The sequence below is a fragment of the Perognathus longimembris genome, chromosome 16, assembly GCF_023159225.1.
Source record: "Perognathus longimembris pacificus isolate PPM17 chromosome 16, ASM2315922v1, whole genome shotgun sequence".
NCBI classification, from domain to species: Eukaryota; Metazoa; Chordata; class Mammalia; order Rodentia; family Heteromyidae; genus Perognathus; species Perognathus longimembris.
The window spans coordinates 15805192-15877280 of record NC_063176.1 but is presented as its reverse complement, the minus strand read 5'-3'; the positions used below and the strand labels follow the sequence as shown (position 1 = coordinate 15877280).

At 41.2% G+C, this 72089-nt stretch overlaps 2 protein-coding genes across 3 annotated transcripts; both read left to right on the top strand.

The window, feature by feature from the left end:
- Nucleotides 1-9352: 9352 nt before the first annotated feature.
- On the top strand, nt 9353-19742 carry Spp1 (secreted phosphoprotein 1). The gene is made up of 7 exons (XM_048364104.1): nt 9353-9444; nt 10494-10561; nt 10662-10700; nt 14820-14900; nt 15392-15433; nt 17048-17443; nt 18612-19742. The coding sequence occupies exons 2-7, from the start codon at nt 10508-10510 to the stop codon at nt 19326-19328; spliced, it is 1329 nt and encodes a 442-aa protein (XP_048220061.1). The 5' UTR covers nt 9353-9444; nt 10494-10507; the 3' UTR covers nt 19329-19742.
- A 14638-nt stretch (nt 19743-34380) lies between these two features.
- Nucleotides 34381-69874, top strand: Pkd2 (polycystin 2, transient receptor potential cation channel). 2 transcript variants are annotated; one of them, XM_048364642.1, is made up of 15 exons: nt 34381-35105; nt 41768-41881; nt 51093-51226; nt 52957-53207; nt 55498-55722; nt 56995-57223; nt 58389-58556; nt 60337-60518; nt 62007-62127; nt 63172-63270; nt 64029-64150; nt 64428-64545; nt 65822-65985; nt 67852-67966; nt 69234-69874. In XM_048364642.1, exons 1-15 carry the CDS (start codon nt 34502-34504, stop codon nt 69471-69473), a joined length of 2886 nt encoding a protein of 961 aa, XP_048220599.1. In that variant the 5' UTR covers nt 34381-34501; the 3' UTR covers nt 69474-69874. The 2 variants fall into 2 exon arrangements, with proteins under 2 accessions (XP_048220599.1, XP_048220598.1); XM_048364641.1 differs by having other exon boundaries at nt 34382-35105; nt 67852-67999.
- The last annotated feature ends 2215 nt before the right edge of the window (nt 69875-72089 follow it).

Below are 72089 nucleotides of genomic sequence, written 5' to 3'. Positions count from 1 at the left end.
CACGTGACTTTTACTTGCTACAGACGGATGACTGAAAAGCCTAGGGAAAACATAGATTGCATAAGGAAATGTGTGTGTGTGTGTGTGCATGCATGTGTGTCTGCGTGCACATAGGTACGTGTATGGTTAAAATCTTTAGTAAGAAAGTACATTAGAGTATGCTAAGAAACCTTACCCTAGTTTGTGCTAAGTTCTATTATAAAAACATCAACTGGCATTAGTTTTATCTGATAGAAAAATAAGGTGTGAGCTTTGATGGTATGTATACAGTTCATCAAGGAGAAGAGAATCTTTGCACAAGCACTGACTTCCCTGATGTCACTGATTTGAGTAGATCCCCCCCCCCCTTTTTTTTTTCTGGGAGAATTCAAGCTTTATAGCAAGCAGAAAAGCCGACCAGCCAGGGACACAGTGCAGACTCCGGAGCTAACACTGTGACCAAGCAGATCACTTTTGTTTACAAATAAATTGAGAAGGCTTAAATTTTCAGGCAATCCTGTGATTAAACAACCATGTGCCATTACAAAGTCATTTATCTCATAAAACTTTATAATTGCTCTCTCATGCATTAAGGAAACCAAATTTAGAATTGTCAATAGAAAGGGTGCATGTAAATAATGATTGGCACCTTTTTTAAAGTGAAGAGATATTAGAAAGGACTATGGTGCCAAAACCTAAATAAATAGATAGATTAATAAATAAATAGACAAATAAATGCCCTAGCTCATAGTTCTTTATGCCTATTCCTGTTCACTTTCTGAGTCTATTGAACCCACACTGATGATATTCCTTCTCATCTGAACCCAAACTTCTACTGTAATCTCTATCCTTTGTGATTTTCTCTGCTGTTCTTCTATAACTTGGGTGGTCTTACAGTTTTAAAAGAGCCACAAGTGAAAAAAACTATGCATTCTTTTGTAAATACTCTACTTCCCTATTCGTCTTCCTGAGGGGGAACTTCTAGCACTGCAACTATGGGATTATAGATTAGGAAGTGCAATTTATTTATTTATCTATCTAGCTATCTATATGTATTTATTTATTATTTATATTTATTTAACATTTACTAACTAACTTGCTTACTTATTTATTTACTGATTTTTGGTGCTAGTCCTGGGGCTTGAATTCAGGACCAGGATGCTGTCTCTGAGTGGTTTTACTCAAGGCTAGCACTCTATCACATATGCCACTGCTCCACTTCTGTGTTTTTTGGTGCTTAAGGGGAGATAAGAGTATCATGGGCTTTCCTGCCTACACTGACTTTGAACCATGATCATCAGATCTCAGATCCCTGAGTATCTAGGATTACAGGTGTGAGCCACCGGCTCCAGGCTGGGCTATGCTATTTTTAGTGAAGGCATATTTTTTTTTCAAAACATACCTACTTAATGCCTCAGTAGATACTTAAAATGCACAGTTTAAAAAAGAAACAGAAATTTTTTTTTTTTTTGGCCAGTCCTGGGCCTTGAACTCAGGGCCTGAGCACTGTCCCTGGCTTCTTCCCGCTCAAGGCTAGCACTCTGCCACTTGAGCCACAGCGCCGCTTCTGGCCGTTTTCTGTATATGTGGTGCTGGGGACTCGAACCTAGGGCCTCGTGTATACGAGGCAGGCACTCTTGCCACTAGGCTATATCCCCAGCCCCCAGAAACAGAAATTTTTAAGCATATGCTAACCTATGTTCTTTCAAAGCAACTAAAATGAATATTTATAAAACAATAGGTAGAACAGACATCATGTTTCTTTTAGAAATTAATACAAATTTTATTGATTTCTTAGCTTTATTTTCCTAAATTCTTCGGCTATTTGCTATATACTTTTGTGCTTCACAAAGTTTGAATACTCTTTAAAAAAGTAGTTATGCTTTTAGAAAACTAGATATACATAGACTTTTAAATCCTTCTGAGGAAAGTAAAATACATTTTATTCATTCATATACTAAAGATTACAAGATTTAGATAAAATCTGTTATTCTTTGCCATACTAAATCAGAATACTATCATCTCTAAGATGGGAACTGGATACATAAGAGATCAAGCTTGCTGAAATAATACATATATGAGGTTAAGACACCACAATTTTACTTTTGTCTAAGCCAGTTCCCCATAAACAAAAATAAATCTGAAACCCCAGCCTGAGAGTTTTGGAAATGTGTAAAAGCAGGAAAAGGTGACTTTCTGACCCCAGCCTCCACTTCCTCCCCAACTTAGACAAGTGGGTGTAGGAACCATGCTGAAATACCACACAGACTCTCTTTGCTGCCTCACCAAGAATTCTGGCTCACCCCTCAGCCAAGCAAAGATCCACAGACTGAAAGTCCTCCCATGCTTAGGGACTAGCCATGAAACACACAGGAAAGGGTCAAAACTCTAGCTCCCAGCCATAAACATCTTCTAACCTAACCTTACTGTTTCTTCTAATTATGGTCATCCCAGTATTATGATAGTACAATTTAAAAATTCAACAACCTTCCTAGAATTGACGACCCACACAATATTTGATCGGGTAGGAAGTGACTAAGTCTAAAATTAACCTGTACACAAATCTTTACCAGTAAACAGAAGTCATCTAAAACTGTAGAGAACATGATATTCACAAATATTTACAAATATAACCAGATAGGCTGATGTTCCTTTCTTCTCTATCTGTTTCTATCTTCACCTTGGAAAGCAGGCCAAAAAAAGCAAAATGTATCCAAACCAATAATAAGAACAAGAACAAATGAAAAACAACCCTGATAGCCCAGTTAATAAATGAAGCAAATAATGTGGTGTGAACAATTCACATCTATTGAAAAGTCAATCTATTATCTAGGGAGATATGGCAGAAGCGAGAGTAGTCTAAATTAATAATATTTAATTAAGTTTGTGGTTTAGGCAATGTAAAAGTAAAGTATTTCCCTTCCAGCAATGGCACTTTCCACTAAAACCTGCATTAAGGCTTACTCCTCTCCTGGGACAAAGGAACAATAAAAAACTGTATGAAGAAAAACTCAAGCTGCATCCTCTTTGAGGCCCTGCCCTCTAAAAACGCTTCAGATTTCTCCCCATTTGGCCAGAGGATAAGAAAGAGGATTATGGAGGCACATAGTGGAATGTAGAAGTAGAATACATCACTTCAGTTTGCATTCCATTTGTAAGAAATGAAACAAATGTGTTCTATTTCCATGGCCACGCTTAGCCAAGAAGTATTGGCTGGGCCTAGGCCTCGCAGCAACTACTCTAAAGAAGACCAAGCTTTGGTATACAGTCAGTAGCAACTGCTACAGTTATTAGGGGTACAATAAGGATTTTAAATACAGTACTATATAAGGTTTGAAATATGCCTGTCTCTTGATATGTTATCTGTTAAAAATATGAGAAGGAATTTACTTCAGGGTTAGAGAATGAAGAAAATTAAGACTGAAAGTCATTGTAATGTATTCTATAGGAAGCTACTGATATCAATCAATAATCGGTAGAAGTGTACTTCCATCAGTGATTCACAGAGATCCAGACTGACAGTCTCTCACATATATAGTTTATGATCCTTGAATGGTATTTGAACAATATCCTACTAAATGAGAAACATATGTTTTTTTTAAAAAGTAAACTTTTACATCTCTACTAGATCTGAACTTGTTAGAGAAAAAAATTGTTTATAAGAGACTTCTCGTACCAAACAATTATAGTATAGCATTTGTTGTGTTTCATTGGTTTTTATTGTTTTAGACAAGTTTAAGTAAAGCTGGGTATTTATAACTTTATAACTTATCAGTCATCCTGCAATCAAACTTAGCTAATAATAGTAGTGATTTTGATGGAACATTTATAATATACAAGATTTGAATAATGTATGAGATTTTTTTAAATGTACACTAGATCTAATATTCCTAACAAGGATACGAGTACCATAAGCAATCCTAAACTGAATGACGGGTACCTCAGCATCGCTTTGTAAGGCTTTTCAGCTCCCCGTGGTAAAAGCAACTCCTCTGTCCTCCGTGCCTCACTGACCCTATAAACATATCCTGGAATATTTTTTGAAGAGTGAATCAAATCAGTTAATAGACTAATGTGACTAGTAATAGTTAATGTGACTAGTAAGTTCTACTAGATATTTAAGATATTTGAGATATTTGATCTCCAGAATTCATATCAAAAAACAGTTAAGGAATATTGGACATAATGTATATTTGGACACAAAGCTTATTTTCAAATTTTGTACATTATAACTTGCATATCAAATGAACATTGTCATTTTTGTTATTGTTATTTTGAATACCTCTTTTTTACATTATTCCTAATCGTAAGTTAGCCAATAGTAATAAATCCTTAAACCTCAAACCCACAGATTACAAATACAACAATGATAGCTTATTTTATGAGGAAACATGCAAAATGGAAGACTCAGCTTTGCAGCTTGTTGTCACAGAAAAAGTAAACAGTGATGGTGTAATTTCAAAGAAGAGTTTTTTGTGAAAAATATAGTAGAATCGTGTTGGGTATGAAATAGGTGAGAGAAGCAGAGATTCAGGCCCCAAGCATGGATTATCGATAGCTTTTGAACAATTTCATGAACTACAAAGTGACATGAATAGATTGTCTAAGCTGATGACATCCACAGAGGCTTGAAAATAAAGAGGATGTGATTGTGGGAAAGAAAATCTAAAAATATCTCTAGATTATGGTTGGGCCTGAAAGACCCAATCTCTTTGGCAAGGAAACTGCCCTTCAAACCACAGAAGGCATTTTCCAGGAAAGGCACAGTCCACCTTTTCAGTTCCAGCCTCCCACCTTTGGTGTAATAGAATCCCCCCCAGGCTGGGAAAAATGCTTCTAGAAAAGTCCCATTTGGGGAGACAAGGATCAAAATCTTCAGCAAGAAACTGGCTTTCAAAGTCAAATGTTTAGGCGGATGTCCTTGTTTTTCATAAAACATTTTGTATTTTAGTTTTATGATGTGTTTACAACAATGCTCATTAACTCTTTGTTGTCTGTGATTAAAAGATAGTCAAGACATGGCAAGCTCGGAGGCTCCAGTTTGTAACTCTAACTCCCTTGAGATGCAGATATAGGAGGAGGATGTTTAAGAGGGCGGCCCAACTAAAAAAAAATAAGTTAGTGAGACTTAACCTTGACCTATGGCTGGATGAAGTGATGCATGCCTGCCATCCAAGGACACGGGGGAGCACCATGTCTGGGGGGGCGGGGGTGGAGGGTTCATGTCTGTCATGCCAGCAATGCAGACAAGCATAAACAGGAAGTCAAAGTCAAGGCTAGTTGAGACATAAAGCAAAAGCTTGGGCAAGAAATAGCATCTGTGGGCACAGCAATCTTGTTTAAAGTTCTCAGGTATAATCTATTCAGCATGAGAGTTATTTCTAAGGGAATCTGGGCAGATGTTATATGGGGCTTTTATAAAAATCATCAGGAATAACTCCACTCACGTACAATTACATACATTTTATGATAGTTAAATTTATTCTTTTACTGAATAGGTATGTTGGCACGTAAACTTTAGAGAATAAGCATAATGTAGAATTCACATTCTACTGAGAAATTCAAACATAAAAATAGCATGAAGTTTTATTACACATCATTTTAACTTTTATATATTTTAAATGCATTATGCCATGAGATAGTGGTGGTAACATAGCTGTTCCTCAATAGTTTTATAACTAAGTTTCTTCTTTTCATATACAAGATTTCCAAGGAATTTGGACATTTGGATCTTTTGACTCTGACAAGCAGCCCTAATCCCGCTGTGCTAAAGAATGTAAGTTAACATATTTTAGAGATACCCACACAGGAATGTTTAGTACAGCAATATTCACAATGCCCAAGCCTCAGAGTCAAACGAGGCTCCCATGAACCAATTAGATAAAGAGAATGTGTTATATATACAATGGAGTTTCATTTAGCCATAAGGAAGATTAAATTATGTCTTTTGCATGAAAGTGGGTGGAAATGGAGACCATCATGTTAGGCCAGAGAAGTAGACTTGGAAAGGAAAATCTTGCATGTTTTCTCTCATCTGTAGCATCTAAACTTCAAAAAATATATATGTATATCTATATCTATCTATCTAGATGTTTAAATACATCACGAATGAATATAATAAGGGGATTGTTTGGAGAAAAGAACCAGTAGAGAGGAGGTTAAGAAAGGCCAGAGTGATGGATAGTAAAATGATCGGCATACATTATTATTATGGATGCATTAAAATAGCACAATGCAATCTCTCAAAACATTTTTAAAAGGGGGAGAAAAGTTGAAAGACAAAGCAAAAGGAAATTTATTAAAATATGTTACATGCATGGAAATACCACAATGAAATTTCTTTGTATAATTCATGTATGCGAATAAAAAGAAGGGAAAAGAATGAAAACTGGAAACAATACAGATTGAACTTCTCTGGTTGAAATTGTTTAACATATTCATTATAACAAAAGGAAAATTGTACTTTGAGATATTAGAGGCACATTTGGGTTCAGAAAGAAGCAAGACACATGTACCTCTCCTAAAGCCAGAACTTTGCTCCATTGCACATCAGTTTCTCTTCTCAACTCTGAAGTGTGCCAGGCACACTCTTTAACCACAGATTCACAAGGCATGACTCTGAGTGAGACTTGAGGATTGGTAACATTTTCAGTATAGGAAGGGAGAAGAAAAAGATGTGTCACCCTGGGATTGCAGAGAGTGTCCACAGAGTAGAACAAGTGTGTTTTGGTTCTCTGGGTCTCTGACCCTGATTTCGTAGTGAGTCCTAGTTGGAAAACATTTCCTCCTCTGTCATTCCAAGGAACAGAGGCTTCCATGGCTGGGTTACAGTTTTGTCATGGATCAGGCTGACATTCCCTGCTCCAGCCATGGGGAAAAGTAGTAGCAGATTGTGGTCTAGAGGACTTTTCGGAAGTGCTCCACCAGGTGGTCCTGTGGAGCTACAACAGGACAGTCCTACAAGGGTCATATAGTTCACACGGAGGTGGCTGAGCTCCAGCAACATCTCTTCCTATAACTCTCGCATTCATACTGAATCATTCCCGTAGGCACAGGGTTAACCACAAACAGCTCTGTAGAAATCTGGTTGTTTTTTTTATAATTTGTGGACTTCCTGCCATTTAATTGTAAACATGACAAGCTTCTGTGGACAACGTAAAGAGGGGGAAAATGTGTTAAAAACACAAGAAGTCACCCTTGCAACTTTGCATCCTGTGTGATTAATATGTTGCAGCCATTAAGTAATATATAAATTATTTATTCAACAAGATCAATTCTTTAGGAATACTTCCAAGATATATATTTCCTACCTCACCAAGTGCTTAGAAACCTATGGATTGGGCTGGGAATGTGGCTTAGTGATAGAGTGCTTGCCTAGCGTGCATAAAGCCCTGGGTTCGATTTCTAACTACTACATAAACAGAAAAAGCTGGAAGTGGCCCTGTGGCTCAGTGGTAGAGTGCTAGCCTTGACCAAAAGCAGTTCCGGGATGTGCCCAAGACCTAAGTTCAAGCCCCAGGACAGAAAAAGAAAACCTATGTGTTACGTATACTACTGATCCTACAGAAAATTATTTTATGAATACTTTAAAAACCACAACTGGCAAACAGAACTGACATTTAGAACTAATATGATAGGAGAGATTACCTTTCATCTATTCACACAGGCTTCTTAAAATGAAGTGTGACAGAAATAGTGGCCTCTCCATTTCACAACTAAGAAAAAAACGAGCACAAAGTCATGCCAAGATAATATTATTTAAAATAGACTCATTTCTCTGCTAACCTGAATTTTGCTGTACTTCACCCATTAATTTTCTCTCAAACTTTTTGAAATTCTCAGTAAAGCTTTCTTAATATAGACATTATTTTTTTCTTTCTTATTAAGTAGATAACTATGTATTCTGGGAGAAAATCTGGAAAAAGAGAATTCAGAAATGCATTGTATTCCTATAGGGATGCCCAAGTTACTCTTTAATATATATAGTTTAAAGATCTCACAAGTAGGCTCATTCTAAGAGCACATTTGATTTAAAGGCATTACAAATCAGAATGGCCTTCTCCTGCCAAAAATGTCCATAATAATTGACACACAAGGTCCTTAAAATATGCAGGGGCATCACATCTAATATGTTACTAGTGTCATACATACTAACCCACACTTCTGCACAACTGCAAATAGGCAATAATAGGTGCAATTGGCAGATGAGGAAGCAAGTATAGATAGGCTATGTGATTTGTCCAAGGTCACCCAAGTCATTTGTGACAGTGAGACTGAAAGCCACAGTCTAGCCCCTGAAACTTCAATGAAGTAGGTTCAGTCAGAAACTACCTTCCTTCTGTAACTCAGAATAAATTACCCTTCATCTGTCTTGGTGATATGGTTCCTAGATATTCTTCACTAGCAAATAACTTTATATTGTACAATAGTCAGACTCTTGGAAATGTCACTGAAAGTCCAACTTGCCATATCCTTAGTGTCACTCGTATAAACTAAATGGCCAGCTGCTGCTGACAGCACTCAGTGATTGAGCATCAAGGGCCAGAGCAGGTCCTCTCAACTCAGTGGGACTGAACAAAAGTCGTGTATTCTTTGAAAGTATCATAGAGCTGGGTGCTGGCGAGCGGCTCAAGAGTGTAATCCTGCCTACTTAGGAGGCTAAGATCTGAGGATCACATCTCAAAGCCATCCTGGGCAGGAAAGTTGGTGAGACTCTTATCTCCAGTAAAATACAAAAAAATCAAGTAAAAACCAAAAACTGGAAATGGAGCTGTGGCTCACGTGGTAGAGTGCTAGCCTTGAGCAAAAGGAGCTCAGGGACAGCATCCAGTTCCTGAGTTCCTGAACTCAGGCCCCAGGACAGACACCAGAAAAGAGGGGGAAAAAGTATGATAAAACTTATCCTTTTGAAAATCATGTATCAGTTTCCTTTAATGATAGTGAATAAAAACTATTTTTTTACATTTGAAGCACTGACTACTATTTTTCAAATAAATTATTTTTCAATGCAAAAATATGATAGGGACAAATGAGATTGCAGATATGAAATTGGTCTAACTTAAGCAACCAAAAAAATCCATCCTATTGAATTTGTCAGTCCTTAAATATTTTTCAACTAATTCAGAAATTATATATAAAATCACCATAAGAACTATTCACAGCACTCAAGTCTATCAATGAAAAGCATACAATGTTTTAACTGTAGGAGTGTGTGTGTGTGTGTGTGTGTGTGTGTGTGTGTGTGTGTGTGTTTGGTTTGGGTGTTGTTTTTATTTTTTTTCAGCCACAATAGCAGAAGGGGAAGTGTGGGAGCCCGTGGGCTGGGCAGTGGCATAAACCTTCTGACACATCACTCCGCCCCTGTATTGGTGGAGAGTGTCCTGTTGGGAGCCTTTAAATTCGGGATGTCTGGCCAGTGAGCTTCAGACGCAAGGCATCCTCAGCCACTGACTCTCACCGGCCAAGGTAAGCCTTTAGCTGCCCTGGCGTTGGGCACACACTCATTTGAATTGCATGGGGAAATTCAAGATTTAGGAAGATAATTTTGGCTGTCATGCTGTTAATCTGTCTTGAATTCTCCTAGTGTTTTTGGAATAAGCAGGTCAGATACATTACAGGTGGTTTGGATCAAAGTTTTCAGGTACTTTGAAGTACAAACATTAAAAATACTTCCATCCTTCTCCAAAAGGACTGAAATCACTGCTTTCAATCAGAAACAAAAGGGAAAATTCTATGTCTCTTTGGAGTCATTAATGATAGCAACATCGATTTCAATAGATTACTATGAAGGCAATGTAAGCCATCAATGATGTTAGTTTGCAATGATTTAATTTATTTTGTTTTCAAGGAAAATAAAACTCTAAGCTCTTTCTCAATGTCTTACTTCAATTAAGCTGTTAAAAATTTCACCAAGAGACCTTTTGCCACTATATAGACTTCTTATGACAAACAGAAAAGTTGTTGACTGTTTGCAATGTTTTCTTTTCATTTAAAATTTCTGAAATATTTGTCTTAAATAACTAACTTCCAAATGGTTATCAGTTCACCCTAAGTAGCACCCTTTAAATAACTTAAACTAGGAATCACATCTAAAATGCACATTGGAAAAAATGGACAAAGCAAATGTCTTTTATTCCCCTTTTTTTCTTCCTTGAAAAATGTATTCTCACACTAGCTTATTATTTTAATTGATTAAATCAACTTTGATCACTTTTTGGGTTTCAGTAGCTGAAAGTATAAGAGAGTAATGACTCTCTGGAACTCAAGATTTCAAGTTGAGTAACTATAGACTTGTAAAATTCCCCTGTCCCTTGTCAAGGGAGAGAGGCGAGGGGAGGAAAATGCAAATACCAACTCAAAAGAACCTCACAGTAAAAAGCTTCCCCCAAGAAGTAGAAAAGTTCCACTAGAGCATTCTTTGCTTGAGATTATTTTGTCATGCAGCCATATGAAAAAGATATGTTTTAACCATACCATCGTACTATATTAAATATTCCTTTCCAAATGTTTTGCAGGAAAAATCACAGTCATGAAAATTGAAGTGATTTTCTTTTGCCTCATAGGCATTACCTATTCCCGCCCAGTAAGTACCGCTGAATCGTAGAGAAAATTCTTGAAAAACAATGAATTGTGCTAAGAATACATTTACATTGTTATTTTTCTTCTCCTTTCCTGTTCCCAAGGTTAAACAGATTGATTCTGGCAGCTCTGAGGAAAAGCAGGTAAGCATTGTCCAGGTTGATCATTTCATGCAAGGAATTATGCAATTATTCCGAGGGGTACTACCAAAATTACTCATTACAACCAAGCTTGCTAATCACCTCACACTCAAGCTTGTTAGTTTGCCAGTGTTTATCCATTGTCGACTATAGATCTCAGCTTGTTAATTAGACTTGTTAATGTTTAAAACAATGCTCCAGGTTGTCACTGCTTATATCAAATGAGTTTTATAAGTGTGTGTGACTTTTTCTTTCCATAAGTCAACATTTTCTAAAAGCAGAAAATGTCACTTGCTGCTTTCCTTAGTAAAAGACAAGAGTTTAAAACTCGCCTCAGATATTGGCCGGAACTGTTGGTATGCCCACAAAGATATTTGCTAAGAAGCCCATTGTGAAAAGAAAGTCTATTTGTGCTGTTTATATCTATTGTGCTTATCTGCTGACATTTTTCTAAGCCTAAGACCAAACGCAATTCTTTATTCATGACGATAATTTGACCAGCATCATCAATGTACTTGCCCCTCCACAATAGATAAAACACTGCCAGCCAAATAACAAGTGAGCTTTGTCCTTGAAGCTAGGACAAAAGAGCACAGAGAGTTCAATGCCACATGAATATAATGAAGGCCAATAGAGCTCTTCCTGGGGGTCCCTGCAGGCATGAATTCCATGACTTAATGAAGACAGGAGGAAGTGTTTGTTTGGGGCCTGTGTGAGTGGGCATTTGTGCATGTCCATTTTCTCCCTCCTTGGAGAACACGGGTGTTAATCACAGCAACAAGCCAGGAAGGTAACATTTCCTGGAAAACAGAGGCCATTCTAGAGGCAAGAACTAGTCGTGTTTGTAAAATAGAATAAAAATCTGGCGAGGATGCAGACCCATGAAGCCTTGTGGTAGAGGACGCAAGGCTCAGCCCTGTAGAATCCCAGAAACTTACCTCAGAGAAAACAGAAAAGTCTGCTAGGATAGAACCCAGAAGATGAGCCCTAGCTATTGGTGTTAAGGTTGCTAAATATTTTTAAATCCATTCTTCTCCTAGACATACATATGGGCAGGTTTTCTCTTTAATATTTTTAAATTCTGAATTTAACTAATAGTTTTCCTGAATGTGTATCACATGTACCATCAGTATGTGTGAGAGAGACACGAGCACATGATCACACATACACACTGAGCAGAGACAGACAGGTGTACTACTCACCAACCAAAGAACGCACATACATAAGACCCAGACAGAGGCTTCATCAAATCCAGTAGATTTTGCATCTTTCTGAGGCAGGCACCCTCTTGTTCCAGCATTCTTTTTTAGAGAAGCCCATTGGAAGTTGCTCTGTTTAAAGGCAGCCAGGAGAGAGCCCTAGGTGCTGCTGAGGTATTCATTTGATTCTCGTTTCCCATTGGCTGGCTGAGGAAGAGCCTGAGAGAAACCCCAAGTTCTCACTCTCAGTACCTTTGGCTGTGGAGTCATTTGAGCTGGGCACAACCGCCTGACACGTGACACTTGTGCAGAGCAATTTCCACCCATCTGCACTAAAACATCGTCATCACTTGCCACAGGCACTAACTTGGCTTTGAAAAGCCATTCCACTCGTGCGTTTGGCAGCTTGGACAAATAGGTATTTTGTGCAATGATCTTAGTATTGTATTTGTCATGGCCTGATAAAGCAGACAGTGAATGACTAATGAAACTGAGAAACCAGATTTTTTTATTTTTAGTTTTTATTTTTTGTGCCAATCCTGGGACTTGTACTCAGGTCCTGACCCCTGTCCCTGAACTTTTGAACTCAAGGATGGAGCTCTACCATTTGATCCAGAGCTCTACTTCCAGATTTTTTAATGCTTAATTGGAGATAAGCATCTCATGGTCTTTCCAGCATGGTTTGGCTTGGAGCCACCACGATCCTCAGATCTCAGCCTCCTGAGTAGCTGGGTTTACAAGGGTGAGCCACTGGTACCCACCTGAATTTTTAATTTTTTTTTTTAACTTTCGTTAACATAGATGTAAGTAGCTTTATAGGACACAGGAGAGGATATTATACAACATAGCCTTAGAAAAGCTTTTCTATTTTCCATGGGACAGAAATGAAGATCTATAGCAATTATGGGCACCTCTGCTTTAGGGTCCTCCTTTATTTGAAGGAAAATTCAGCTGGCAAAACTAGACCAGGGAGGAAGGTGTGAGAAGCCAATATGCTTGGGCCTGGTTGCTGGCTTAGCCTTTTATTACCTCTCAACCACATTGTGGCTGAGCTTCCTGAACCATAAGTTTGGAAACACAGTGTGGTCTATCTCACGGCATGTCAGAGGATCAAATGAACTACTATTTATAAAAACCCTTTGAAGAAGTGCCTGAAGCACTGTTGGTACTGTTAAGAATTCAGCAGCCCCAGAAAGGCAGCTTCGCAGCACTGAGCTGGGTCCCCCCAGATGGCCCGGTCGGCGCCGTCGCAGTGTCCATGGAGTCCGGCAGGTGCGCGGTTGTCAGCGCCGCCCCCCCCCGACCCGCCCCCCTGCTGCCGGGGTCGTGAGCCCCTTAGATCCCGTCCTTACCCACGCGCGCGGCCCTCCAACGACCCGGCGGCCGGCGAAACTGTGCGGGATACGTGGCGGTCAGGGCCCCGCGCTGCTGGACTAGTTGTGACTCCAGAGCACGTTTCCAGTCAGGCGCATCTGCTGGGCTCCCCACCCCACCCCTGCACCCCCGCCCCGGGACTCTCCACGTCCACTGCCGCCTGACCACGCATCCAGCCACAACCTCCCCCCCTCACCCTCCTGCTACGGTATAGAGTCCGTTTTAAATGGGACTTCCCGGTGTCGGAGCCGGCTCCCACCCAGCCGGTGCTCGGGGGTAGCACCCGTCACCCTGGATTCAAAAGTGCACTGTGCGGTCATATTTTGGAGGAAAAAAAAATTTCAGTAAATGAGTACAATGCTGATGGCTCCTGCCTGCAATCCTAGTCAGAGGATGAGATCTGAGGATCAAGGTTCAGAGCTAGTTTAGATAGGAAACTCTTGGAGGCTCTCATCTCCAATTAACCAGCAAAAAGCTGTAAGTGGAGTTGTGGCTCAAGTAATGAGTGTCAGCCTTGAGCAAAAAAGCTAACCAGAGTGCAAGGGCCTGGGCTCAATTTCCCATACTGGCACTGTATACACACACACACACACACACACACACACACACACAGAGAGAGAGAGAGAGAGAGAGAGAGAGAGAGAGAGAGAGAGAGAGAGAGAGAGAGAGAGAGAAAGAGAGTCCTTGTCTAGCATGAGTGCAGCCCTGGGTTTGATTCCTCAGTACCACATAAGCGGAAAGGCCAGAAGTGGTACTGTGGCTCTAGTGCTAGTTTTGAGCTCAGAGACAGTGCACAGGCCCTGAGTTCAAGTCCCAGGACTGGCCAAAAAAAAAAAAAAAAGCTACTTATCAAAAAGAACTCCAAGAAAGGTACAATTTGTGGTTCTTTTTAATTTTTATCTCTGTTTTGTCCTTGTGTTTTATTTCTGTACCCCTTTTCTTGTATGTTAGCTTATCTGATTTGGGGAGGGGTAGGAGAAGCACAGAAACAGTGGGAAAGAGGATGTATTAATTCAACAGTGAGACTGGACATTATGTTGGAAATGAACTGTACAACTTGGGGGGATGAGGATCTGGAGAGAAAAAACTGAAAGAAAATGAGGGAGGCAGTAACACTGCTTAAAATGAAATATATTGGGCTGGGGATATGGCCTAGTGGCAAGAGTGCCGGCCTCATGTATATGATTCTCCAGCACCACATATACAGAAAATGGCCAGAAGTGGCGCTGTGGCTCAAGTCGCAGTGTGCTAGCCTTGAGCAAAAAGAAGCCAGGGACAGTGCTCAGGCCCTGAGTCCAAGCCCCAGGACTGGCAAAAAAAAAAAAAAAAGAAATATATTCATTATCTCAGTTACATAACTGTAACCCCTCTGTATATCATCTTTACAATAAAAATGTTAAAAATGATTTTTAAAAGACTATCCATTTCTGGTTGAATATGAACATGTAGTGTGTTTACTAGCAAAGTGTCATTTTTCCAGTTTATTGAGTTGAGATCCTTGAGCTGTGTGGGGTTGTTTCAATGACAAATATATACCTCCTTTTTACAGCTTTTTAGCAAAAAATACCCAGATGCAGCCTCATGGATAAAGCCTGATTCGTCTGAGAAGAAGAATCTCCTAGCACCACAGGTATTTCTAAATTTCTTAAAACTAAACAATAAGCCAGGAGCCGGTGGGTCCTTGTAATCCTAGCTGTAATCTTAGCTACTCAGGAGGCTGAGATCTGAAGATCACAGTTCAAAGACAACCTGGGCAGGAAAGTCAGTACGATTCTTATCTCTGAATAGCCACCAAAAGACCAGAAGTAGTGCTTAAGTGGTAGAGTGCTAGCCTTGAGTAAAATCACTTAAGAACAGCACCAGGTTCTGAGTTCAAGCTCTAGTACCAGCGCCACAAATAAAAACCCAATGCAAAACGAAGCATAGACAGCTCCAAAGCAGGGGTTTCTGATATGTCAACTAGGTTTCCCACCTGGTGGGGTATATGTACCTACAACATATGATCCACTGGTTGGATTCCTGTATTGAAAGACATCCCTACTGAGGCTGAAAAGTGGCTTTGGTTTTGAGTCAGAAAGCTGGTCATGTGTGATATATATTAATATGTCCTTCTCTCTTCAGAATGTGGTGTCCTCTGAAGAAACTGAGGACTTGAAACAAGAGGTGAGTTCCCCAGGGGCTTTCCTGTTCTGTCACTGAAGACAAGAAAAAAACCATGACATCCTTCTCTTTTGACAAAATACTACTCACAAGTTTTCCAACAAATCTCCATTGCAAAACCTGCTCAGGAAAAAAAAAAAGAAGGCCTTGCATTTACTAAATGTCAGAAATGGAGATCAGACAAGTTTGGTGTTGCAGAAACTGTCTACCATATCTATCCCTTGAAATTTTAAGCCTCTTATAATTTACTGAAAGTATTCTAAAGATGCCTTACCAAATTATTTGAAAAAATACAGCATTAATGTATCCCACAGCCAAGATTTTTCCATTAGCATGTTTCCATTTCTAGCACAATGCATCTTTCTTTAGAATTCTTTTTTTTTTTTTTTTTTGCCAGTCCTGGGCCTTGGACTCAGGGCCTGAGCACTGTCCCTGGCTTCTTCCCGCTCAAGGCTAGCACTCTGCCACTTGAGCCACAGCGCCGCTTCTGGCCGTTTTCTGTATATGTGGTGCTGGGGAATCGAACCTAGGGCCTCGTGTATCCGAGGCAGGCACTCTTGCCACTAGGCTATATCCCCAGCCCCTAGAATTCTTTTTAACTAGGATCATGAATATATTTACTGAGCAAGGTAAATGAAATTTCCTTAAGAATCCATTTGAAGATGTGAAGAGTTCTTAAAGAAAAGTATAAAAGAACCCAACATATTTGCTAATTACACTGTGTAATTCCGTGCACAGATTATCACCTGGATAATAGGGGACGGATTGTAGGTTATGATATGTATAATGTAAGATAGATTCTTAGTTACCTTGAGACTTTTCATTTCAAACAGAATAATCAATCTCACGTTTGTCTGTATCTATTATGTCACTGAGTTTATCAAACTACATAATGTCTGAATTGTGCAACTATTCTTGCATATTTTATTTTATTATCAATCTCTTCTACGTGTGTGTGTTTGTGTGTGTGTGTGTGTGTGTGTGTGTGTGTGTGTGTGTGTAGTGCTGGGGATTGAACCCAATGCATGAGGCATGTTGGGAGAGTGCTCTACCATTGAGCTATATATCAAGTCCATCAGACCAAAGCAATAGTATCAATATGAACATTTTGCTCAACTTTTTGGATTTAAAATACTTGTAAAAATATTGTGTGTGTGTGTGTGTGTGTGTGTGTGTGTGTGCCAGAACTGAGTCTTGAACTCAGGTCCTTCATTCTTGCTTGGCTTCTTTGCTCAAGGTTGACACACTATCAATTGAGCCACAGCTCTACTTCTAGCCTTTGGGTGGTTAATCAGAGATGAGTCTCACAGACTTTTCTTCCTGGGCTAGCTTTGAACCTGGTTCCTCAGATGTCATCCTCTTTAATAGCTAGGATTACTGGCATGAGCCACCAGTGCCTGGCTTACAAATGACTTTGGTATTAGAAAATAGGAAAAGCCTTTTAGAATATTATTTCATCTATCCTTTTACTAAAAGGATTTGCTCCTAAATGCTCTAGGTGTTCACAAACACACACAAAAAGATACCAAAGAAACGAGCAAGCAAGTAAAAGAGTAGAAAGACTAAGGGAAAACACAACCTCAGGCCCTGATCTGTGGAATCATCTTTAACTCTTAGGCCTTCTCCAGTAATCCCAACGACAGCCACATGGACGAGTTGGACGAGGATGACATTGGAGACCGCATGGACAGCCAGGACTTCTCTGAGTCAGATGAAGGCGAAGGCAGTCGTGATCATAGTCACAACCATGATCATTCGGAGCACCACTCTCACCACGACCATCACCACCATGATGACTCTCACCATGGGGATGATTCTCACCGAGGGGATGACTCTCACCACCATTCAGATGAGTCTCACCACCATGAGGAAGAAGTGGTCGCTTTGCCTACCCCTATCACAGTGGCAACACCAGTCTTCACTTCAGTTATTCCCACACTCGCCCATGAAAGCCATGAAAGCCATGGTGATACCTCGAAGAAGTCTAAGGCCTCAGAAGTGTCTAATGTTCAGGTAAGTCCCTGCACAGACACACTCAACGGCTCTAAGCAGAGTTCACTTCTTGGAAAGTAGGCTGTGCCTATTTGGCTGTCATTCAGCAAGCATAAAAACATTTTCAGTATTTTATTTTTGACCTTTTAGTACAATCTTCTTTCCATTTGGTGAGTTCTTCTTAATTTTGTCTCCCTAACATAATTTTTGCTTAGTTTTCCAAATCCTCACTCTAAGACATTCATTATAGTCACCTGATTTTTTTAATCCAAAAAGATGCCAGAAAAGGGCAATTATTTATAAAATATAATGGTCATGTTTTGGAGTCATATACCTAAGAGAAGTTGTAGCATCACAAATTGCACTGAACCTAGACTCAAAGAATCCCAATCCAATCTGGACTGCCATTACTATTTACTCTGTATTTTCAATTTCTTTCTTTCCTTCCCCCTTTTTTTTGGGGGGGGGGGAGTGAGAGTATATATTACTGAGGTTTTGAACCCAGGGCTTCATATTTGCTAGGCAGGAGCTCTACCACTTGAGCCACATCCTCAGAACTTTTACTTTAGCTGCTTCTTAGGCAAGCTTTCCCAGGACTTTTGTTTTCTTAGGATGGCCGCACTGCACTACAGTCCTCCTGTCTAGGCTTTTTGCCTAGCTGGCATGTTGGGCACATAGCACCATGCTCAGCTTTGTTTGTGGTTGTTGAGTTGGGAGTGTCACTGACTTCTTTGTCTGGGTTGACCTCAAACCTGGAACCTCCAAAGCTCTGCCCATAGAGTAGTTTGGGTTGCAGGTATAATCTGGTTTCTGCATTTTAACTTCTAATGCACATTTTCTTTATGTCAATCAGAAATATTGAGGCTACTCCATAGGTTTTGTTACATACCTAAGTGATATGTCTATTAAACTAAAAGACATACCACCAAACTAATAGATGAATAAACTACTTAATATTAAACTAGTAGACATATCACTAAAAGGGATTTGTCTGTTAAACTTAGGAAAAAGAGATTGGTAAAGTACAGAGTATATGCTAAGAGTGTTTCCTTCAACCAAGTTGAGCCCTTCTTGAGTATGGATTTGACCTAAAAGTTAGAAAGAAAAAAAGAAAAAAGAAAGAAAGAAATGTAATATTCCCATCCTTGCCTGGCCATCTAATTCTTCTTCCATTTGTGCTGTGATTCAGTCTCCTGGGGAATTATCCTCAAACTTGAGAAGCAAGGAGTCCCATGATGCGCCCAAGGCCGGCCCCGGTGTTCCTGTTTCTAATCATGAGGACACTAGTCCACAGATTAAGGACAAGGACTCTCATGGTGCATACCAGGTCATCCCTATTCCTGATGCTTCACAGGTGGACCTCACCTCACACATGAAAAGCAAAGAGTCCCATGATGCGTTCAAGGTCATCCCTGTTCTTCATTCATCTCCAGAAGAACGGGAGTCCCACGAGACACTCAAGGTCATCCCTGTTCTTCATTCTGCACCAGAGGTCTCTAATGCACACAGGGAGGCCCAGGAATCCATCAAGGTCATCCCCATCCCTCATATTTCACATGAGGAATATACCCCACATGACAGCAAGGAGGCCCATGATTCACTCAGGGTCATTCCCGTGCCTCATATCAGGTTTCCCGAATGGGACACTCATGAAACGGAGTCGTCCCACAGTTCAGAATCACAGGGCAACCACGGCAATGAGCATTCCTCAGAAAATAAGAAATCCAGTCACAAGCCTGCTGGGCCTGACAGCCAGGGGAGTTCAAAGATCAGCCATGCGCTCCATAGCCGTGAGTTTCTTAGCCAGGAAGATATGCTGGTCCTAGACCCTAGAAGTATGGAGGATAAACATCCGGAATTTCGCATTTCTCACGAGTTAGACAGTACATCTTCGGAGGCCAATTAAAAAGAGGAGAATTGAATTTCTAGCCTTAATTTTAGTAAAAAGGAAAAAATACATTGAAGAGAATTAAAAGCATACGAAGTGCATGTTTCTCGATGCAGTGAGTGGATTTATGTGTATGTGGAAATACTGTTTCAATCATTAGTTTAGTTTGTTGTGCTCTCGTAAGACCTTTTTAACCTAAAAGCTTTAGCATTTGGCTCATATACTTTCCATGCAAACAATCAAAATTCCAACAATCACTGCATTTTAGAGTTTGTTATTCTATCATAAATAGAAATGCATGTAAAATCCAGCAAAATACTCTCTCATGCTTTTAAAAGAGATACTACATAGCATCTTACCTCCTTATAATACCTGCTTTTAAAGTTCTTGTGATCATTTTTGTTGGTGTGAATAAATTTACCTTGAATGTAACAAGATTGCTGGTGTTAATTGCTTTTTCTTATTGGTTTTTTTACACTTGCCTTGCAATTCACAAAATATAACTTTTTTTATGTCTCTGTTTATGTGCCAGTCAGTACTGGGGCTTGAACTTAGCACCCAGATGCTTATCCCATAGCTTTTTGCATTCCAGGCTAGTGCTCTACTACTAGAGCCAAAGCTTCACTTCCAGATTTTTAATGGCTACTTGGATATATAGGAGTCTCACAGACTTTCCTTCCTGGACTGATTTTGAGTTGCAATCTTCAGATCTCAACCTCCTGAATAGCTAGGATTACAGATGTGAGCCACTGGCATTCAACGAATGCCAGAATCTTCACTATTTTAACAATATTGGTGAATGTATTCATATTTATTCACTCATTCACTTATTGATAATTCCCCATCTAATGAGGGAAATGCTATGTGAGAAATTTCTAGATAACACAATATTAGCTATTGTTTTAGAAATAATGAGTAACAAACATCCTGGTTGACTTAGAGCATTTAGTTGACTTACGGCGTTTATAATCTAGTTGACTTATAGCATTTAGTATTTACCTTTATCCCTAGTTGGTGGGTTGACCAAGGAAATGGTGAATTCAGGTTTGCCCTATCTGTCTCTCAGTGCTTATCAGCTGTACCCCTTCCCCTCCACCGCCATGTCCTTTCTGATGATAGAAGCAGAAAGATAAGAGGTGAAGACACTAATATACTGAGTTCAGACCTTACACACTGCCACTTTTAATCAAAGTTCATAGATGACATGGCCAAACCCCTATCAATGGAGAAGAAATATTTGTGAGAAAATGATACTGTGAAAGATAGTCTGTTAACAATTCCATTTCCCAGATGGTTGGTGGTTGTTGAGTGGGAAGCAATGGGGAGGGACTTTGCTCGTTTCAGGGTTTGAACTCAGGGCCTCTCACTTGTTCAGCTTGTGTACTCAGCTCGCAATTTATCATTTGTGCCACATCTTCAGCTTGGTATTTTCTTCTAGTTCTTTCGAGATAGAGTCTCACAGGCTATTCTGCCCGCACTGGCTTCGAACAAGTATTTTTCCAATATCAGGCTCCTGAGTAGCTAGAATGATAGGCATGAGCCATCCATGCTTCACTATTATTACTAATTTTATAAAAATTAAAAGATACTTCTTTAACATGATGATACATGTTATGCTTCAATCCAGAAAGCAACATGACATTTAGTGGAGACACATTAGAAATATTATCATTAGGATCATATCAAATCTGCCCGTGATCTCCAACTGAGCACCATGCTGTTTGAATACTTAAGCTAATAGAAGATGCATAAGAACTGTGAGATCATCAACTAGTGTCTCTAGGTAAATGACAAGTTCACAAATACAAAATCAATGCTAGAAAAAAACAATTCTATACAGTGGTATAAAAGAAAAGTTACCTAAGACCTACACAAAAATAAAGTTACACTTGAAGACATATAATTAATAGAGAAACAAAAAAATAAAATGCTTAATAGGAAATGCACCACAACTATACTAGGAAAATTAAAACATTAGAGAAAAAAAAAAAGCTCAAGAAGACTTGAACATAGATAGCATGTGCTGTATGTGGTAGCTTTTTTGAGATAGGGCCTTACTACATAGCCCAGCTATGCTTAAACTCTTGGGCCTCCTGCCTCATCCTGTAGAGTGCTTGATGCTAAAGGTGAACACAGCCACTTCCAGCTAACATTTATTTTGGTGAAGGACTACACAATATCTGAAAGATGTTAGTTCTTCTGATATATATATATGTATATATATATATATCAATTATATAAGAACAGGATTCCAATAAAAAATGAAAGTAAGCCAGGTGCTGGTGGTTCATGCCTATAATCCTAGCTACTCAGGAAGCTGAGATTTGAGGATTTCAGTTCAAAGCTGGACAAGAAAATCTGGGAGACTCTTATCTTCAATTAACTACCAAAAAAGCCAGAACTGGAGTTGTGGTTCAAATGGTAGAACACTGCCTTGAGCAGAAAACCTCAGGGACAACACCCAGGTCCTGAGTTCAAAGCCCAGGATCAGTAAAAAAAAAAAAAAGAAAGAAAAAAATTAAAATTTAAAAAGTAAAGTCTTTCCTGGGGCAAAGCAAGCTATTTCTGAAGTTGGAAAACACGTATATAAGAATATGGAAAAGTTCTGAAAGATAACAGCAGAAAGAGAAGATTAGCCTCCATACTAAAATACACTATAAAGCCTCTTTAATAAAAGCATTGTGGTACGGGCGCATGAACAAAGGTCGATAGAAAAAAAAGTCTAGAAATAGGTTGAAGCTCATGTGGAAGTTACTGTATGAAAGAATCTAAGCCAACCCAATATTTATCTGTTCTAATATATAACATGACATACGTCATACCACAAAACATCATATGTAATGACATGACATGACATTGGATCTAATACAACTTGGGAAAAGATGGATTTTTCAGTAAGTGAGATTCAATGGTTGGATATCAGATCCCTGAGCACCACTGAATCTGTTTTTGGACAAAATAAAAATTGGATCTGTATCTTATGCCACCAAAATGATCCCCAGACATTTCAATTTTGGGAGAAACTACTAACATATGAAACAAATACATATGAATTCTATTTATAATCTGAGTGAGAAGACAAACTCTGTTGATGTCATCAGGCCAAATGCAGTGGGCGAAGCTGCCAACCCCCTTGCCTTGAGTGGCCCAGTGCCACGCAACCAAAAGTAACCGCGCTCAATTGTGCTGTCCCCACAGGCCATAGAACACACGTAGCCATTTCCCACATGCAGGCTGCTTAGATAGCCCTGTGCTCAAATCCAAAGGCAAGGCAACTAAACCCTGGAATGACATCTTACAATAAATAGGGATTCCATTCAAAGACCACCCCCATACGACATCTCCATCAGCTAAGGCTCATTCGCAAGATAGAAAACACAAAAGTAATTTGGGTACCAAGAATTATTAGCTAGAGGGGCTGGGAATATGGCCTAGTGGCAAGAGCGCTTGCCTCCTACACATGAAGCTTTCGGTTTGATTTCCCAGCACCACATATATGGAAAACGGTCAGAAGGTGTGCTGTGGCTCAGGTGGCAGAGTGCTAGCCTTGAGGGGAAAGAAGCCAGGGACAGTGCTCAGACCCTGAGTCCAAGGCCCAGGACTGGCCAAAAAAAAAAAAAGGATTATTAGCTAGAAATAAAGGAGTTAGCCAGGGAGGATCAAAGACAATTTTTATCATACCATAAGCTTGATTACATGTGAGATGAAAGCACTAGAACAACTTGCCAAGGGGACCCTCTCCTGAAAGCTAAGATTCAGTCACTAGAAAGGATGTAGCTGCAGCCCAAGAATAGCTGTAGGGCACAACCATGAGCACAACTGGGTCAGCGTGGTGGGCAGAGATGGTTACATGGAATACTTACTTCGAGGATGCCAGCAGACCAAAGCCGGTGAGCAGGAAACAAAGGGGCAGGATTGCTGAGCAGAAAGGGAGCTGGCCGTTCCCGCTCACTGGTACTCTGGGCAATGCTGGCAGCAAAGCCTTAGGAAACAGAGAACAGGACAGCAGAGACTCCTGCTCTGTAGTGTCCCTCCAGTGCCCTCTACTGACAAAGCTCAAAAGCATGCCAGCTGGCAATACTAATCCTGTTGGCAGGATTCAATTCTGGCATCCCCAAACAGGACAGAGGAGGTGGATTTGGAGTAAGGAGACAGCAAACTGGAAGCTAGACAGGTTCACTGGTGAAGGTGCCAATTCTTATACTTGGACGAGACGAGTACAAAAGGAGCCGGACACATCTTTTTTTATACTCAGACAAAATGAGATCATACCCACGGGAACAAAGAACTAATTAGAATGGGGTCTCCTGTGGTCAAAAGAGGGCCAAGCAATTTTTTTTTAAATGGCCATCACAGATTACAACAAGTTGAATTACTAAATTTTGTAAGTATATAGTGAGAATATGAAAGAAGGAAAACTACAGATGAATGCTAACTAATAAGTGCAGAATGAATGGTAAAATTAGAAGATCATTTTGCAAGTCAGCATAACTAAGAAGCGATCACTAATGAATGAAACCCTTTTTGTACCAGTAATGTATGGTACTAAAAAAAGATTTTTTTTAAAGAATAATATATTTCAAATTGATTAATAAAGTTATGCAAGGCTTCTTCATCATATTTATGCCATAAAAACCACATGATATCAGTTGTAGAAGCTCATTAACAAATCTGATGTCTATTCATTCTTTAAACTTTCAGAAAAATGAGAAAAGAAAGGAAAATGAAAACTTACAGCTACCATCATTTTTAAGGACAATCACCTAAAACCAAATGCTTTCCTTCAAAGAGAGAATTGTCTCCTATTTCTACTCTCCTGTTAACACAGAATTGGAAGTCCTACTCAGAACAGCTAGAACAGAAAAAGTGCTTTACCTAATCCTCCCACTTCATATAAAAATAACTCACCATGTAATGGCGGCTTGTGCCTGTAGTCCAGAGTTATGATTTGAAGACACCCCCCCCAGGAAGAAAATTCTTTGAAACTTTTATTAATTAAACACACACACACACACACACACACACACACACACACACACACACAAAATGGAGCTGTGGCTCAAACAGAGGAGTGCTAGCCTTGAGCAAAAAGAGTTACAAGTCCTGAGATTAAGCCCCAGTACTCACATGGGATGAGGGGTTCATTGCAACAAACGCACAATCATAAAACTTCTTGAAGGGAGAAAAAACTCGAAGAAAATCTAGAAGCCTAGGACTAGGCAGAGTTCCTAAACTTAACACCAAAAAATATAACCCAAGCAAATTATAAACTGGACTTGATCAAGTTTTAGAACTTTCTTCTGTGAAAGGATGAAAAGGCCAGGGCTGGGGATATAGCCTAGTGGCAAGAGTGCCTGCCTCGGATACACGAGGCCCTAGGTTCGATTCCCCAGCACCACATATACAGAAAATGTCCAGAAGCGGTGCTGTGGCTCAAGTGGCAGAGTGCTAGCCTTGAGCGGGAAGAAGCCAGGGACAGTGCTCAGGCCCTGAGTTCAAGGCCCAGGACTGGCCAAAAAAAAAAAAAAAAAAGGATGAAAAGGCCAATTATAAGCAGGGAGGAAAAAATTGTAAACAACCCATCCTGCAAGGGACTTGCATCCAAAATATAAATGGCAGCTGTCGTCCAGCTACCATTCGATTCATTTCAGTTCTGACATGAGCTCCTCAGGGTTGAGGCTGACTTCACAAGCCTGCCCTCACTTCAGACACCAATTCCAAGTCTCAGGTTCTGACACCACATACCTGGGTGACCAAACTGGGTACAAACTGAAGAATTCTCATAGATTACCTATTCAGATTTAATAATTCACTTGGAAACGCACTGCACTCAAGGAAACACTAACGTCCGTTCACTGGTTTGTTCCAAAGGGCACAACCCAGAGCAGATGCCACACCAGTCCAGGCTAACTGCTTTGGTGGTGAAATCCAGAGGTCGTCGGACTTCAGTTAGTACTAACAACGGGGCTCAGATGGTGTTATTAGAACGTGTTCTTTATCCATCTATTGGCTCTGCTCTGCTAAAATCCAGACTGTAGGGCCTACTGAAGACATAATGAAGCAAAATCTTTGTTGCTGGACTCTACAAACTACAAAATAAAGCCAAACAGAAAACTTCCCTTAGAACAGCACTGGGAACCTCTTACTGGTGAAAGGTTTTGTTTATGTATAGCAAGTGAATTCTAAGCTTTGTAAAGGCAAGAAGAACTTCTTTTGCTCTCTAATCAGACCAAAGGCACAGACATAAAATGGTATTCTGTAAAGTCTAGTGAGAGTGCTGTAAGCCTCATTCCACTTGGTACCATGAAGCATGTGAAAAAACAGCTTGATAACCCCGCAGAAAAGTCTAGGTTAGTAAAAGTACAGTTAGATTCAATGGGGTTTTGTGTGTTGTTGTTTGTGTATGTGTTTGTATGTGTATGCGTGCATGCATGTTCTGGTACTAGAACTGAGGGCTTGAACTCAGCTTCAGAGCACTGTCCTTTAGCTGCTTGAGAGCCACATCTCCATGTCCAGCTTTTTGGTGGTTAACTGCAGATGAAAGGCTCATAGATCTTCCTGTTAGGGCTGGCTTCTAACCTCAATCATCAGATCTCAGCCTCCTGAGAGTATGGGTATGAGTTCCTGGCACCCAGCAGATTCAAAGCAATGATATTTGCAGTCTCAAGGATTCAAATTCAGGATCTCACACTGGCTAAGCAAGCACTGTACTACTTAAGCCACATACACTTAGCCTTTTAACTCTTAGCTATTTTTTTACATAGAGTCTCAAGTTTTTCCTGATGCTGGCTTTGGGCCATAGTTCTTCCACTGCTGCCTCCCATCTAGCTGGTATTAATCACAGGACTATCACACTTAGGTATTGGTTGAGATAGGAATCTTGCTAACATTTTCCAGTGCTGTCCTTGAACCAGCCTCCTCCTCTTCTCTGTGTCACCCAAGTACTGAGCTACCAAGTGTGAGTGACTAGGCTCTTCTCATTTTCCTTAACTGAAATACCCTCACACAATATTCTTGGCACTATCTTGTTGAAAATTCTTTGGAAACTGAATAAGGACATAGGATAAATTTGTGTTTTGTTTTGTTTTTGCCGGTTTCAGGGCTCAAACACTGGGCCTGGGTGCTGTCCTATGCTCCTTTTTGCTCAAGGACAGTGCTCTACCACTTGAGCCACAGCACCATTTCTGACTTTTTTCTGTGATACATTGGAGATAAGAGTCTCACCGACTTTCTTGCCCACCTGGCTTCAAAACACGATCTTCAGATTTCAGCTTCCTGAGTAGCTAGGATTATAAGCATGAGCCACTGGTGACCAGCTAGGATAAATACCTTATCTGTAACTGACAAAGTTACACGATGTTACATGATTTTTTAAAAATTACAATGTTCTTGAATAGCATAGACACCCATCAGTTCTGTTTGGGTAGCCTTCTAGTCTTATTATGTCTGACTTTCATATGTGAATTTGGCTCCATTTTTCTTTTGAATGCCAACATTTCAACTGTCAGCTTGTCTGGACTTACATCCTTACAACTCCAGATCTTGTGGGAAGGACAGTTGTTCTCTTCCAATGGCTGGGACAGGGGAGGGGGACCAGGCCTCTTCCTTCTTTCCTCTTTCTTAGCTTCTCTTCCTATCTTTTTTTCTTTCTTTCCTTCCTTCCTTTCAATTTCCGTTGCTTTTCTCTTTCTTTCTTCTCTTTCTTTCTATCTTCACATTTCTCTTCTTTCTTTACTGTCTGAATTATTTCTTTCCTTCCTTTCTTTTTCTTTTTTTGCATTTCGAACTCAGGGCCTGGGCACTGTGTCTCACCATTTTCAATCAAAGCTGATGCTCTACCACTTGAGCAACATCTCCAAGTTTGACGTTTTGCTGGTTAAATGCAGACAGGAGTCTCAGAGACTTCCCTTCCCAGACTGGCGTCAAAACCTCCGATCTCAGCCTTCTGAGTGGCTAGGATGCCGGGCATGCTGGATAGCCTGATTTTCATTGAGCAAACTGAATGCCATAGTTACTGTTGAATTCTAGTCATGAGGGCCAAGGGTACTCAAGCTCTGCTGACCCTGCTTGCATTCGCCCTTATCACTTTGGAGGAAATGGTAATGTTGGCCACACCTAAATCATACACAGACTGCATAGTTTGATTCCCTTAAGAAGAATCATTTTTATCTCCCCAGCATCCAACATGGCATCTGGCAGCTAGTGGACTTTTAATGAATGTTTAATGAATTTACTGATATTGCTTCATTAATCTTCAACAAGAAAGTCCCTGGGGGATTTGACAAATAGTTATTTGACTTCATTATTCAGGCAAGTAAACTACCATAAACAGATTAAGTCATCAGAATCACAGTGCCAGCCACCAAGGATGCCAAGATCCCCCTCCCATCCAGAGCCGGAAAGATATGCAGACCAATCCAAATCCAAATCCAGACCAGAGGCACCCCCTCCCCACCCCCATAAACACAAATCCTAGGCCTACCTTCGTACAGCAGTAAAATGAAGTCAAATTTTACTACATGTATGAGGTTTTCTTACATAATCCCAAAAGCCAGACTTTCTCCTAATGATTTCAGATGTCAGGTGGTAAATATTTATTTTACAATGCTCTTGGATAAATAAGGACTGGGGAAAAATGAGGGGAAACATGTTTGTTTGGGTGGGTTGCTAAGCAACGCCAACATGCCAGAAACTCCTTTTGGATTTCCTTTGGAAGGTGGAGACCAACAGGCACTTCAGTTGGTCTGTCTCCCTGGTTCTCCCTGGGAAAGAAAAACAAAGGGGGAAACAAACCCGGGATTCAAACGAGACAGAAGTTATAGATGTGGAGACTGCTAAGTATTAAATTAGACTAAGCTGGCCTTTTAAAATGTCTTCTAAGAGTCCTTCATGTCATGGAGACTAATGGTGTTTTGTTTGTTTGCTTGTTTAGTGTGTGTGTGTGTGTGTGTGTGTGTGTGTGTGTGTGTGTACACATGCATGTATGTACTAGTTCTAAGGCACCAGTACTGGGGCTTGAACTCAGGGCTTTAATTCTTGTTTAGCTTTTTTTTTTTTTTCAATCAAGGATAGCACTTTATCACTTGAGCCACACCTCCACTTCCATCTTTTTGCTGATTAATTGGACACCAGTGTCTTTTTGGATTTGTCTACACCAGCTGGCTTTGAACCAGGATCCTCAGACCTCAGCTGTCTAAATAGTTAGGATTACAGGTATGAGCCCTTGTGGGCCGTCTTAAGGATGGGATTTGGAGAGCATGGTTCTTTGGGATTTGGAAAGCATGTTCCTCCTAAACCTATGCTGATGGAATGAAGTCAAATAATGTCAGGCTGTGTTTTCCATTCCATGCAATACTTCACACTCTACTGACCCTTGAAACTTATAATAGCATCATGGCAATAAGAGGAAGAGAAGTTCACCTTGTACATGTCACTTTAGGAAGGAGAACTTCTCATAGGAAGTAAGGTTTTAGGAAGAGGAAGCCCAGAAGTGGTGGGACAAAGGATGAACTAATTCACCAGTGATACTCACTAGACATGATGTTGAAAATGAACTTTACAGCTTGTGGAGGAGAAGGGTCAGGAGGGAAAAAACTGGGAGAAAATGAGGGAAGTGGTGACACTTTTTTTTTTAATAATTTAATTTATTTATTAATTGAACACAAATTTTTTGACAAGGTGTTGTACAAAAAGGGTACAGTTACATAGTAGGGTAGTGTGTACATTTCTTGTGATATCTTACACCCTGTTTTTCTTTCCCTTCTCTAGGTCAGGTAGACATATATACAATATACAATGTATCAAGAACATATACAGTAGCCACGTGGCCACACACAAGAAAATTCACCTAGGGCTTTAAATGTAATGTTGATATTAGACAATATGTCGACAGTAGTCTTATATGAACGTACATACATAGCTTTTGAGCTATTGTATTCCCCTGAGAGGTCAATTTTTGACCTTTATATGTTGAGTAGTTGTTTGGTTTTAGTTACATACTGTTGGGACACTTTTAAAAATGAAATGTATTCAATACCTGATTTATGTAACTGTAACCCCTCTGAACATCACCTTTCCAAAAAAAAAAAAAGAACTTTAATAAGGAAGTAAGGTTTTAATATTTGTATTATAGAAAGGAATCCTATGAATAGGGAAAGAAATTCATAGCCTCAGGGACCACTTGAGTGACTGAGTGAGGGACTTAAGATGTTAAATACATGAGCTACAGAAAAAGCACTAAGCCAAAAAGAATAGATATTTGAGCAGGAAACATTGGGTAACAGGTCTTAGCTTCATAAAGCTAAGATTAAAATTAACAATGAAATTCACACAATGTGAGATTTAGAGTGAAATTGACCAAATACCACTATGGCTGTATTATATAAAAATTGCTGAGAATTTTTCTAAATTCCATTTTGTACGATAATTTATAAAGAGAATTCTGGGTAAGCACTCTAAATTATGTATACTTAATGTATTTTAAACTACAATTGTTTTATGGGTAAGGATAGAGACAAAATGCTTCAGATTTTGTTTTTAAATAATTGACACAATAAAAATATCAGATTCTAGAGCAGATCATGCCTAAAAAGCATGAAGCCCTGAGTACAAACCCTAGATCCCAAATAATATATGTATAAAATATATGCATGTCATATATGTATATATTCAGATTAATACTATTATTAACCACAAAATCAAATCAGTATTTCTTGCCATCTGAGGTCTGCTATGTGTCAGACAGTGTTGCAGAGGACTTACTGCTACAGAATAATGGGTTTTTTTTCCCAAAAAACTTTTACTTTGAAATCCTACAGTTCACAGTGATGAAGGTCATGGGGATGGAATCTTTACCAAATGTAATAGTGCTCTTATCTTAACAAGGTACAAAGGAACTTGTGCCAGTCAGCTTTCCATTTCTGTGACAAAATGCCTGAGCTAAGTTAAAAGGATGAAAAACTTCATTGTAGCTAATCGTTTCAGAAGTTCCCATCTGTGATCAGTTTCTTCTGTGCCTTTGGGTTTGTGAATAGGCAAAATATCAAGGTAGATTGTATATGGTGAGGCAAAGTTATTCATCTCATAGTAGCTGAGGAGAAAGGCAGTCAGGGAGAGACACACACACAGAGAGAAAGACAAACAGAAACAAGGAGGGAGAGAGGAAAAGAAAGGGAAGAAGGCAGAGGAAGCAAGAAGAGGAGAATGAAAGAGAAGAGAGGGGATGGGACAAGGGGCCAGGATGCTAATATTCCCTTCAAGGGCATGCCCCTGGTGACCTCAATTCCGGCAGCCTCCCCTTCAGAGTGGCTGCTTGCATGCGGGCAACTGAGCCTATAACACATAAGATGCGAACTAGACAGAGCCACGTAGCCCAGAAAGTGGCCCCTCATCTGACAACAGCTCTCCTGACACTGAGATCTTGGAACTCCCAGCTTCTAGAGATGTGAGAAACAAATGCTATTCCTAAGCCACCCAGTGTGCTGAATGGGTGGATTTAGCCATGCTCCTTTACCAAATCCTTCAACTATAAGGTGAGCCTTGTCATTATTTTCAGAGGGATGGGCACCCCACCAGGAAGTGGAAAGCTAGATGTGGACGTGGGCAGTCTACCTCCTGAGTCGGTACACTGCAGCACAAGCAAAGTAAATTGGAATCAAGAACTACTGAGGCTTTTTTCTGGAGCTGAAACTCTAGATAATGTGACAGATGTTAATGAATGATAGGATTATGGGAAACATGTTTACAAAAGTCCCTCCATTCAGAACATATTGGTACTCAAAGTCCTCTGAAAAGATTCAGCATTTCACATAAGAAAATCAGGAGTTTCTGAATCAAGAAGATTGGCGAGAGGTGGAGACTTTGTAGATCTCTGGGTACCATAGTGAAAACATTGAATTAGACTATTCTCCAGGAGACTATTTCAGGTCCATTCTCCACTTTCCTTCCTTGCCTGGTTTTCACCTGCCATGTGTGTGTTAAGAATTGTTGAGGGCTGGGGATATGGCCTAGTGGCAAGAGTGCTTGCCTCGTATACATGAGGCCCTGGGTTCAATTCCCCAGCACCACCTATACAGAAAATGGCCAGAAGTGGCACTGTGGCTCAAGTGGCTGAGTGCTAACCTTGAGCAAAAAGAAGCCAGGAACAGTGCTCAGGCCCTGAGTTCAAGGCCCAGGACTGGCCAAAAAAAAAAAAAAGAATTGTTGAAAATGCAGCACAAAGGGTATAACTCAGGGCACTGCATCGTTAGAAGCCTCCCACAAGACAGGCATCGGTTTCAATTCAGGTTGGAAATTGCTGTGTTTTGTTTCTTTCAGTGGTCTCTTGAGACCAAAGTCTGTACCACACTTACTTGAATACTCCCAACTTTGGATTCAATACACTGGAAATGCCTAGAGACCAGTCTGATGAGTAGCATAAGCCAGATCTGTTTCTCCTTTTATCACCTGTCCTGCCTCTGTGAAACTCACAGTCACATGAAGGACACAGATACTTCGACAAACTGCAAGGTCAAGTGATGGGTAGCTGTAACAACAAAAATGCAGTGTGGTATCAGTGCATAGGAACCAACAAAGCTGCATGGGTGGCTGTACAGTATGAGAGGCCATGTGAACAAAGGATCTTACAAGCCTCCATGACCCGAATGGAGTCCTCTCCCAAATTCACTTGACGAAGTCCTAGCTCTTAGCATGGCAAAACTAAACTATGTACTTGTAGCTATAGTCCTTAAAGGGGCAATTATGAGCTGGCCAGACAAGGGAGGAAAGTCCATGAGACTCTGATCTCCAATTCATGACTCCACTCTAAATAAAGACTGGAGTGGAGCTATGGCTCAAGTAGTAGAGCCTGAAGGTAAAAGCTCAAGCACAGTATCAGACTCCTAATGCAAGCCCCAGGACCACACACACACACACACACACACACACACACGCGCGCGCGCGTGTGCGCGCGCGCGCCATTAAGTTAAACTACATCAACACAATAGTCCCTAGCCCAGAATGGCTGATGTTCTTATAAGAAAGAATGATTTGAAGAAAGATCAAGGACACAGAGGGGTGGGCCATTTGCAAACCAAAGAGAGAGGCTTCTAAAGAAACTAGCCAATATTTTGTGAGAAAACGTATTTCTATTGTTTAACCATTTCTATTTTTTAATCAGTCTGTGCTGGTTTTTTAGGGTAGCTGTAGCAAAGTAACACAGGAACATAAATCAGTAAACCAGCTGGGTGCTGGTGGCCCAACAGTCCCACACCTGTAACCCTAGCTACTTAGGAGGCTAAGCTCTGGGGATGGAGGTTTGAAGTAGGGAGGGCAGAAACGTCTCTAAAAGATTCTCGTCTCCAATTAATCAGAAAAGAAAGAAACCTAGAAACAATAGCTCAGATGTATATATGTATATATATATACATGTTTATATACATGTACACATATATACACCTATATGTAGGAATTTTACTCATCCATTAGGTAGAATGACATTAAGTAATTTGCAAAAAAAAGAGAATGAACCTGGAAAAAAAAACTGTTAAGTGATATAAGGACACGTTCCATACGTGGAAGTTATAAATATAAACAAGTTATAAATATGCATATACACACAAACATATTAACTAAAGTATGGTATGCACTGGAGAAGATCCCAATGGTGTAACTTTCTAACCACTGAGGTAATAGGTTAGCAAAATAAATACCAGGAAGCTGAAACGTGTTGAGTGGCTAAGGAGGTCAAGGGATGGGGAGAGACAAATTGAGAAAGGATAAAAATGCAATGATAATTATTCTATATACACACAGGCAAATGGAACCAGGTAAATTGAGAGGATGAGTGCGGATAGGAAGAAAGATGAAAGGTTAAACCCCTTTGAACAACTACTTAAGAATAAAAATGAAAAAAGTTGAAGTAGAGGGATGGCTCAACTGCTATAACATCACCAACCTCGAGTGGAAAAAGCTAAGGGGCAGCATCCAGACCCTGAGTTCTGGCACAAAAGTAAAGAAATAAACAAATAAATAAACCAGACTACTGAAATTAAACACTATCCTTTAAACTGCTGGAAGCCCACAGGAGTGTCTATGCAAAAAATATGACAAACCTTTAGTGCTACAATTCAGGAATAGCGAGAAGATAGGGCAGAAGTGACAGAAATCCTGTGTCCCAATGTGAAAACACACTGGCCACAGTCAAAGGCCCTAAGATTGAATAGCAGAGGCCTTATCAGATCCTTGGAGCCCTTATCAGATCAGGGAGAAACATTTGGGCCCAAGTAAGGGGACTTGGGTTGAGAAAATCCTGGAAGGGTCACCCTGGGAAATGAAGGCAGAAGCCACAATTGAGGATACTAGGGGTGAAACCGGTTTGCAAGACAAAGGGGGAAAGTTGTTATTGTTGCTGTGCGTTTAGGGGAGGTGGAGTTTAAGACACCCGCAGAGCCTTGAATTGGATGTGTTCGTTGAACTGAAAGGAGGCCTGAGGCTGGATTCTGTTCTTCGGACGTCAGTGCTGGTCAGGTGGAGAAATGAGATCTGGTTGGGGTTCCCGGAGATCTGAGGGCCCTAGGACCCAATCCTAGGGATCCCCACCACGTGTGGAAAGAGGAGACTGAGGGACCCCGTCCAGTCCAGCCAACAGCAGGGCAGCCTGGGCAAAGCAAGTCAGCCTCAGTCGTTTGTGGGGATCTTCTCAATGTGGGAAATACTTCTTGGCCCCTGCTGAAGACTTGAGTTCCGGCTGGATTTCACTTTTTCTCCCTATCCTCTGGAAAGCTCTCCGCCTTTCCTCCCACCTGGCGCTCTGCTGTTTGGTAAACTGAGGCACAGCGGATAGTCCTGAGATCGGGCAGGCTACGACGACCCCTCCCCCTTTCCCTGCAGGCGGACAGGCCGGCAGCTCCCTCCCCTCGCGAATTTTCCACTCCGGAGGAATGTGGGCGCCTCTCCGGGATCCAGCTCCAGTCGGAAGGCGGGCGGGGGCGCGAGGCAGGGGCGCGCGGCGGGCGCCGGGCCCCGCGAGGGGGAGAGGAGGCGGGCCGAGGGGGACGAGAGGGCGGGTCGAGGGGGCGGGCGGGAACGCGGGAGTGCGGGGCGGTCGGGGGTGGAGAGGAGACCGGGACCCGGGAAGAAAAGAACATGGCTCCTGCGGCGGGCACCGCCGAGGGCGGCGCGGCGCCCGTGCGCCCCGGGCGCCAGTGAGCGCGATGGTGAACTCCAGCCGCGTGCAGCCGCAGCAGCCCGGGGACACGAGGCGACCGCCACCGCCCCGATCGCCGGGCCCGGGCCGGCTGATGGCGGGCGGCGCGGCCGTGGGCACCGGCCTGGGCGCCCCGGGCGGCCTGCGGGAGCCGCCGCGGGGCCTGGAGATCGAGATGGAGCGCATCCGGCAGGCTGCGGCGCGGGACCCCCCGGCCGGAGCGTCGGCCTCCCCTTCCCCGCCGCTCTCGTCCTGCTCCAGGCAAGCGTGGAGCCGCGACAACCCGGGCTTCGAGGCTGAAGAGGAGGACGACGACGACGAGGTGGAAGGGGAGGAAGGCGGAATGGTGGTGGAGATGGACGTGGAGTGGCGCCCGGGCAGCCGGAGATCAGCCGCCTCCTCGGCGGTGAGCTCCTCGGGCGCCCGCGGCCGGGGACTGGGGGGCTACCACGGCGCGGGCCCGGCGAGCGGGAGGCGGCACCGGCGAGAGGACCAGGCCCCGCCGTGCCCCAGCCCGGCCGGCGGCGGGGACCCGCGGCACCGCCACCTCCCGCTGGACGGGCAGCCGCCCCGAGTGGCCTGGGCCGAGAGGCTGGCTCGCGGGCTGCGAGGTAAGAGCGCGATCCGGGGGCCCCGGCTGACGCACGAACCCCACCTGCGGGAGGCGGCTCGGACCCTGGCCCGGGTCGGGCCACCGCCCGCGGCTCCCCCGCGCTCCCTCCGCGTCCCCTCCGCGTCCCCGCCTCCCCGGGAAGCGCCATCCCCACCTCGGCTGATTCGCTCTATTTCCGGGACCCAGTCTGGAGGGGCCGGGGCTGGGGGGTGGGGGCCCGCGGTGACGGCGTTGGTGCGGATTTGCTGGGTGCCTCCCTCTGGGCGAATCAGTAAATGGAGCATCGCTGCTGGTGCCGCTGACCGCGGTGGCGACGGCGGCACGCTTACTGGATTTCACCACGGCAGACGTTTTTAAGCCTGTGATTCTGGCTGTTGGGAGGCTGAGAGCTGAGGATGGAAGTTCGAAGCCAGCCTGGGCTTGGCAAGTCCGGGAGTCCCCAATGTACAACAGCAGCTGCAAGTGGAGCTGTGTGTGTGTGTGTGTGTGTGTGTGTGTGGCTGGGTGGTAGAGCCGTGCCAGCCTTGATAAAAGAAAGAAAAATAATAAAGCCGAGGACCAGAGCCCTAAATTCAAGTCCCAGGACTGCCCTCCGCCCCCTCCAAAAAACCCCAGCCCTTGCCGAATTGTCTCCAGCCGTGTCACCCACTGTGCGAGGGACTCCTCAGGTTTATCCGTGCCAACCTGGTGATGTGTGTGGTTGTTCTGGGACACAGCAAATTGAACTCAATACCCATGAAGACATACTTGGCTCTTTCTAACTCTAGATAGTTTTTTTTCTAAAACCGTTTGAAAAGTCTTGGGAGCCTGTTTAGCTGTGTTCTTTGCAGTTTGAACAAGGTGATGCCATCTACCTCCTAGGTGCCCCCTGATTCATTTCAGAATTTAGTGCCACCAGCTCTCCCCAAAGCAGGGAAGGAATGTTCAGATTTGCCTAGTAAGAGACACAGATTTTCCAACAGCAAATAAGATCCAGCTTTTACCATGTTTTGTCAGAGCCATCCTTGTAAAAAAAAAAAAAAGTTACAATGATTTTTATCCACCAGACTGTTTTATCTCCACTTTTACATGCTCTTTTTTCTTTTTAAAAAAAAATTCAACAGTAAAAGAAATGTATCCAATGCCTAACGTGTGAAACTGTAACCTCTCTGTACATCAGTTTTATATAAAAACTTAAAAAAAATAATAAAGTCACAGAGCCCACACACAAAAAAATTCTCCCTGCCCCCCCCCTTTTTTTCTTTCTTTCTTTGGGTCAGTTTTGAATCACACAGAAGGTTATCCCAGTGATATGGTAGCAGTATGAGAAGATTGCTCAGGCCTACACTCAACTCCCGCTTCTCACTAACTGTGTGACCTTGAGCTTGATATTTAACCCTCTGATCCTTAAAATTTGCAACTGTTCAAAAAGAATGAGAGATAATCATAATATTTAGTCTTTGATTTGTTTCTTGGGAGAATTAAGTGAAAGGAGCTCAAATGAGTAACAAGTCTTTGCCATGTTATGAGTGCTGTGTAAATTATAAAAGGACATTTGGTACTTCTCTCCCATTCATGTTTATAGTAGTTAATTTGGTTCAGTGGAAAACAAAAGCTCTTGTTTTTGATAACTTGAGATTGACTACACAAACACTTCCTAGGACCCAGAACTGTATTAGAACAAATTATGTGCTGAGCACCGGTGGCTCCTGCCTGTAATCCTAGCTACTCAGGAGGCGGAGACATAAAGATAGAGACTTGAAGCCAGTCAGGGCAGGAAAATTTGAGTCTCTTATCTCCAATTAGCCACCCATAAAACTGGAAGTGGAGCTGTGGTCTAAGTGGTAGAGTGCCAGCTTTGAGCAAAAAAAGCAAAAGTACAACACTCAGGTCCTGAGTTCAAGCCCCAATCTGCACCCAGTGATCGTCCCCCCAAAATATGGTGGATATCAGTGGCTCACACCTGTAACTCTGCTCCACAGTAGACTAATACCTGGAAGATAGATATTGAACATCGCCTTGGGCAGGAAAGTCCTCAATATCCCTCCATGTAACCAGCAAAAAGCCAGACTGAAGGTGTGGCTGGAGTGGTAGAAGGCCAGCCAGCAAGCTCTAGGACCTGAGTTTAGACCTGTAGTACTGCCATATATGTGATTATTATGCTAGGTTAAATGTGCTTTTGAAAAATAGTCACTAAAATACAGTTTCTTATAAATGAGTAAGCAATGTTAACTCACAAGATCTTTTGTAACTCAATAAGCATTTGATAGAATACTTGTTTGACTAACCTCAAAAGTAGAATATAATGAGATGAAATATACTTCCATGACAGCATATTACAAGTTATTTTTTAATTTAAAAATATTGTAAAACTGATGTGCATAAGGGTTACAGTTCCATAAGTTGGATATTGTTTCTTTTTGAACAGGGACAAGTTTATTTCTTTTGAAGAAAATTTTCAGGAAACTTACAATAATTATCTTCATAGTCTTACAACCTAGTCACCCCTTACCAATGGAGCTTGGGGATGGCTGAGCTCATGGTTTCTGGGGGTTGGGACCCCTGGAGAGGAAATGGAAGGTCCTCGTTCCTTCTTAGGGCCTCAGCCTCTGTGTTTCTTTGTCTCTGTCTCACCCTGTTTCCTTTTTAATATCCTTAAAAAAAAAAACAGTAAATGTAAAAATAGCAATATTGATGATCTAGGAGAAAAGGATTGGGAAATTTTAATAATAGAAAAGTTTTAAATCTCATTTTGTATGTTCTACAGCAGAGAAATAAACTTGGCATTCTTGCTGATCATTAGATAAGCAACATTCATAACTGATTAAGCATCTATCATGAAAATGGCATTTTACTAGCAGCTTTGAAAAGACTTAGAATAGTAATCACTATTTTCTGATGGACAGAACCCAGAAATGGAAAATAAATAACCCTGAATATGCAGTGGTTATTTCCCCTCTTGGATTACCAGTGATGGAAATATTGTGTACCCTCTGTAAACAATGCCTTAGGATTAGAACAGAAAATAGCATTTGCAAGTCTGAAAGGCAAGGGACATTGCTGAAGTTTGGATTGATCAGGTGCCTCGCAAGATTTCTCCTGTTTTTCTGACTTTACGTAATTTTACTTCAACTTCCTGGGCCTCTGCAGTTCACTTATAAAATTAAGGAGTTGAACTTTATCTCCAATGTCTCCTTCTGGCGTCCACATTCGACGGTGTGACATAGTTAAGTGACAAGAGTCCGAAGTGGACAGCAAATGGTCTTTCTGTTCCTGGGACGGGAAAGATCTGCCTTATGGACAGAAGTAAGATACTCAGAAAAGAAGAGGCCCAGTGGTGGCATACGTTAAATCTAACCACACAATGAAGACAATATCCCTAACTATTAAGACGCAGGGAATGTTTCTGAGCAAGAACAGAGCACCGGGACAGAGGATAAATAGTAGTATGGACAAAAGCCAGGGAGATTAGGTAGAAGGCAGCCAGGAGGAGGTGCTGAAAGGTCTGGAGAAGAGGCAAAGGAGGGCTGAAAGTAGAAGATGCCTCAGACTTAAAGGTGTCCCAACAATCTTGGTTAATTATTACCAGTATCATAACCACGTCCTCATCATCAGACTTTTTAGTAGAAAGATAAACTTGTGGCACTTGTCTTTGAGCTATCAAATTGACTGAATTTCTAAATGTTTTATGGATGTATCCATTAGCTAATGCCAGTTCTTGCTTGTTTTAAAATATGTATTCTTGGGTCGAGTCTCTCTTATCTGAAATGCTTGGGCCCAAAGTGTTTCAAATTATAGATTTTTTTTAGATTTAGGAATATTTGCATATACAATGTCATATCTTGGGGCTGGGACCTACATCTAAATAAATTTATTTTTGTTTTGTATATACCTAAACACATGGACTTAAATCTCAACACTATGTGTGGAGTCTATAATATAATTTTTTAAAGAGCCTGCATTTTGACTCTGGCCTGTCACATGACATCCAGTGTAGAATTTTCCAGCTGAGAGTGGAACTGCAAAACAAGCATTCTAGATTCAGGTTTTCAGATGTGGCATGTCCAACTATATTGGTAAGTGGGCTCAGCTGCTATAACAAATAGGTCTATCCCTTCCCATTTACTGTCTTGAAGAATTTCATCTCTTCTTATAACATTTCAAGGAGGGATTCCAGGTTAGTAACCACTGTATTTGTGAACTTGAGCTCTTTTCCTCTCTGGCTCTTCCAGAAGCTTGTTCTTGTATACTGGGGGCAAGGCTAGTTTTCCAGGTTGCCAAGGGAAGATGGAAGAAGGCTGGCCACTGCCCTTGTCTTTATGTTAGTTTCTTCCAGTGTTAAGGATTGAAGCCAAGGCTAGACACACACTTTACAACTGAACCCCATCTGGCCCACATCTCGGGCACTCATGCTTCATTGATGATGTTCTTAACCATATTATCAAGAAGCCCTGCCAGGAACATGGGAAAATATTATGTATCTCTGTGTCTTGCAGGGGGAAATGAATTTTGGTAAACAGCTAATATTCTCTGCCACATCTTTCTAAGGCTCAAGTGCAATAGTAGGTCTGCTCTTCCTTTCTTAAAGTAATCACACTTTGACATTGAGATGGTTGTGCTATTTGTATGTGGTAAGTGACTATCAATACGAACTTACTCATAGTTTGTCTTGCCATTTTGCCATTCTGTTTAACTTACATTTTCTCTGCCTTCCCTTTTGATTCCTAACAGGGAGCACATTCACTGTGTGTGTGTGTGTGTGTGTGTGTGTGTGTGTGTGTGTGTGTGCCCTGAACTCAAAGCCACAGCACTGTCCCTTAGCTTTTTTCACTCAAGGCTGGTGCTCTTATCACTTGAGCCACAGCTTCACTTCTGGCTTTTTGGTGGTTAATTGGAGTTAAGAGTCTCATAGGCTTTCCTGCCCAGACTGGCTTCAAACTTCAGTCCTCAGATCTCAGCCTCCTAAGTAACTAGAATTACGAGCATGAGCCATTGTGGCCTAGGCTAAGAGCGCCATCCTTAACTGTTCTTATCCTGTTAGCTCTGCTAAGTGCAGGAAGTAGTTGGCTACAAGCAAGTTATCTTTCCACTTTGTGGATTCAGTCATTTCTCACCCATTGGAATTTAAAGGGGTCCCTGTTTCCTAGGACTGTGCACACACAGTAGGAAAATTTTAAAGCTCATTAGGATTTGAGGAGGTAAATAGAATAATTTAGAAGAAGTAAATGTCTCATTCACGGGCCATATTAAGTTACCTTAGGCCACTGCAAGTTTAACTTCAGTAAAATCTGTACAAGTTTGGTTTCTTTAAGAGTTAAGCAGTATTTGTGAATGCTAAGAATCGGAAGCAGGCCTGTTCCTTATTTCATGGTTGTCCATAAGCCATTGAAAAGAATAAAATCACTGATGTGGTAGTAGAAGAAATCTTTCTCATGGTAAAGAGACTAGCGATCTCTACTTTTGTGTCTGTTAGGCTTGATCCCCAGAAAAGAATCCAAGGCTTCTGAGCCCGATCGTTGACTGCTTCTGTTTTCCTGAGTTGTAATTTTCCATTTCATCTGAATTTGTAATGATTCTTCAGCGTGATAGCATTTCAGTGAGCAAACATTCTGCTTGCTGCATTTCTTCTGAATGAGTAATTCTCTTGACAACTACCAGATCTTGGCAGATGCAAACCTGGTCATAAGTTTGTGTTCCTGTGATGTGTAACACAGTGTCTTCGAGTTCAGAAGCTGGAAGGAAAGAAAGGGAAGGAAAACAGCCACATTGAAGAGTAGAACCGCTGTATTATTATAAGACTTAAAAAAAACCACATTAACACTAATGATGAAGCCATTTCTCTGAAGTGAATGGCCCTATCTATACTGCTTTCCCCTTTTCTCCTTGTGGCTTGGTTGTGGCTTAGGTGTTGTTGAAACTCCGTCATTTAGGAGGTAAGGTCTGTAGAATAAACCTGTGGAGCTCCATGCAAGGTTTCCATTAACAGCCAACCAAATATAACTGGAAGGAAGGAGATGTTTGTCTTTTCTGGAATCCATTATGTTTCCTCCAGGGAAGCAACAGTGTGACTTGACCGCACTGTTCATTACCAGGGCTCTTGGACAGCCATCGTGTCTGCTGGCTGAATTCAAACCTGAGGCAACTCTCCAGCCAGCTTATGAAGGGTTAGGTCATCTCCACTAAGCCAGTTTTCCATCCGTCTGCTAAAATATAGAATGTAGTTGCTGATTTTACTATTTTCCAAAAGAGAAAAGAAGCTGGATGACTTGCTTTTAATTTAAAGCGTATATATCATTTGGCCTTTAAACAATCAGTTAAGTTGGTTGCTGATAGCTCAAGCCTGTAATCCTAGCTACTCAGGAGGCTGCTGTGCTAAGGATCAAGGTTCAAAGCCAGCTCCCACAGTAAATCTAAAAGATTCTGTATTCAGTTAACCAGCAAAAGCAGAAAGTGGAGGTGTAGCTCAAGTGGCCCAGTGCCAGCCTTGAGCAAAAAAAGGAATAAGCTAAACTAGTTACTTAGTTGTATTCAGAGTTTTCTCATATATGTATGTATATGCATATACATTCATATTTGCATATGTGAACTTATTTTATTGGTTATACTATTTCATGCTTTTTCCTTTTGCTATCCATAAAATTTCTTTAATAAATGATATCATTTTTCATTATTACTTTAAAGGTCTCTGGGGAACAAGACTCATGGAGGAAAGCAGCACTAACCGAGAGAAATACCTTAAAAGCGTTCTGCGGGAACTGCTCACGTACCTCCTTTTCCTCATAGTCTTGTGTATTTGTAAGTAGACCCTTCTCTTCCACTAACGGATGCGTTTTGGACATGTGATCTGTCAAAAATCAATTAAAAGGAAATATCTGTGCACCAGATGGGCCAAGTCAGCCATTTTCTTCTCTGTGTTGTGATCAATTCTAGCTTAGAGTTGTAAAGTCCTCTTCTGTTCTCTTGCAAGTGTTAGTTATAACATCGGCCTTTCCCTACTGAGAAGATCATTGTAGATTGTGATCATTATGCGTTGAGATGCACATGGCAACTTGCCTAACATAAAGAACCCGAGTGAATGGAGTCTAGCTTCTAATTTCACAGTAAATAAAGTATTGCTGTTATGATATCAGTGAACACCAAATGAATGTAAGAACTGTTTTCAATTTGACTTTTTGAGTTTAACTTTTGGGAAATACAAACATTGCCCAATTTTGCTTTTAGTGTTTATGGATTTGGATATGTTGTGTTAGTTAATGCCTTCATTCTCATTCATTATTTTGTCCAACCCTCAATGACTTCTGGGCTTTTACTAAACTACAGGAAACTTGTGTCACAACCTATGTCTTCTCTTCCTCTCTGTAGCTGTTCATCTACTGGCAAAGGAGGTTTTTTTTTTTGTTTTTTTTTTTTTTTTGGCCAGTCCTGGGCCTTGGACTCAGGGCCTGAGCACTGTCCCTGGCTTCTTCCCGCTCAAGGCTAGCACTCTGCCACTTGAGCCACAGCGCCGCTTCTGGCCGTTTTCTGTATATGTGGTGCTGGGGAATCGAACCTAGGGCCTCGTGTATCCGAGGCAGGCACTCTTGCCGCTAGGCTATATCCCCAGCCCCTGCAAAGGAGGTTTTTAACTTGAACTGTCTCAAAACCATTTTGCCAGGGGCAGATGGCTCAAGCCTATAATCCTAGATACTCGGGGGGCTGAGATCTAGGGTCTCACTTTGGAGGCTGGAAATTCACTAGACTCTCTCTAACCACCCAAAAGCCAGAAGTAGAGCTGTAGCTCTAGTGGTAGAGTATTAGCCTTGAACAAAAAAGCTCAGGGATAGTGCTCAGGCCCTGACTTCAAGCACCAAGACCGGCACAAGCAACAGCAATAACAACAACCAGAAAGCCTCCCAGGTTTAGAAAGTCACAAGGGAAAGATTTATCTGTGGAGAGAGCATTTCTTTTCTGCTCACTGGAAAGCCCCACATAAGAACAGAGGAAGAAGCATATTTATGACCCTGGACCTTCGTAAAACTTCTCTGGGAAGAAAGTACATTCCCATATTGGCACATAAAAATGTTTAAAAATTAATAGCTTTGGAAAGAATCCTTTTTCGTATATAGATAGTATCTGAATTTAATCAGTATTTTGTGATCACCTTGATATTTTACTGCCTAAATTCTGTAAACTTACTCAACAATTTTTTTTTTGGCCAGTCCTAGGCCTTGGACTCAGGGCCTGAGCACTGTCCCTGGCTTCTTCCCGCTCAAGGCTAGCACTCTGCCACTTGAGCCACAGCGCCGCTTCTGGCCGTTTTCTGTATATGTGGTGCTGGGGAATCGAACCTAGGGCCTCGTGTATCCGAGGCAGGCACTCTTGCCACTAGGCTATATCCCCAGCCCAACAATTTTTTAATTTACTAGAATTATGAAGAATAAAAAGATTTTTAAGTTGAACAAAAAAGTGAAATGCTTAAGTTTCTGTTATTAATTGTAATGTTTGAATATCTGTTTATACCCTCACAGTGGTTTTTTCCTACTACTAGTAAGCTTCTAAACAAGCTTTAGCAGTACATGGCTATTGTTTGCTTTTTTTTTTTTGCCAGTCCTGGGGCTTGGACTCAGGGCCAGAGCACTGTCCCTGAGCTTCTTTTTTGCCCAGGTTAGAACTCTACCACTTGAGCCACAGCGCCACTTCCGGCTTTTTCCGTTTATGTGGTACTGAAGAATCGAACCTAGGATTTTATGCATGCTAGACAAGTATTCTACCACTTAGCCACCATCCCGGTCCTGTTGACTTTTTTATGAAACTTTGTCTACCCACATGGAAACCTAATTTCTTAAAAGAAGTTATTTCATCTAAAAACTATCTATTTATGCATGAATAATATCACCTTTTTGTTTTTTTGCTTAGTACATTTTCTGAGTCTTTTCGGAGGAATGCCTAAAAATTTTAGGAAGGAATGTCTCGTGCTTTTAAAGATAACATTACTTCTTTACAAAAAAAAAATCATGATGCATTTTTTGAGGAGGAAAGAGCTTTATTGTGATATAATGCACATATTCTAAAATCCACCCATTCGAAAGTCCAATTCCAACATTATTTTTCTAAGTATTCAGAACAGTGCAGCCTTCAAAGGCCCCTGCTTTCCTTTAAGTGTAATGACTACGCATGCTTGCTTAGTTTTCAGATCCTGGCATTTCACTGCATTTTAGATTTGAGGGAGGTGTTCAGGGTGTGTGTGACATTGTTTGGCTCTGTGTCCTTTGACTAACACCTCCTTTTCCTGCATCCGCCTCCCTGGGCAACCCCTACTTCTATGAATTTGTAACTTTTTTAAATTCCTCATAGGATAGGACTTTTTTTTCTTATTTATTGTCAAAGTGATGTACAGAGAGGTTACAGTTTCATACATTAGGCCTTGGGGACAGTTCTTGTACTGTTTGTTACCTCCTCCTCATTCCCCTCTCCCCCTTCCCCTCTTCCCCCCATGAGTTGTTCAGTTGGTTTACACCAAATGGTTTTGCAAGTATTGCTTTTGGAGTCATTTGTCTTTTTATCCTTTGTCTCCCGATTTTGAGATTCCCTTTCACTTCCCTAGTTCTAATACCAGTATATACAGTTTCCATTGTACTCAGATAAGATACAGTGATAGTGTGGGCACAACCACAGGAAGGGGATACAAGAGGATCATCAACAATAGAAGCTACGGTTTCACATGGCATGTTGAAAGTAATTACAACAGTGATATAACAGTCTTTTCCATAACATGGAGTTCATTTCACTTAGCATCATCTTATGCATTCATAAGGGCATAGATATTAGGCTCTTGTGATCCTCTGCTGTGACTAGCCTAAAGGACATATGTTTTTTAACATCCTAACAAAAAAACCATACTAACAAAAAAAAGCTAGAAATGATCTATATACTGTATTAAAAGTTGAATAGCATGAGATGTGACACACTAAACTTTTGTGGTTTAAGCTGTTAGAAATTGGAATATCTAGCACGGTGTGGGTGGCTCATGCCGGTAATCCTAGCAACTCAGAAGGTGGATATCTGAGCATCACAGTTCGAAGCCAACTCGGGCAGGAAAGTCCATGAGACCCTTATTGCCAGTTAATTATAGAAAAAGCTGGAAGTGGTGCTATGTCTGAAGAGGCAGAGTGTTAGCCAGGGGCGGTGCCCAGACCCAAAGTTCAAGCTCCAGGACTGGAAAAAAAAAAAGAAAGAAAGAAATTGGAATACTGGCGTAGAAATGATGCTTAAATATTAAACTGACCTGAAATATTAACAGGTTGATTAGAATTACAAAGTTTTTTCAAGCATTACATACACAAATATATTTCTTATGAAAAATAGGTTACCCCATGAAGTAAATAGAGAATTTTCCTGGTTGTTCAAACTGCCTGAGCCTGAGAATGATTACGAATTTTATTTTTCTTTTAATTAAAGTTTGCTTAGATCCACTAAAGCAGAGCCTTCAAGCTATGCCCAAGGGAGTGTAGACGTTTTCAAATGTGCTGGTTCATTTGGAAACAAGGCCAGAGAATTAAACTGAAGTTTTATTGTTCTTTTTTCACACTAATTATATATTTTCCCCTAATAGTAGTTATATATTTTGTATTAAAAAACTACTTTTGGCATTGTAGCATCTCTAGTTACAAAGGGATCTTAGCAGTTGCACAGTTAAACCTCCACTGAGTACCCTCTTTCTCTCCTATAATCTCCCTCCCCAGGGATTGCTCCCTTTATTGAGCAAGTCCCAAGTTAAAGGAATGACTTTGGGGAAACCGTTTCTTTTTTGGGTGGCCGAGGTAGAATGTCCTTCCATATGGTCTACCTTCTTATTCTACCTCCCTAGCACACTAAGTGCCTCTCCATGACTCTTCCACTTCTGACCTTGGGAAGTTTCCTTTCAGATGTCCAGTCCCCCCTCCCCCCCACCCAAATCTTCTCCAGGATGAACCTTCCGGTTCATTTAGCTGGTGATGCTGTGATTGGATCCCAGGCATGTGTTCTGCTCCTCGGAACCCCTCACCTGATAGAACAGGCAAGGTGAGCATCATCATCCTGCTTCATTTTCCTGCTGAATGCTACCTTGGCCAGACTGGGGAGGCTGCCTAACGTTGTCCATGAGCCTGAGATTCCCACCCCACAATGGAAAGCAGTATGTCCTTCAAGTAGTATTTGTATACGTTTTCCTGGCTCGTGCTGGAAGTCTTCCTTTTTTTTGTCGGTTGTGGAGCTTGAACTAAGGGCCTGGGTGCTGTCCCTCAGCTCTTCAGCTCAAGGCTAGCGTTCTACCACTTGAGCCACAGTGCTACTTAGGGTTTTCTGATGGTTAATTGGAGATAAGAGTCTCATGGACTTTCCTGCCTGGGCTGGCTTTGAATATCTAGGATTACAGGCTTGAGTCACTGGTACCTGGTGAGGTCTTCCCTTTTGCCTTGCTTAAATATCTTTACATTAGAATCTCTTCATCATTCCAATCTGTGGGAATTATTCTGAATGTGGGTTCGTTCATCTTCCATGTCAGCTAATCCTTCTCAGACTCCAACTGTCAACAGAGATATCATCTCTGTCTTTATCCTTGTAAATTACTAAGTCAAAACAATATACTAAGAACATCAATCTGTTAATCCATTGGGTAGAGTTCACTTCCTTATGTTAGCTAGCTCAAAGTCATGAAGTAAGATCTTAGGGAAGACTTTCAAATGCCCAGCAGAGTAACTACCATTTTCCAATTCAAGAGTAGGTAAGAGCAGGGGGTGGCCTGTAATCTTAGCTACTCAGGAGACAGATCTGAGGATCTTGGTTTCAAGCCAGCTTGGGCAGGAAAGTGCCTGAGACTCTTACCTCCAATGAAACATCAAAAAGCCAGAAGTGGAGCTGTGGCTCAAGTGGTCGAGCACTAGCCTTTTGAGCACAAAAGCTCAGGGACAGCGCCCAGTCCTGAGGACCCACACATACACAGACACAAAGAAACACAAGTAGGTAAGGACAACCAGACGTGGTTCACTCCAAAAAAGGGCTTAATAATCTGCTTTTAATTACTAATTCCAAAATCTTGCCAGCTATCAGTATCAAGTGACCAAGAAAATGAAACTCACTTTTGTCTGTGCAAATGAGATAATATAATTAATCCTATTAATGCTTTGCATAATTACATACCAGGAGCTTTAAAAAAAATACTAGAGTTTGAACTCAGAGCCTTGTACTTGCTAGGCACTTGAGTCATGCCTGCAACTAGAAATTGTTGGTATCAAGTTAGTTAAGAGTTCAGAAGTGCAGGCTTGCCATAGGAGGAAAAGTGTAGACCTTTTTTTTTTAATTAGACAGATGAGATTTCAAATCCCAGTTCCACCAACTGACTTGCTAGGTAAATCTGAACAACTTATTTGATCTTTCTGAGTGTTGTTTCCTCATTAAAGTATTTATTTTGAAAGCTAGTTGTAAAAATTAGAAATAATACTAGAGTAGAAACAATACTAATTGTGTCTGTTATGCAATAGCTATAAGAAGTAAATCTTCCCCTCAAGTAATTACCATTGAATGGTCTCATCGATGAGTTCTAAGAACTATAGATGGTAGCCAGTTGGGTGCAGGCTGTAATGGATTTTATCAATGCCAACTAAGCTTCTTTTTTTCATCTTACCTATGTTAGTTCTTTGCTTCTGCCCTAAATCAATCTATTTTGCCAAGAGGATAGAAATAATATGCAAATCAAGCAATCCCACTTTCCCTCTAATTCAGAATTTATTCATAAAATCTGAGGTTGCTATGAATTTACCATTAAAGAACTGACTAATATAAAGGGGTTACCATTATAAACAGCAATAGCTGTGTGAGATAGATGCTGATGTTAGAGAAAGTAACAAAGAGTAGTTTAGAAGATATTTGAAAAGAAGAAAGCAATGGACAGTGTTTGCTGAATCTACAATGAAAATCTGTTTTATGCTCTCCACTCATTCTGAAACTATTCAGAGGCCTTCTCAGTGTAAGCACAATAATAGAAATCACTAAAGCAGTCTAATGGATATTACAGCAATGCATTTGACTTCCCTCTATTGGTCTAAAATAGGCAATATCAAAAGGCAGAGCAATGTAATCAATAAATTTCATAAAGGATTGATAGTGTAACATTATTAATTAAAAAATCACTAGTGTGGGAAAGTCACTGTGAAGCCACTGATATGCAAACAAGTCATGAAACTGAAGAAATGAATAACAAAATCATAACTCAGTATGATGTGTCATAAGGCAGGAGGAGACTTATTTTTAACAAGCACTTGATCTATCTCCATTGTTTGCTCTCTCAAAAGACATCTTGCCTTGCAGTCTAAAAATGAAACAAAAAAGGAAGAAAGAAGAAACAAGACAAGATACTTTGTAAAAAGCTTTTAAGCATGCTAGTCTAAAAATAGTTTACACATTGTCAGTGAGTTCACACAGACTGGGTGGTTGATAACAGGATTCACTGAAGGAAGATCTGTTTTAGCTTGCAGCAGAGGGGAGCTAAATTCCACATCCAATGACAAACATCTGTTTAGCTCTCCACAATGAACATCTGCAGCTGAGGTCCTACATCTTAGACCACGGGAAAGATTTGCTCAAGCCTTTGACTGGTAAACTTGACCTTTCTGACAATTAACTAGGCAAAACTTCAATTTTACAGTAATAAAAAGAAGATAGAAAGGACTTTGAACGTGACCTTTATATGTTTTCCCTTTTTTGTCTTTTAGTAGTATAAATACTAATATGTAATTTCTTTTATTTCTAAATTAAAACAACTAGTCCAACATAGGCAAACTCAGAAGTTTGAGAAACTCAAAGCTGAGATTTCCATGTCAGCTTTTACATACTATTTTCTAGATTTCAATTAGAACCATTAAAGTACATGGGGATTTTAATGACTTGGTCGTGAACTCTCTCGTTGATTCTGCAGCCTGTGTTCTGCCTCCTGAAAGGCTCTGTCAAGACCACTGGGATTTCTCCATTGGGCTTTCTTCCCCCTCTGCCATTTAGTCCCACTGCGTTTGGCATACTAGAAACTTCCTTCTGACTTTGGTAACTCCTTCTCTTTCTGTGTGTCTTTGAGAATTCTTATATAATACATTTTTTAATATATCTTGATTGTCTCTTATTCAACATATACAAATTCTTGGTATTGGATCACTGTGTTAGTGTCCTTTATCAACATAAAATTGCCTTTTTCACCTAGTACTCCCCTTTTGCCAGATGACTACAATAGTATTCAATTCCTTTAAAAAATCCCTTGTCCCTGACATATTTTTGTATTCCTTTCTGTTGAATAGGTTGGAAATTCTCAAGGGGCTCCTTTTTACAAAAAAATTTTTAACTAATGCTTTAAAATCTTGTCATTCCTTTTTGTGCTTTCATTAAATTTCATTTCCATTATCTCATTTTGTCTTTCTTATATACTTACCTGTTAACTTTCCACTTTTAATTTTCTCTTGTTAGAGGGAGAATATTTTCTTTACTGCTCTGTTCTGAGGATTGGAATTTCTACACTAGATAAGATCCAACAATATGCTGTCTTTTAAAAAAATATTTCCTTTGGTATTTTTTTTCAGTAGTACCAGGACTAAAGTAGTATCTAAGTGCACTCTTGAAGTTCTAGATTGTTATTTTATGTAATTCTAGTTTGGTGACATATGTATTAAAACATCTTGATCTGACTTCTTTTTGAAAAATGGGAACTCAGGACTTGAGAGCTAAGTAGTATAAGAATTATGGGTGTGTGTGTGTGTATGTGTGTGTGTGTTGTGTTGTGTTTGTTCTTCACCTCATCATCCTTTCTGGTCCTCACTCATGGTTGAATTGGCCCGGTGTAGACCATCACGCACAACCGTCTGTGGGCAGAGACTGGGTTCATGCCATCTGATGACTGTCTGTTGAAATGATTAACCATCGAGCTGGAGATGCTGTTTCTCCAGCTTTCCAGGGAGAAATGCTGCAGAACCAAGGGAAAATATGAAGTGTAAAATCCTACACAGACCCTATGTTGTATTGTCTTCCCAATCGGACAGTAAATGAGAGGCTCTATAAAAAATATGTGTTTCTGTATTTATATGTAACTACTGTACTTAGAAGTAAAAATATTAATTTATCAAAATTCCTTTATAGTGATAACAAACAACATTCTAGAATCGTCTATATTAACCATTTTGTGTCAGGACCAGGGCTTAGATTAGAGGTTCCTGCATAGGATTTGGTTGGGAAGCAGCTAGGCCTTCTGGGAAGAGGCGGTTAAGCAGGGAGGGGATTTAAGCGAGCTGAATGCAGGGACTCTCTGCAGGGATGTGGCAGGGCTAAGGGGGCCTGCAGGGGAGTGAGGTGCTCAGGAAGGGGCTCACTTCCAGGCTTGAGGGGACCGAGGAGGATATGGCATGGCAGGAGCCCAGGGTAGCTGTGGGAAAAGACATTCTCCCAGAAGCTGTGGCCAAGATGACCGACAGCGTCCTCCGCCAAGTAGCATGCGCCTGGCGAGGGCCCGGGCGCCAAGGGAGAAGGAAGGAGCACTCACCCTCCCCTGGCCCAGGAAGGTGGAGGATGTGAGGTGATGGAGTCTGCACGTTGGTCTCAGGAGCACAGCAGGGTAGAGAAGAGGGAGAATAGTCAGTGGAGGGGGAAGCAACATTCCTGCTTCCTGTGCCATTGTGGAGGGTCAGGAGCACAGGCACAGGCTGAGAACGGGGGTTGGCGTGGTCGCATTGGGCTCTCATCAACCTGCCTGCTTGGGGGCTCTGACCTGGGAGGCAGCAGGAAATGAAAGTGAAGTCAGCCGGTTTTTGTTTCACCTAGTTGGACATCCATGCGGTATATTTCTTGTGTAAGCCGGAGAGACGTAGATGTCTCCTGTGGATCATGGTGAGGCGAGCAAGGGTGAGAACAGACCTTCTGTGCTGCTTGCCCTTCACCAGTTTCTGGTCAGGCCCGGGGCTGTTGGCTGTGTGACTGCGCAGCTCCGTCTCTGAGCTCAGCTGTCTCTGTGTTCCAGTGACCTATGGCATGATGAGCTCCAACGTGTACTACTACACCCGGACCATGTCACAGCTCTTCCTTGACACCCCAGTGACCAAAACGGAGAAAACCAACTTCAAAACGCTTTCTTCCATGGAAGACTTCTGGAAGGTATTTGCAAATGACTTCGAAAACACCTCTGTCTTCTTGAAAAATGGTTCGTGGATTGGTGTCGTGAGTGTGACACACAAGTATTTCCGGTGCCTCCTCTGTGTGGCCACTGTGTGAGATACTGTTCTTGTGAGTTCTTTGTGCTTTCCATTCCTGTCCTCAAAGAGGGCAGTCACTGAGACCCTAACATTTGCCCTGCCCTGAGCTGTGTGTGTTCACACTTATTTAACCCCCAGAGTGACCTCACAAGGAAGTAGTAACACTCTGTCCTATCTGTAGAGGTGGCAAGTGACTTTCAGGATTTTTCTGTGGTCACACGGCTAAAGGATAAAAAAAACAGACTCTTTGTAGCATAGCCAACAGCTCTTGGTCCTATGTTACTATTGATTATGTCATTAATATTCAGAGTCTTCAAGAATGTATTGCCCCAGAAGTCTGCATGGTGTGCTTTGTGTCTCTGTTCATGATGGCCTGCTTTCCTTAGCTCTCCAAACATTGCCTAATACAAGGCTGGCCAATATTTCAAAGATTTGCTAGTGCAAAATTCAAGCTAATCCTTTCCCATCACACACTTTAACTCAGCAGTAGAGAATGAATAACGAGTGATACTGTCGGACACATCCTAAGTGGATTTGGATTTTATGTTACTTGGAATCTAGGGAAATTGGAAAGGGAATCATTGTTCCTTCCTGGGGATATAACTTTGTAAAATTCTAACTAAAACTTGGAATCAGAGTTGTTGATTTTAAGCATTGACAAAACTATATCACATGCACCTATTAATATGTGACCATACTCAGCATCTAAAGCAACACTTGAATATTGTTAACCTTGTTCCACCTCATTGGAGCAGATCACTCCGTGTCTGTCATCTGATAAGAATGTCATACACAGCCGGGCACTGGTGTCTCACACTGCCAGTCCTTGTTCCTTAGGCCACTGAGATCTGAAGATTGTGGTTTGAATCTAGACTAAGTCAAAAAGCCTGAAAGACTTGTCTCCAATTAACTAGCAAAATACAAGATTGGAAGCGTGGCTTGAGTAGTGGTGGTGCTCTGGCTTTGAGCAGGAGAAACAAGGAAGAGTGAGGCCCTGAGTTCAAGTGTCGATACTTGAAAGAAAAAAAGAACAAAGAATAATGTGCTTCTTGCTAGCTCTGTTCTCCTTAGTGGCATAGTACCTTACCAAACCTAACAAGAGACGTTTCACATACACACACACACACACACACACACTTCCATGAAATTAATGCCAGTGCCTATAAAGAGGCAGGCAGGACTAGGGGACCCTCTAGAGCAACGGAGCCTAGATTAAAAACAAAACAACAAGAAACAAGCATTTGCCAGATGGCAGACTGGTAATCCACACTCACTTTCGAGTTGCTCGAGATGGAATTATAATGGTGTGAAAAGCTCTTTGCTTAGGAGAAATCGAGTCGATGGTGGGTACTTGAGGCAATACCTCTACCGGATGCCTACAGCCCCAGAACAGAAGTCAGAGATGTCACACAATAAGCACTGTGGCCAAGTGCCCTGACGGATCTTTCCAGACTGGGAGCCTGGCGGAGAGGATCCCACTTGATGCCAACCCAAGTCTCTTTTCAGCAAAGCCCACCTTTACTGCTCTTTCTTGTTCAGAGTTATCGAAGTCTTGCTCACACACCTGCTCCCCAGGTAGGAGCGGGCACCCCTGCACTCGGAACCTTTCACAGCCATGTCCTTTGCTCTCAGTTCACAGAAGGTGCCTTGCTGGATGGACTGTACTGGAAGGTACGGCCCAGTAACCACACGGAAGCTGACAACCGAAGTTTCATCTTCTCGGAGAACCTGCTGTTAGGGGTGCCACGGATCAGGCAACTCCGAGTCAGAAATGGGTCGTGCTCCATCCCCCAGGACCTGCGAGACGAGATTAAGGAGTGCTACGATGTCTACTCGGTCGGCAGCGAGGACAGGGCCCCATTTGGGCCTGCGAATGGAACCGCGTAAGCATCTACCTCCTGGCCACCAGTGAGGTGTATTCTGCCTCCCCTGGCACTGAGTTTCATTTATTCATTCTGTCACTTCCCACTGGTACTTCATTCATTCACTACCTCCCGGGGATGTTCATTTATTCCTGTCTTCTTCCATCTCCCTTCGAGATTCATTTATTCATGCTTTCTTCCTGCTCCTTCCTTCCTTCCTTCCTTCATTCTTCCTTCCCACTCTTCCCATCCCTTCAGTTTTTTTCATCACTTCTTACTGGTGTTTATCTCTTACCCTCCATTTGCATTCATTTATTCTCTGATAATTTCATAGTAAGTGCCTAGTAATTTCTCAGTACTTATATGTAAGCCTGGGCCATGTTGACTGACTTGGTTCTCAAGGTTTCCCTGGTGTTTATCCATTTTAATGTCTGTTAATTCATACTTTGAGAAGGTGGAGGCATCACACAGGCACACAAAGAAGATTATCTGAGCCTTTGGAGATGTTAATTGAGGTCTTGAGTTAACATTTTAATGAATACTCTTTTGCTGGGTTCAAAAACATTGTACTCTCCATTATTTACGAGACAGTTTCCTGATACAGAAGTTCTTTTGAGTAGGTCTTACTCATATTTTTTTCAGAATACACTTATTTACAGTGTTATTATTATTTTGTTGACAACTAATAGTACATCCTTATGGGTACGGTAATTTGATACATGTATACCACATATAAATAATGTTTGCATTAAGATACATAGCATTTCTATTCTGTCAGACATTAATAATGTTTTTGTGTTAGGGACTTGACTCCTTTCATTTTTAGCTAGCTTGAGTTTTTTTCACAGACTGGATTTATATATGTGCTATGGAATCCCCTGTTTTCTCTTTGCCCATGTGTTGAGGTCTCTCAGTCAGCCTCTTTCTTTGTCCCCCCTCTCTGCCATCTGTTGCCTCCAGTGACCTCGCTTCTCCTCTCATTGGTGACTGACTGCTTAGTTTTTACTTTTGAGTAAGGAAATGCAATATTTCGTGTTCTGGTTTTGGCTTCTTTCACTTAATACCATGTGCTTGAGAGACCCATTTACTTTGATGCAAATGACAAGACTTCCTACTTTATTATTGCTAAATACTATTCCGTTGCCTATGTATAGCATGTTTTCTTGTTCTCTTTGCCTGTATTGATTGTCCAGAGCAGTGGGTTTTGTTGTGACATTTTCATACATGAATATTATGTCCTGGATCATATTTCCCCTCTGTATTTATTCTCTTCTCATATACCATATACCCTATTCCTACTTGTTCCCTACGGCTTTCATGTTCTGTTTTTCTTCTAAATCCCACACCTGAGAAAAAGACCTTAAGATCTTTCTCTTTGTGAGAGTAGCGTATTTCACTTTACATGATGATCTTTGCTTTCATCCATTTGCCCACAAACAACTTGGTTCTTTATGGATGAATACTCGATGGTGCATATATATCACCTATATCCATTCATGCATTGGCTGGCACCTAGACTGCATCCCTTGACTTGGCTCTTGTGAATAGTACCATGAGAAAGATGGCCACCCAATATTTCTATTTTGATCTGACTTTGATTCTTTTGGGTATATACTCAGAAATGGGATAGCTGGATCATAGGTAGTTTTATTGTTCCTTTTCTGAGGAAAATAACCTTGTATTTGCAATTGTTGGATGGAATATTAGTCTATTAAACCCATTTTTTTCTAGAGCCTATAAAGTGTAAGCATGCCTTTAATCAGTGGCACCTTTTCTAAATGTGACTGCATCTCATAGCATTGGTAGGAGAAATGTATGCAAGTCCATAGTCTTTGCCAGACTCTGTTCATAGATGGATTATCTCATGTGTCCCTCACAACACACCTCTCAGATAAGTGTTATTTCATTTTATATAGAAAACCAGAGGCTAAACAGTGAATCATTTAGTAGTGGCCTTCTCTCTGTTTCTAATTCTCAACAGGAGCCTCAAATCTTTTCATCCTGAGTCAGACAGTTACCAGAAAGGCAGCTATGGTAACTAAGGCTGATGACACAGGCTTTGTGGGTTCTCAACTCTGTGCTCAGCACATTGGACCTAAATTGACCTCCCTAAACCTCAGGGCCTTTCTTCTGAGGCCAATGACTATGTGAGAATACAGTAGGGAAAATTTATAACACACCAGGAGAAGCATACTAACAACTTGATAAGTTTTATTTACTTCACATTTTTTCTTACCAAGAGCTGTCTTTGCATTGGCCACTGTGGTGCACTAAATTTTCCTGTTTGTTACTGTTTTTCTCTTTTTATTAGTTGGATCTACACAAGTGAGAAGGACTTGAATGGCAGCAGCCACTGGGGAATAATTGCAGTGTACAGTGGAGCTGGCTACTACTTGGACTTGTCAAGAACCAGAAAGGAAACAGCTTCCCAGATTGCTGGCCTCAAGAAAAATGTCTGGATGGATAGAGGAACCAGGGCGACCTTTATTGACTTTTCTGTGTACAATGCCAACATTAATCTTTTCTGTGTAGTCAGGTATGTACTTGGGGCACACATGGGAGTCACTTCTTGGCAGTTGTCCTTACATACTGTTCCGGACATAGGTCTGAAGAACTTTGCCTGCACTTGACTAGAGACAGGGACCAAAATAGAAAGAAAGGAGAGAAAACTTAAGGTCTAGTTAGATGAGGCTATTCAAGGAAGGGACTTGTGATCCTAGAGTATCATGGCTCATGAAGAGCCCTAAGTCTGGCTCCAGTTCATCCAAATTCTGGATCCCATCCAGAAAATGTTCTATATTCCTCTAACATCTGTCTTTAACCCTAATACTATCTGTGATCTCCAAGTCTACTCCCGACAAAGTCCCTGTGCTGGTCAGCGACAAGCGCAGAGTCAGGGCCTTCGCCTGTGGATACGCAGCACCTCACTCAACACTCACCAAAGGCGCCCAGTTCTTTCCATAGGCCCCATGGTGTTGATCTCATGAGCACACTGGGACGCAGTGAGGAAACTAGTTAAGTTTTCATAACCTTGTATGGCAGCTCTTGTTCGTTCATTCATTCCACAAATATTTCCTGGACATTTTGTAGGTGCCTTGTTACTCAGTGTCTGAAGCACTTTAGACACATTGGTGAATGAAACAAAAGATCTCTGCTCTTCTAGAGCGTGGGAGTTTCCAAGCAAGAGCAAACAAAAATAGACAAAGATAAGGAGTATTGTGTTGGCAATACCTGAAAATCATTCATGGGTAATCTGCATATATGTCTTCACAAAAACAAAACAAAACAAGAATTTATTCCCATTATGTCTTATTACACTTTTTGAGGTTAAACTCCAGAATGAACAGCCAGTTAGATTTTCCAAGTCTTATGTGCATAACAACTTTTTTCAGAAAATAGTAGCACATTAATTCAAATATCAGTTATTATTAAGAATGGATAAGACTCGATTGCTGTTATTATGGGAATCCCTTGCTGGGATTCCAGCAAGGAGTGAGGCAGGATAATGAGAGGCAGGCAACCTCAGTGTTTAAGTGCATAGCTTCTGTCTTTCACCTTTGTCCCAGCCTTAAGGGAAGTCTGAGAAGGAAGTAATCCTTTGGGATAAGAGGCAGTGGGAAATTGGGCTCCTTTTATAGCACACAGCCACCTACCTACAAGTAGGTAGGGATTGGCCATGCTTGAAATGATTTTCATTAGCTTTTGATTTTATTAGCTCCTGCCTACAATAGGATTAAGTATACAGCTAGACATCCTGTTTTGATTCCATCCACGTGCCATCGTTTTAATTGTTCTTATCCCATTGCAGGTTACTGGTTGAATTCCCAGCAACTGGCGGGGTGATTCCCTCCTGGCAATTTCAGCCTGTAAAGCTGATCCGCTATGTCACAACTTTTGACTTCTTCCTGGCCGCATGTGAGGTTATCTTTTGCTTCTTTATCCTTTACTATGTGGTGGAAGAGATATTGGAAATTCGCATTCACAAACTATCCTATTTCAGAAGTTTCTGGAATTGTCTGGATGTCGTGATTGTTGTGGTAAGTTGGGGAACAATGCCAGATTCTTTCTAGTATTCTAAAAGCATGTTCATTTCTGTCTTTGATCTCAGCATTATAGATCTTGGTATTCAAGATTTCTTTTTCTTTTTCTTTGCCCCTGATGTCTATGTGAATACTCATGTTCTCATTTTGCATGAGAAACTTTCTGACTGCATTAGAAGGGTGTTGCATATATGAAGTGCTTAATTAACCACAGGAATCATGAGAATAATTCCACAAACTCCTATTGGGCTTTGGCATGCCATATGACTTATGAGGGATAAAATTATTTATTTTAGTTTTTTGCTGGTGACATTTTCCTTCATCTGTTAGTAAAAATTTATGTATGTTTTTGTGCGCATGAATCGAGTTAATGGCCAAAAAAAATTCTGAAAATATTTGTCCTACCGAAAAACAGATTTCCTGCACATAATTCCCTGCCAATAATTCAGAGAAGAAAATACAGCTTCTGCCTATCACTCTGCCATGTGCTGTCCTAGAGAGCCTTTGTTGCCAGATTGGCAACACCAAAGAAGTCAAGAGCAGGTTCCTTGGCTCACCAGCCACACGTTTTGCGGGCATTTCTTTGCTGCCTTGCCTCACTTGGCTTTCCATCTTGACTTATCCCTTAGTTCTGCCAAGACTCAGTTCAGACTGCGTGCTTTCCTACAGAGCAGGGGATTTCCTGCAATCCAGCAGGTCCCTCACAACATGCTCTAACCAAATAGAATTAAGAACATGCGTCCATCCACGCCAAAATGTACCCCAACTCCATTGGATCTTCCAACGTCATGAAAAGCACTTAGACTTTTTCTTTTACCTGACCAAAGTTTTAAGTTTACCTGAAACCTGGAATTACATTCTAAATACCACAACTCGATATCACTTTAAACTTGTTTCCTCCATTTTCCCACTTTCTTTCTCTAGCAAATACCCTGAAGTCTGTAGCATACATCATTCAGCCACAGCCATCTATCTGTCCTAAGCTACAGTCTTAGGGCAAACTGGGAGAATTATTAGATAGGAAGAGCATTTAAAGGTTTAAATTCCAATAAGGTTGATTGCTTGGTTTCTCCAAGTGAAAATGATGAATTCACTTGTTTCTCACACTTTTCTGAGCACCTGCTTTATGCTGTAATAAAATGTAACTCTTATTATTTTCCAGCTGTCAGTGGCAGCCATAGGAATTAACATATACCTAGCATCAAATGTGGAAGGACTACTATACTTTCTGGAAGATCAAAATACTTACCCCAACTTTGAGCATGTGGCATACTGGCAAATACAGTTCAACAATATAGCTGCTGTCACAGTGTTTTTAGTTTGGATTAAGGTAATTTATGTATTGCACCGTCAGCATTTTTAATATTTTTCTTTCTTTCCATTAATTTGAGTCACAGAAAACTTGAGTGAACTTACCCTTGTGGCCAAATCCAAGTGATGTTCCCCATTTTCCATCAAGTCTCACTGAGACTCCTGTGACAGTCATGACATCAAGGATGAAGCTACTTCCCCTGCTGTCCAAATCTAGCCCTGTCAGTTTGATTTGCAGAAGTAAGAGGCCTTCTTAGTTTGTCTGCTGGACCTGCCTTTCTGGGCCACTCTAACACAGTGGCAGGTCGGGAGGTTCATATACTGGAGTGATCAGGGGAGGTAAAGGACCTGAGAGAGACAAGTAGGGGTGCAGGATGTAGGACAAGAAATGCCATTCCTGAAATTGCTCACTGGAAGGATCAGCCCTTTGCAGGAGGAAGCCAGAACGGCTCCACCCAGAATTGAGGTTGCATCAGAGGTTTCCCGTAAGGAGGCTTTAGTCACTCCTGTCTTGTCTTCAGACATAATGTGCATTTGCAGGGGTGTGGAAGATGGAGGGAGCTGCTTTTCTGGAGATGTGGGAAGCTGAGTTCTCAGGCTGCTGCCCACCTGCCAGCAGCTCAGGTCTAGGATTGTGCTGTGCAAGGCAGTAGCTCTGGCCACATGTGACTGCACATGGTTAAGCCTACATGCAGATGAACTGTGATGCAAACTCAGTTCTTCTGTCCCCCTAGCCATCTCAGAAGTGCTTAGGGTCTGTGTGTTGCTGGTGGCTCCTGTACTGGGAAATGGAAATCACAGATCTTTTTCAGCAGCACAAAAAGTTCTCATGAGCACGAGTCTAGAAAATACTCACCAACAGCCATGCATTTTCCAGAATTGTTATCACCTGTATGTCCTGAAGCTAAAATGTCATACACTTCCCCCTGGGTCTTGTAGAATATCTATTGAGGTCTGTGCGTATTCAAGAGAAACCGTCACCAAACAGCAAACTTCTATCGCAAAATAGGAATTCGATGGGGGCAGTGGAGCTCAGTGGTAGAGCACTTGCCTCCTATATATGACACCTGACAAGACCTTGATCTCCAGCACTGCCAAATTACATAAGTAATGAATATGAATTTCACTAAGCAATATTGATTATACCATCCTTCAGAAAAAATTTGTTGTGGCCAGAATCAGTTTATAAGGGACCACTAAGTAAAATTCTAGCCATTTCTTTCTAGCACTTGCCTTTTACTTTCTGCTTTTGTTCCTTAAAACTTGACCTTTAAGTTCTTCCAGAGAGGGATCATAACTCCATTTCAAATGTCCCATGAGCTCCTGCACCTACGCTTCTGTACAGAGCCACGTAGCCTGTCCTGCACTTCATGTGTGCACTGTACAGCACAGACAGTTGTTTCGGGTCTTTGCCCACAGCAGTGCTCCGTGAGACTTGACTGTGTGGTCCACGTGGTCCACCTCCTCCTTCCTAGACCCCCTGGGTGCCGAGGATACAGTACTGGTACTTCAGTATCTCACAGATGTGACACATAATATATGACTTCATATCCTTGTTACCAACCCCTTGTTCTTCCCTTCACCCCATCTTTCTGCTTCGTCTACGAACTTGACTACTCCGAGTACCTCCTGTAGTAGAATCGTATAGCATTTGGCCTCTGGTACATGCTTATTTCACTAGGCATAGTGTTTTAAAGATTCATCACATAGATCACAATTCCATTAGTTTAGATGGAGGAATAATATTCCATTGTATGTGTATACCCCATTTATCTGCTGGTGTCTCCTCTCTCTTACAGCTCTTCAAATTCATCAGTTTTAACCGGACCATGAGTCAGCTCTCCACAACCATGTCTCGTTGTGCCAAAGACCTCTTTGGCTTCACCATTATGTTCTTCATTATCTTCTTAGCCTATGCTCAATTGGCCTACCTTATCTTCGGCACTCAGGTGGATGACTTCAGTACTTTCCAAGAGTGTATGTAAGTATGTAGGAATTCAAGAAGAAAAGTTTAATCACAGATGCCACTTCCTTCAAGGTTAAAAAACTCCATGGCTTCTATGTGAGCGGCAAGAATTACACATTGTTATTTACTAGAAAGGACCATTGGTGCACCGAGGAAAAGATGAGGTTATGTTCTGAAATGCAGCTCTTAAGTAGAGAGATGGCAGCACAGCCAGAGAAGCCAGCCCTCTCCATAGCCAAGGTCACCTTGGCGTCCAGTGTGGACGGGGTTTCCAGAAGGCCATTTACTGCTGGTGGGGAGGTAGCCCGGGAGCATAGTGGGCTCGATTCTTATCCCCGAAATGTGCTTACTTGATTGAACTTTGGTTCCTGTTGAATATTGTTGCCATGTATTTTGAACTCCAAGGTATTTTGTAAGGAAAAGAACGTGTATTTCTAATATCCATGGGGAAAAGTAGAATAGTACATGAATGATTAGCCTTTCCAAAGTTTCTAGGTATACAAAGAAATCTGCTAGGGGCCAGTGGCTCAATCCCACAATCCCAGCTGAGATCTGAGGATCATAGTTTAAGGCCAGTGCAGGCAGCCAAATCATTGGCAGCGAGAAAAAAGCTGGAAGTAGAACTGTGGCTCAAGTGGTAGAACACCAAACCTTGAACGGGAAAAGCTAAGAGGTATCCCTCAGGCCCTGAATTTTATCAGCATAAAAAAAAGGAGAAAAAAAAATGGAAAGAGAAAAATCAGTGGCTCAGTGTCAACCTTTATGCCATTTACAAAAGCGTAGTCAGGAAAGGAGAAGGCCATGAAAGTAAATCATGTTTTGTGAGTAGAATCTTAGTGAATCTTGCTAACTGGTAAAAGTCTGGAATGGAGGTAATTTTTCTTATGACTTGCACAGGCAGCTCCCATCCACTTTGGGCCTCATTCTGAGCGAATGTGACAATATTAGATCTTTCAACGCATCCACTTCTGACTACCGTTCTTCACCTTTTTTCCCCTTTGAAGAACTTTTAACTCCAGACCCAATTTATATATTAATAGTTACAGTCACCTGCTATATAACTCATTTAAAAATCATTACATTGGCAAGATGCCAGTGGCTCACACCTATACTAGCTACTCAGGAGGCTGAAATAGGAAGATCCCAATACAGGAAGGAAATCCTGTGAGACTCTTACCTCCAATTAACCACGAGAAAACCAGAAAAGCTCAGGGACAGCACCCATGCCCTGAGTTCAACCCCCATGACTGACAAAAACAAAAATCCTATGGTTACATTAATAGTAACCTAATGGAAATGACATCTAATATGAAAGCAGTTGTCACCGATTGCCCGGATAAGTAGCAAGATTTCTCCATAGTTACTGACAAATTTCTGCTATTTAGAAGTTGACTATGATTGTCTAAAAAAGCCCAAACATGAAATCATTTTTTAATATATGTGCATTCATTCCTAGCTATTCTTTGGTTTTGTATTGTGGTGATTTGTTTTGTTTTGTTTTAGCTTCACTCAGTTTCGTATCATTCTGGGTGATGTCAACTTTGCAGAGATTGAGGAAGCGAATCGAGTTTTGGGACCACTTTATTTCACTACTTTTGTGTTCTTTATGTTCTTCATTCTTTTGGTATGTACACTTTCATTTATAGTTAAGTGACTGAATTTCATGCTCACAAATCACATTCTACTCATCATTATTTTAGATAAAAGCCTAGAAAATAGACACAAATGTTGAATTTAGAAAACTTTATTCTGTTTTTTCTCATTTCACAGTTTTAAGTAGTGTGTGTGTTTCAGAAAACCTAGAACAAGCATATATTTTTTAAATTGCCTAAAATGATGGTTTTTCTCAAAAGTAGGAGGTGCTTATGTTTCTTTAATGCAAATGTCAACACTTTCATGCTCACTTGCAAGAATTACTTTCAATTTCTCTTGTTTTCTTTTCTTTAAAAAAAAAAGGAATCTGCCAAAGCAAAATTAGAGCCAGGAATTCAAGGAAGATCTTCACCTAGCTATACAACAGACAAGGACCTCATATCTAAAATATACTTAGAGCTCAAAAATTGAATCCCACACAAAAGCAAATACTCAAAAAAAAACCACCCCTTTAGCAAGTGGGCCAAAGATATCAAGAGACACTTCTCTGAAGAAGAAATAAGAAAGGCCAGTAGACACATGAAGTAATGTTCAACATCTATGGCCATAAAAGAAGTACAAATCAAAACAACATTGAGAGTCCACCGTACCCCAGTTAAAATGTTCATTATCAAGAAATATAATAACAGATGCTGGAGGGGGTGTGGCCAAAAGGGAATGCTACTACACTGTTGATGGGAGTGCAAACTTGTTGAGCCATTCTGGAAAGCAATATGGAGGTTTCTCAAAAGACTAAACATTGAGCTCCCCCGCTTTTGGGCATTTACCCAAAATGACCACAGTCAAGGCCATACTAAAGCTACCAGCACAACCATGTTCATTGCAGTGTCATAATTTCTGTATAAAAAAATTTCATGCTTTTGTAAATGAACATGCATTTTATATTTTTGTCTGGACTAACTTAATGGGAAAATAATTTTACAAAAGAATATGTAGCAAAACAGTGACTTTCATAAAGTCTTCAGAGGGCATGTGGCAATTTTTGATGTTTGTAATTTCTTTAATTTCCAAACAGAATATGTTTTTGGCCATTATCAATGATACTTACTCTGAAGTGAAATCTGATTTGGCCCAGCAGAAAACTGAAATGGAGCTCTCAGATCTCATCAGAAAGGTAGGATCATCCATAATTCACAGAATTATTTTTATTCCCTACATAAAATGAAGCATCTGCAGTTTGCAGTGCTGGAGGTCTACCCAGGGCCTTTCACAGCTTCAGTGTTGAGCTACATCCAGCTGTGCTTCTAGTTTGTGACTTAAGTATCCTCATCCACAGTTCTCTTTTTAGAAAGAAAAATACTTCACACATATAAGGAGATGTTGCTGTCAGAGACTGAAAAATAATAATCTATGGCTATTTGCTTGGTATTCTAAGGACTCTCACATTTCTGTCTTATTTTTGGTGGCAGATGGGTTGAAACCTGTAGTTGTTTTCATTTTTCTTACTTGACTTCATTCTTGTTAAGCTGCCTTCTTCCACCAGGGACTAGTTGTTTTTATGTTTTGTTTTGCTTTGTTTTTGCTGACCCTTGGGCATCAACTCAGGGTCTGAGCACTGTTCCTGAGCCTCTTTGTGCTCAACGCTAGCACTCTATCACTTGACCCACTTGTGGCTTTTTCTGAGTAGTTTATTGGAGATAAAGACTCTCACAGACACTTTTGCCCAGACTGGCTTTCAACCTCAGTCCTCATATATCAGCCTCCTGAGTAGCTAGGATTACAGGTGTGAGCCACCAATGACCAGGCACTAGTTTTACAGTAGTTACTACTACATCTGAAAAATGGAATAAATGCAAAAGGAGAATGAATTAAAGTCCCCCCCTTCTCCCCCTCCCTCTCCCTCTCTCTCTTAAAACTCTCTTTTTCCTGTAGGGTTACCATAAAGCCCTGGTTAAACTGAAACTGAAAAAGAATAGTGTGGATGACATTTCAGAGTGTCTGCGGCAAGGAGGAGGCAAATTAAACTTTGATGAACTTCGCCAAGATCTCAAGGGGTAAGAGTCATCCTGCCTGAGCCCTGGGACGTTTGTTCTACTAAAGACAGATTCTTGGTGAGAGATGATTTCTAGTCAAGCACTCAAGAAGGAGCGCTTGTGTTTTTGAGGCAAGTGTCTTTCTGGAACATCCTTGGAGAGGAGGCCTAGTGCCTCCCCCTCCACCCCCTCACACCCACTCAACACTTTCTCCTTTCCTGCTACATTTTGACATCTCTGGGTTTGGGTTCAACGTGTGCACAGAATGAGTTTACCTGTGTCTTCTGAACGATTTCAGGAAGGGCCATACGGATGCAGAGATAGAAGCAATATTCACGAAATATGACCAAGATGGAGACCAGGAGCTAACAGAACATGAGCACCAGCAGATGAGAGACGACTTGGAAAGAGAGAGAGTAAGACTAGTTTGGAGACCATGGCTGGGGTTCAGCCCCCTCTAAATATCAAACACTCTATTAAATGTTTACCTACAGTAAATCCTTCTCTCTTTTTCCGTCGTTTTCATCTCTCATCCTTATTTAACTGAGGTATTCATTATTGCTCCCAAAAGGATATATAACAGAATAATAATGTAAAATGCAATAAAAGTGTATGATTTGTACAAAAGTCAGGGTAAAGAGTGAAACTAGACTGTGATGAAGCCAAATAATGCATTCTGCAGCTAGGTGCTGGCTCACACCTATAATCCTAGCTACTCAGGGTGCTGAAGTCTGAGGATTGAGGTTCAGAGCCAGCCTGGGCAGGAAAGTCCTTGAGACTCTTACTTCAATTAACCAGCCAAAAAGCTTGAGCTGGAGGATAGCTCAAGTGCTAAAGCACTAGCCCTGAGTGAAAAAGCTAAGCAAGAGTGCAAAGCCTTGCCAGGCAGCAGTGGCTCATGCTGGTAATCCTAGCTGCTCAGGAGGCTGAGAGCTGAGGATCATGATTCAAACAGCCAGGGCAGAAAAGTCCATGAGACTCCGATCTTCAATTAACCACCAGAAAGCCAGGAGTGGTGCTGTGGCTCAAGTGGTAGAGCATTAGCCTTGAGCTCAAGAGCTCAGGGACAGCGCCCAGGCCCAGAGTTCAAGCCCTATGACTGACAAAAAAAAAAGACTGCAAGCCTTGATTGAGTTCAAGCCCTGATACTGGTGCACATATAAGCACACGTGCACATACACACAGCATATTCTGTAGATATAAATATATTTATAGTGTGCAGAGAGTTTAGGAGAATATTGTGGGCAAAACACTTTGCTATAGAGAACTCCGGTATAGTGATTCCTAAACACTGCTCCATAGGCAAGTCCTGTTAGGTGAAGAACTTCAATAGTCATAGTGAGATATGAACAGAAGAACAACACATAGGCGTTTCCCAAGTTTAAGTTAGCCAAAACTTTTTCTGTGGTTATTTCTCTCTTACTTCTGAGGTATTAATGTTTTCTTTTATGAAAAAGGTGATAAATGTACTCTTTGGTTTACTTTTTTTTTCTCTGTTATAATTCTACTTCTAGTTCTCATCCAGATAAAAAGTTAGTAACACCTTACCCTTTGTTTAAAATCTATTTATACATATGTTGGTCCATAAAGTTGAAGCCTGTGGGAGTCCTGGGCCAGCTGAGCTAGCTAGGTTTTCCAGCCACCTTTTCCTTTGCTAAGACACCGTACACGTGCCTCGTGCTTGCACTGCAGGAGGACCTGGACCTGGACCACAGCTCTCTACCACGTCCCCTGAGTGGCCGAAGCTTCCCACGCAGCCTGGATGACTCTGAGGAAGATGACGATGACGACAGTGGACACAGCTCCAGGAGGAGGGGAAGCGTCTCCAGTGGCGTCTCTTATGAAGAGTTTCAGGTGTAAGGATAAATGGTTGGGCCGAGGTGGGGCTGAACAGAGCTCGAGTCCGATGCAGTAGTTTCCTGCCACTCTACTCACACGCCTTTCCATTACTAACCATCAGTGCTCTAGTTCTGTGGCTTTTATTGATCTTTAATTTGCAATTCTGTGAGTTTCTTGAACTTGAAATTTGGAAAGTTTTTGTGAATCATTTCTTCAAATAGTTTTAAGTACTACAGACTATCATCCTTCTTCGTAAAATTTAGTTGATTTTCTTTTTCTAAAAGAAAGATTTTTCACTTACTGTTAGCCCTTATGGAAAATTGCTATAGCATTGTAATACTGAAGTTTTTATTTATTTATTTATTTATTTATTTATTTATTTATTTTGGCCAGTCCTGGGCCTTGGACTCAGGGCCTGAGCACTGTCCCTGGCTTCTTCCCGCTCAAGGCTAGCACTCTGCCACCTGAGCCACAGTGCCCCTTCTGGCCATTTTCCATATATGTGGTGCTGGGGAATCGAACTGAGAGCTTCATGTGTAGGAGGCAAGCACTCTTGCCACTAGGCCATATTCCCAGCCCCAATACTGAAGTTTTTAAAGAATTATACCAAAGTAAAAAATTTAAATAGTAAATAATAATTAAGTAAATACTAATGATAATAAAATGATACTAAGCAGTCACAGTTTTCTTAGTAGGAATTTGCAGAATTTTTATGCTCTTGTTCTAGAACTTATCTTGGTGATATATTTTTTTTTTGATGTTCAGCTCATTTATTTATTTATTTTTTGTTTGTTTGGGGGTTTTTTTGGCCAGTCCTGGGCCTTGGACTCAGGGCCTGAGCACTGTCCCTGGCTTCTTCCCGCTCAAGGCTAGCACTCTGCCACTTGAGCCACAGCGCCCCTTCTGGCCGTTTTCCATATATGTGGTGCTGGGGAATCCAACCGAGAGCTTCATGTGTAGGAGGCAAGCGCTCTTGCCACTAGGCCATATTCCCAGCCCCCTGTTCAGCTCATTTATAAAGGTGGCTGGGAGATAGGACAGCTGACATGCTATTTGATGGCCAGAAATCTAACCCCATCTCAAGGCGCACACATGGCTGCATGCTCCTCCTGGGAGGTTTGGAGTTGAGCCACTGGGATTGTCACACCCCAGTTCCTCCTGGATAAGTTCCCATCTTGGTGATATATTTTTAAGGTATTTATATAACACTTTTTATACAAAATAATGGTGTGGTAAATGATCATGGCATTTTCTTACTGTTTTATTTACTAAATATGTTGTGAAAATAATTGTATTTCTTTAAATATTGTGTCACAATATAATTTTTATTGTCCTCTTAAAATTCCATTTTATAGATGAACAATACCTTATTTAAACAGTAGCCTGTAGCTTGTTTGGTGGAGCCATTTTTCAAATCGTAGCACTCCAGCGAATGTCTTTGAGGCCCCAAATCACACATATCAACTTTCCTTTAGAAAATTCACTTGCCATGTACTGGTGGCTCAGGCCTGTAATCCTAATATCTCAAGAGATTTGAGGATTGAAGTTCAACACCAGCCTCTAGAGGAAAGTCCATGAGACTCCTATCTCCAATTAACCACTAAAAAGCTGGAAGTGGAGGTATGGTTCAAGAGGTAGAGCACCGTACTTGAGCAATGAAGCTAAGGGCCAGTGTCTAGGCCCTGAGTTCTAAAACTGCTCCAGGACAAAAAGGGTGGCACAGCTTTTAAAGACTTTAGAGAGACCATGCTTACTGGCAGGAAGTCTGCTACAGGTAGCGCTCCCACGGGCAGCATAGGGCTGTTCTCCCAACACATGTCATTTGCACGTGAAAACTCTGATCTGTTAATGACCCAGTGCTCTGGTCTCCTGGCTTCCTGCAGCCTGGTGAGGCGGGTGGACCGCATGGAGCACTCCATTGGCAGCGTGGTGTCCAAGATCGATGCCGTGATTGTAAAGCTGGAGATCATGGAGCGAGCCAAGCTGAAGAGACGGGAGGTGCTGGGGAGGCTGCTGGATGGGGTGGCTGAGGCAAGTGGCCGTGGTCAGGAGACACCTGACTGCTGAGATGTTCACTAACTGTGTGTGTGTGTGTGTGTCTGTCTGTCTGTCTGTGCTGGAGACTCTGAAGAAAAATATCCTTTATGTTACTGTTTTTTAGAAAGTGAGATTTAACAGTGTTTGTAAATTTTATTTTCTAAAGAATTAAAAATCTGAGAATCATGATTGGAAGCCAACCCAGTCAGGGGAATCTGTGACACACGTATTTCCAATTAACCATCCAAAGGCTGGAAGTGGAGTTGTGACTCAAGTGGTCGAGTGCTAGCCTGGAGCAAATAAGCTCAGGGACAGCACCCAGGCCCTGAGTTCAAGTGCTAGAAATGACACAAATAAAATGGGCAGGCTTGAACTTTTCTTCTCTGACTGGCCTCTAGTCATGCCTCCAGTTCTCAGCCTCTGAAGTAGCTGAGGTTACAGGTGTGAAGGATTGGTGCCCAGCTGAGATTCAACTCTAAGTACTCCATATTGACGGTCCTGCCATCCCTAAAGGGATTAATAATTAAGTGGACAGTTACTCAGTGACTGAGAATTGCTATTAGTTATTGCATCTTTCTAGCCCTATCTAACAAGAAACAGGTCATTTTGCCCCTTGGTAATTTTTCAGTTGGCAAACATACCTCCCATCTCCAATAATATGTGACTTTCTTTTTGTTTACAGTGTTATTTTTTAAATTTGTGTATTACAAAAGCAATGTTATTTCATCATTTAACTGCTTTTTGGACCCCTAAGCCATACATTGCATTTTACAAATATAATGCAAGATTTATGCATTGCATACAAAATATGTTCTTTATATCAAAGTACATGTTAACAAAAAAATGTTCTAGAAAGCATATAGCCTCTAAGACTAATGAAAAATTCTTTAGCAGGGATTTTAATAACGTTTCATTTTTTAATAACTCACTTAACACTATTTTCATATAACTTAAAATTTATCTTTATATTTCGGTAGTGATTTCCTTTTGCCCAATAATTCTGCAGATGAATGATAAGCACTTACTTCTAAGGTGAAGTAGCATTGGAAATACCCAGTGGAATTTTTTCCAAAGTCAAAGTCCTAGCTTTCACTTGAATTTCAAGAAGTTGTAGTTATAGTACGACGTTAGCAAAATCTGACATAAAATTATTCCCTGTGAGTCTCCTCACGGTTCTTTAAGAAATATTCCTAGAGACGAACTGTGTGGCTTCCTTTTCCCTTCTCAGGATGAGAGACTGGGTCGTGACGGTGAGCGCCACCGCGAGCAGATGGAGCAGCTGGTGCGGGAGGAGTTGGAGCGCTGGGAATCAGACGACGCGGCTTCTCAGACGGGGCAGGGTCAAGGCACGCCACCCATGGGTGTCAGCGGTCAGCCTCGTCCCAGAAACTCCCGGCCTTCCTCCTCTCAGTCCACAGAGGGCCTGGAAGGGGGAGGTGAAGACTCCAGTGCCAATGTCCACGTGTAGGGCCTGTGTGACAGTGCGCCCCCGAGGCCACCTCGCAAGGCTGCTGCCCTGAATTGACGTGACACGCACATACACTATTTATACCCCACTACTACCAAAGGTTGCTGGTCTGGCACTAATTGTTGATTGTCTGCACTTTAATTTATTTAACAGAAATGCTACCCATGGATCAAAGGCTTCTTTTTTCTTTTTCTCCTATGACAAATCTAGATGTACATACTGAATTAAAAATACACACTTTGGAAAGTAGATTGAGAGGTATGACAAGGTGCTAACCTGCCCCGGACTTTTCAGTTGACAATGAAGTAGCCTTCAAAGCTCATAGAGAACTGTGAAAGGGCTTCTGAGTTTACTTCCAGCCCCCCAAATCACCAGTGTCATTGTTGTCCCATGTGTGAAGGGCATTCCTTCCTTTCTACTCCCATGTGACTCCTGGGCTTAGTGCATAACTTTGTCTAAGCAAGGTGGCTTTCTTTGCAGCCACCCACCTGGAGGTGGACTTTTCTCAAAAATGAAGCAGAAGAGAACTCCAGACGCTCCCTAGCATGGAACTCGCCATCAAGCTAGATTTGCACCAATACGTGAGAAAAAGGTTAAGCGCTATTTGTGTTACTGTTTGCTCATGTCTGATGTCTTCATAACTATCACTTAGTTTTTGTAGTATTTAAACTTAATCTTTAACATGACCTGCAAAAACCACCAAAGATGAAAGTAGGACACCATGATGTTTCTAATGATCACTCAGGATTTGGAAGAAGTCTTAAATTGTCGATAACTTTGACTTTTTCAACAGCTTGCTTACTATGAAGATTTTTCCTCATGTGTCAACCAGTCTGCTGGGACCTGCTTACAAAGGTTTTCATTTTGGGTCTTTTTTTGTATGCATTACAAATAATATGTTCATTATAAGCAAATCTTAAGGGACTTCTCAAATTTACAAAGTTTATAAAACAATCTTCATTTGGTACTGTTTAATATACCATCTTATAGAGTTTAGGATCTTTAGTTTGCGTGCTGGTACTGGGACTTGAACTCAGAGCCTCAACATCTTAGCCCTTTTGCTCATGGCTAGTTCTCTACCACTTGAACCACATCTCTACTTCTAGCTTTTTGTTGGTTATTTAAAAGTTATCTGCCATGGCAGTCTTCAAACCTTGATTTTCAGCTTTTTAGCCTCCTGAATAGCTAGGACTATAGGCAAGAGCCATGGTGCCTAGCCTAGGATAATCTTAATCTTATATGTCATTGCTAGAATTCACAATTTAATAAAGGTTAGTTTGTTCACAGAGGGTATGAACCGGACTTTCAATCAGTATCAGTTGGTTTCATTAAGAGAAGAATCTTGTCAAATTAATGAAGCAGAATCCATTTCTCAATAAAAATGACAGTGCTAAAAAAAAAATGACAGTGCTGTTTTTCAAACATAGTAAGTATTGTATGACCTTTGAGAGTTCATGGGACAAAGAAGCCATGATATAGCATTGGTGAGTTACCCTCAGTTGGACAACCAGAAGAAGAATATCTTTTTAATATTGCTTCTTTGTGCATTAACTGATTCATTCAATTGAAAGCTATGTCAGTTGAAACTTTAATAAAAGATAGGCAGGCCAGACAAGCTTTTTTAGTTTAGCCTCTGTAGAGTTGAAACATTGGGTCTCTTTAGTAGACATTCTGTATGGCTCCATTTTTGACTGCTTTCCTATACCAAGTTCTTTCTTCCTACGCATTAATGTTTGCATTCCTGGGAAATTTAGTTTTACATATTTATGTATGCGTGTCAGGTTGTTACATGTAAACAAACTTCAATTTGAAGTGCATCTATTATGTGGTATCCATATATACTGACCCTGTGCCATATATTGATTATGGTCACTAGAGACTTCTTATTATGAGACTTTACTATTATGCTGCTTTTCATTTCACTTGTAACGGTTCGCAAAATTGTTTTTACCCATAAGTTCTATATATGTTTCTATATTGGTAATGTAGAATTATGTCCTTGTCCCTTGTCTGTCTTCTTTTCCTCTATACTAGTTAGTTAAGATGTTTCATAGACAAGTCTCCCTTGACAATCAAGAGTTTTGTAATGCTGAGCACTTTACTTCTTAATAAAGACTTGATATAATAGCAAATGTAAGAATTGTCTGTTTTCTAAGTTGAGACTATTGAGTAATTTGCCTTCCATCAGGAGACATGTAAAGGTTTAGATTGTTAAAAAAAAAAAAAGTCACCTTCTCTAGTCCAAAAACAATATAGTTAACACACTTCTCTGTTTATTACACCAAGTACACATGTCAAGCCATCCCGTAGCCTTTAAATACAAGGCGGTTACATGTGGTCTTATTCTGGAGTTCCCTTGGAATTGTAGCTCAGTACAAGGACTCCAGGGCAGGGGATTTGTTGGGACCAGTGGGTAATAGGTAGAGTAGGAAGGGCATTCAGGATGGAAATGAAGTGTGTGTGTGTGTTGTCCAACTGGCTAACAGTGTGGGCTGTGGAAGCCCTATTCCTCTGGTGGAACTCTAGGAAGTATAGGATACATAGTGCAGGCTAAACAGGTGGGATTTGGGTTAGAAAACCATTCTTGGAGAATGGTAGCAATTGAGTAGTGCTAAT

Coding starts and splice junctions, on each gene's coding strand:
- Spp1 (XM_048364104.1), top strand. CDS start 10,508: ATGAAAATTGAAGTGATTTTCTTTTGCCTCATAGGCATTACCTATTCC. Junction 14,901..15,391: donor AGAATCTCCTAGCACCACAG/GTATTTCTAAAT, acceptor TTCTCTCTTCAG/AATGTGGTGTCCTCTGAAGA. Junction 17,444..18,611: donor CAGAAGTGTCTAATGTTCAG/GTAAGTCCCTGC, acceptor GCTGTGATTCAG/TCTCCTGGGGAATTATCCTC.
- Pkd2 (XM_048364641.1), top strand. CDS start 34,502: ATGGTGAACTCCAGCCGCGTGCAGCCGCAGCAGCCCGGGGACACGAGG. Junction 53,208..55,497: donor GGGCCTGCGAATGGAACCGC/GTAAGCATCTAC, acceptor TCTTTTTATTAG/TTGGATCTACACAAGTGAGA. Junction 63,271..64,028: donor TCTCAGATCTCATCAGAAAG/GTAGGATCATCC, acceptor TTTTTCCTGTAG/GGTTACCATAAAGCCCTGGT.